Genomic DNA, 72,089 nt, shown 5'->3' with positions numbered 1-72,089 from the left:
GCTTCTGGCATTAGTATACATGCACTTGATGTTACTCTCTGTACCTCTATTCTTTCTTAAATTACTAACTGTTCTAACCCCACCCCCCATGCCACCGCCACCCCCAACTTCCTTATTTGTGCCCAGGTCTCTATCTGCACTATCTTCCCCTCCTATAAAATGAATACCCTCCCCCCCAATCCCTAGTTTAAACACTCCTCCAACCTTCTAACCATTTTCTCCCCCAGCACAGCTGCACCTTCCCCATTGAGGTGCAGCCCGTCCCTAGCGTAGAGCCTATAGCCAACTGAGAAGTCGGCCCAGTTCTGCAGGAACCCAAACCCCTCCTTCCTACACCAATTCTTGAGCCACTTATTAACCTCCCTAATCTCCCGTTGCCTCTCTGGCGTGGCACGTGGTACAGGCAGTATTTCGGAAAATACCACGTTGGAGGTCCTTGCTTTCAGCTTGCAGCCTAATTCCCTGAAATCATCTTTAAGGACCTTCCACCTACCTCTAACTTTGTCATTTGTGCCAATGTGCACCATGACCGCTGGGTCCTCACCAGCCCCTCCCAGTAATCTGTCCACCCGATCAGCGATGTGTCGGACTCGAGCGCCAGGTAGGCAGCACACCGTCCGACGATCCCTGTCTTTGTGACAGATTGCCCTATCTGTTCCCCTAATAATTGAGTCCCCCACTACCAGCACCTGTCTGGCCTGCCCTGCTCTCCTTTTTCCCTCCTTACTGGAGCAGTCACTCCTCCGGCTTTCAGAGGACATGCCTGGCTGCAGCAGTGCTACCCCTGTACTGGCACCCCCCTCATCTGCCAACTTAGCAAACTTATTGGGGTGTGCCAGATCAGGACTAGCCTCCCTGGCACTCTTCCCTCTACCCCGCCTTCTATCTGTCACCCAGCTAACTGCCACACTGTCCTGCAGCTCCATCCTACCATCCCCCCCTCATCTATCCCATTGAGCGTCTGCTCTGTGAGCAGAAGACTCCTCTCCATATTGTCTATGGATCTCAGTGTTGCCAGCTGCACATTTAGATCCAGTATCTGGGTTTCCAAATGCACAACGTGCTCACATCTCGCACAGCAGTATGCACCCTCGACCGGCTGATCAAGGACTGCATACATGTGGCAAGATGTGCACTGGATGGCATTAACAATTGTGGAGCACATTTCCTAATGGGGATTGCACCACACAGAAACGTTAATTAAAAATAAATACAAAGTATTAATTAAACCAAAAAAAAAAAAAAAAAACAGAAGCAATTCCTCCCTTGGAAACTCCCTGATTCCAAAGTCACTGAATCACAAGTCACACACTTACCGCCGTTCACACTTACACTCAGGTCACACTCAGCTCGCTCACACTCGCTGTGCTGAAGATTTATAGATTTTTTTTTTCTCTCTCTATCTCCCCTCAACAGCAATCCACCTTGCTGTTCAGATGCACTTCCAAAAAAAAAGCTGCAAAAGTAGCTGCAGTTGTCTGATTGGCTCTGCTACATACAGGCGATGATCAGATCACCTGTATGTAGCAGAAATGCTCACTTGCTATGAGTGCCGACCACTGGGCGGCATTCACAGCAATCTGGCTATGACAACCATAGAGGTCTGAAGGCCTCTGGTTGTCATGCCAACCCATCGGTGACACACGATCACGTGATGGGGTCGCTGATGGGCGGGATTTCCAGTGTGCTTGCTGGAACAGCGAGTTAAATACCGCTGTCAGAGTGACAGTGGCTTTTAACTAGTTAACAGCCACGGGTGGAAAACAATTCCAGCTACGGTTGTTGCGGACACATGTCAGCTATATATATCAGCTGTCATGTGCCCAGAAATGTGAGGGCTCAGCACCGGAGCCCGCACCAAACAGGGGGAGTCTGACATTGGTGCACTATTATGTGCAATGTCGGAAGGGGGTTAAGACTTGGATGAAAATTTGTTGTAGTTTTAGGTCAAATTTATGTAAATGTTTGAACAATTTTGAAGGGTTCACAAACTTTTCAAGCACAGCTGTATATGTATCCTCATCTGTGCCAGTTTTTGTGGAGAATGAGAGCAATGTACTCAGGTGAGACATTTATGTGTTTCTGACAGTATTTTCCTACAATGAACAATGCCTTCTTGCTGACAGCATACATCTGGTTGCTTTCTGCAGCGTGCTGTTACAGTTCTAGACTGCTGCTCAGTCGGATATGAAATGTGACTTCATTTTCTAGGTAATAATGGGTAAAATGTTTTATACCAGCTGTAATACAATAATACAGTGCACACTGACAAGTCTTGCTAATTACCTATGTCTTTGTGCTAAGTGGCCTTCACTTAACCGGTTATTGCAAAGCTTTTTTCTAGCTTCATTAGTGGGCAGAAGAATCCCTTTGATAATAGAAATAGTAGGTGAGAATATAGAGGGATTAAACTGGTAGAATTCCAGAGCATTTTGTATTCACTGATGGGTCTATAAAGCCTGGATTGTTCACCACTGACCAAAATAAAAATGTATATAAAAGAAAGAAAAAATGACAAAACAATTAGCATAGGTGTCTATATTAAAATCACATTTTGCAGCATTCTTTCTGGTCTTTCATATGTTTCTTCTTTCTATCAAATGCTACCATCAAATGTTACTTAAAGGCAATCTGTCAGCAGGTTTTTGAAATATAATCTGATGACAGCATGAGATTGGGGTTAAAACACTGAATTCAACAATGTGTCACACATATCTGGCTGTGTGCTGTTGTTTATTTATACTGAAGGTTTTACCATCTGGTGATTATCATTGCTGTGACTAGCTGGTGCAGGCTTCCAAGTACAAATCCGCCCCATTCTGTGATAAGTAGCTCACTGTCTATAGACTATGTACATAGTGTGCCTGGTGGGGCAGGGTTAGCTCTCTGCTCCGCTGCATTGCTAAATCTAAAAACTCTGATTGTGTTAAAATGGCTTCCAGTAAACTAAGTAATACATCATTTGATTCTAGGACTCTTTGCCTACATCATGCGGATCCCAGATGAGGTAGCAAAAACCTGCTGACAGATTCCCTTTAAAGTCTAAAAACATATTGTGAAATATTTACATATTCAAATAAAGTTTAGCAACATTGAAGGTCCCCACATGGCATACATTATTTCATGTTAATAATGATAGCATGGGATACAGCTAGGCAATTAGTCTAAAGAATGGGTGGCTAAGTGATAACTAGCAGGTGCCAGTGCAATAGTATTTCAATTACTGCCATCCCAGCATACCTATTAGGTCATATTAGAGACAAGGTTTCTGAAAATGGCGCCAGGGCATGTGGAGATCGAACTTTAAGAAAAATAAATCAGTATAACAGCACCATTCTGCCCATACCTTTAGTTTAACTACTTTTTAACCCCTTTACCCCCAAGGGTTGTTTGCACGTTAATGACCGGGCCAATTTTTACAATTCTGACCACTGTCCATTTATGAGGTTATAACTCTGGAACGCTTCAACGGATCCTGGTGATTCTGACAATGTTTTCTCGTGACATATTGTACTTCATTACAGTTGTAACATTTCTTTGATATTACCTGCGTTTATTTGTGAAAAAAATGGAAATTTGGCGAAAATTTTGAAAATTTTGCAATTTTCCAACTTTGAATTATTATACAATTAAATTACAGAGATATGTCACACAAAAAATTAATAAGTAACATTTTCCACATGTCTACTTTACATCAGCACAATTTTGGAACCAACATTTTTTTTGTTAGGGAGTTATAAGGGTTAAAAGTTGATCAGCAATTTCTTATTTTTACAACACCATTTTTTTTAGGGACCGCATCTCATTTGAAGTCATTTTGAGGGGTCTATATGATGGAAAATACCCAAGTGTGACACCATTCTAAAAACTGCACCCCTCAAGGTGCTCAAAACCACATTCAAGAAGTTTATTAACCCTTCAGGTGTTTGACAGGAAGTTTTGGAATGTTTAAATAAAAATTAACATTTAACTTTTTTACACAAAAAATTTACTTCAGCTCCAATTTGTTCTATTTTACAAAGGGTAACAGGAGAAAATGGACCCCAAAAGTTGTTGTACAATTTGTCCTGAGTACGCCGATACCCCATATGTTGGGGTAAACCACTGTTTGGGCACATGGCAGAGCTCGGAAGCAAAGGAGCGCCGTTTGACTTTTCAATGCAAAATTGACTGGAATTCAGATGGGATGCCATGTTGCGTTTGGAGAGCCCCTGATGTGACTAAACATTGAAACCCCCCACAAGTGACACCATTTTGGAAAGTAGACCCCCCAAGGAACTTATCTAGATGTGTGGTGAGCACTTTGACCCACCAAGTGCTTCACAGAAGTTTATAATGCAGAGCCGTAAAAATAAAAAATCATATTTTTTCACAAAAATGATTTTTTTGCCCCCAATTTTTTATTTTTCCAAGGGTAAGAGAAAAAATTGGACCACAAAAGATGTTGTCCAATTTGTCCTGAGTACGCTGATACCTTATATGTGGGGGTAAACCACTGTTTGGGCGCATGGCAGAGCTCGGAAGGGAAGGAGCGCCATTTGACTTTTCAATGCAAAATTGACTGGAATTGAGATGGGATGCCATGTTGCGTTTGGAGAGCCACTGATGTGCCTAAACATTGAAACCCCCCACAAGTGTCACCATTTTGGAAAGTGGACCCCCTAAGGAACTCATCTAGATGTGTAGTGAGAGCTTTGAACCCCCAAGTGTTTCACTACAGTTTATAATGCAGAGCTGTGAAAATAAAAATTCTTTTTTTCCCCACAAAAATTATTTTTTAGCCCCCAGTTTTGTATTTTCCCAAGAGTCAGGAGAAATTGGACCCCAAAAGTTGTTGTCCAATTTGTCCTGAGTACCCTGATACCCCATATGTGGGGGAAACCACCGTTTGGGCGCATGGGAGAGCTCGGAAGGGAAGGAGCGCCATTTGGAATGCAGACTTAGATGGAATGGTCTGCAGGCGTCACATTTCATTTGCAGAGCCCCTTATGTACCTAAACCGTAGAAACCCCCCACAAGTGACCCCATATTGGAAATTAGACCCCCCCCAAGGAACTTATCTAGATGTGTTGTGAGAACTTTGAACCCCCAAGTGTTTCACTACAGTTTATAACGCAGAGCCGTGAAAATAAAAAATCATTTTTTTTCCACAAAAATTATTTTTTAGCCCTCAGTTTTGTATTTTTCCAAGGGAAACAGTGTAAATTGAGCCCCAAAAGTTGTTGTCTAATTTGTCCTGAGTACGCTTATACCCAATATGTGGGGGAGAACCACCGTTTGGGCGCATGGCAGAGCTCGGAAGGGAAGGAGCGCCATTTGGAATGCAGACTTAGATGGATTGGTCTGCAGGCATCACGTTGCATTTGCAGAGCCCCTGATGTAACTAAACAGTAGAAACCCCACATAAGTGACCCCTTATTCGAAACTAGACCCCCCAAGGAACTTATCTAGATGTGTTGTGAGTAGTGTTGAGCGATACCGTCCGATACTTGAAAGTATCGGTATCGGAAAGTATCGGCCGATACTGGCAAAGTATCGGATCCAATCCGATACCGATACCCGATACCAATACAAGTCAATGGGACTCAAGTATCGGACGGTATTCCTGATGGTTCCCAGGGTCTGAAGGAGAGGAAACTCTCCTTCAGGCCCTGGGATCCATATTAATGTGTAAAAGAAAGAATTAAAATAAAAAATATTGCTATACTCACCTCTCCGACGCAGCCTGGACCTCACCGAGGGAACCGGCAGCGTTGTTTGCTTAAAATTCACGCTTTTCCTTCCTTACGTGAAGTCCCGGCTTGTGATTGGTCGCGTGCCGCCCATGTGGCCGCGACGCGACCAATCACAGCAAGCCGTGACGTAATTTTAGGTCCTTCAGGATTTTAAAATTACGTTCTGGCTTGTGATTGGTCGCGTCGCGGTCACATGGGCGACGCGACCAATCACAAGCCGTGATGTCACGGGAGGCTGGACACGCGCGCATTTTAAAATGCGTGCGTCCAGCCTCTCGTGACGTCACGGCTTGTGATTGGTCGCGTCGCCCATGTGACCGCGACGCGACCAATCACAAGCCAGAACGTAATTTTAAAATCCTGAAGGACCTAAAATTACGTCACGGCTTGCTGTGATTGGTCGCGTCGCGGCCACATGGGCGACGCGACCAATCACAAGCCGGGACTTCACGTAAGGAAGGAAAAGCGCGAATTTTAAGCAAACAACGCTGCCGGTTCCCTCGCTGAGGTCCAGGCTGCGTCGGAGAGGTGAGTATAGCAATATTTTTTTATTTTAATTCTCTCTTTTACACATTTTTACATTAATGTTGTTTCGATACCGATACCCGATACCACAAAAGTATCGGATCTCGGGATTGTAATTCCGATACCCGCAAGTATCGGCCGATACCCGATACTTGCGGTATCGGAATGCTCAACACTAGTTGTGAGAACTTTGATCCCCCAAGTGTTTCACTACAGTTTATAACGCAGAGCCGTGAAAATAAAAAATATTTTTTTTTTACACAAAAATTATTTTTAGCCCCCAGTTTTGTATTTTCCCAAGAGTAACAGAAGAAATTGGACCCCAACAGTTGTTGTCCAATGTGTCCTGAGTATGCTGATACCCCATATTTTGGGGTAAATCCCTGTTTGTGCGCACGGGAGAGCTGGAAGGGAAGGAGCACTGTTTTACTTTTTCAATGCAGAATTGGCTGGAATTGAGATCGAACGCAATGTCGTATTTGGAGAGCCCCTGATGTGCCTAAACAGTGGAAACCCCCCAATTATAACTGAAACCCTAATCCAAACACACCCCTAACTCTAATCTCAACTGTAACCCTAACCACACCCCTAACCCTGACACACCCCTAACCCTAATCCTAACCCTATTCCCAACTGTAAATGTAATCCAAACCCTAACCCTAACTTTAGCCCCAACCCTAACTTTAGCCCCAACCCTAACTTAGCCCAAACCCTAACCCTAACTGTAGCCCTAACCCTAGCCCCAACCCTAACCCTAGCCCTAACCCTAACCCTAGCCCTAACCCTAGCCCTAACCCCAGCCCTAACCCTAGCCCTAACCCTAACCCTAGCCCTAACCCTAGCCCTAACCGGAAAATGGAAATAAATACATTTTTTAAATTTTTTAATTTTTCGTAACTAAGGGAATGATGAAGAGGGGGTTTGATTTACTATTTATAGCGGCTTTTCTAGCGGATTTTTATGATTGGCAGCCGTCACACACTAAAAGACGGTTTTTATTGCAAAAAATGTTTTTTGCGTTACCACATATTGAGTGCTATAATTTTTCCATATTTTGGTCCACAGAGTCATTTGAGGTCTTGTTTTTTGCGGGACGAGTTGACGTTTTTATTGGTAACATTTTCGGGCACATGACATTTTTTGATCGTTTTTTATTCCGATTTTTGTGAGGCAGAATGACCAAAAAACAGCTATTCATGAATTTCTTTTTGGGGCGGTGTTTATACAGTTCTGCGTTTGGTAAAATGGATAAAGCAGTTTTATTCTTCGGGTCAGTACGATTACAGCGATACCTCATTTATATCATTTTTTTATGTTTTGGTGCTTTTATACGATAAAAACTATTTTATAGAAAAAATAATTATTTTTGCATCGCTTTATTCTGAGGTCTATAACTTTTTTATTTTTTTGCTGATGATGCTGTATGGTGGCTCATTTTTTGCGGGACAAGATGACGTTTTCAGCGGTACCATGGTTGTTTATTTTTGTCTTTTTGATCCCATGTTATTCCACTTTTTGTTCGGCGGTAAGATAATAAAGCGTTGTTTTTTGCCTCGTTTTTTTTATTTTATTTTACGGTGTTCACTGAAGGGGTTAACTAGTGGGACAGTTTTATAGGTCGGGTCGTTACGGACGCTGCGATACTAAATATGTGTACTTTTATTGTTTTTTTATTTTTATTTAGCTAAAGGAATGTATTTATTGGAACAATATTTTTTTTTATTATTATTTATTTAGGAATTTTTTTTATTTTTTTTACACATGTAATTTTTTTGTTTTTATATTTTTACTTTGCCCCAGAGGGGGACATCACAGTAAAGTGACAGATCGCCGATCTGACACTTTGCTGTGCACTGTGTCAGATCGGCGATCACACAGCACAGCAGGGAGGCTTCCCGGCACCTGCTCTGAGCAGGCACTTTGAAGCCACCTCCCTGCAGGACCCGGATGCAGCCCTGTGGCCATTTTGGATCTGGGGACTGCAGGGAGGAGACGCTCGGTACAAGGTGAGCACATCGCCTTGTACTGATCGTCTCGGGGAAGCCCGCAGGGAGCCCCCCCTGTGCGATGCTTCCCTATACCGCCAGCACACTGTGATCATGTTTGATCGCAGCATGCCAGAGGTTAATGTGCCGGGGGCAGTCCGTGACCGCTCCTGGCACATAGTGCCGGATGACAGCTGCGATAGTCAGCTGACACCCGGGCCCACCCCACATGGACGGAATAGTACGTCCGATGACAGAAAGGGGTTAACTATTCCATTTGAGAATATCACTAGTGTTTGGTAGTAGTGTAGAGATGATGTCACAGGAAAAGGTGTACAACTGTGTGTAATCTGCATAGAAATGTACTAAAAGCAAAATCTGCTAATAGTTCATCAAACAGAGCAATGTAAAAAATTATGGGACCTAAAACTGATCCCTAATGAACTCCAATAGCAAGGGGAAAATAACTGAGTAGTCAAATGGGCAGAAAGTAGTGATGAGTGAGTATTCTCGTTACTCAGGTTTCTCTGTCCATGCTCAGGTGGTCTCAGCATGCTCGGAAATTTAGTTTATGTCAACACAGCTGCATGATTTGCGGCTGCTAGACAGCTTGAATACATGTGGGGGTTGCCTGTTTGTATTCAAGCAAAAGAATTGTCAACGGATCTACTGGAAAAAGTAGTTGAACTGTATAAAACAGGAAAGGGATACAAAAAGATATCCAAGGAACTGATAATGCCAGTCAGCAGTGTTCAAACTGTGATTAACAAATGGAAAAACAGGGGCTTTGTAAAAACAAAACAGAGGTCAGGTAGACCAATAAAAATGTCGTCCACAACTGCGAGGAAAATTGTTCATGATGCAAAGAAAAACCCACAAATAACATCAGCTAAAATACTGGACTCTCTGAAAATTAGCGGTGTGGCTGTTTCAATAAGGATCCACTTGAAGAAAAATGTGCTGCATGGTCGAGTCGCCAGAAGAAAGCCATTACTGTGCAAATGTCACAAAGTATATTGCCTACAATACGCATAACAGCACAGAGACAAGCCTCAAAATTTCAGGAACAAGGTCATTTGGAGAGATGAGACCAAAATTTAACTTTTTGGCCACAACCATAGACGTTACATTTGAAGAGAGGTCAACAAGGCCTATGATGAAAGGAACACCATTCCTACTGTAAAGCACGGAGGTGGATCAGTGATGTTTTGGGGATGCGTGAGCTACAAAGGCACAGGACACTTAGTTAAAGTTGAAGGAAAGATGAATGCAGCACATTATCAGCAAATACTGGAGGCAAATTTGCACTCATTAGCCCGGTAGCTGAGCATGGGATGTATTTGGACGTTCCAGCATGACAACAATTCAAAACATAAGGCCAAGTTGACCTGTCATTGGATACAGCAGAACAAAGTGATGGCTCTCGAGTGGCCATCTCAGTCTCCTGGCCTCAATATCATTTAGCCACTCCGTGGAGATCTCAGGCGCACAGTTCATGCTAGACAGCCCAGGAATTTACAGGAACTGGAGGCTTTTTGCCAAGAAGAGTGGGCAGCTTTACCATCTGAGAAATTAAAGAACCTCATCCACGACTACCACAAAAGACTACAAGCTGTCATTGATGTTAGAGGGGGCAATACACGGTATTAAGAAATAGGGTATGTGAACTTTGGGTCATTTGGGTGTTTTGGGTTGTCATTATGATTTAAAAAGAGAAAATATAGTAGTTTGACATTAAATGGATTCACCCAACCATTAACCATGAGTGGAGAAAAAGTTTTGGTGTTATCATTCATATTCTCTGAAAAAAGGCCAAGAAAGCAAAAATTCTGCCGGGGATGTAAACTTTTGAGCACAACTGTATTCTACAAAAATGCCAAAACTCAGTACAGTCGCATGTGATTAGCAAGTACTACATCTCTGACTGACACTGATTTCATATTTTTCTGCTCACTAAAGATCTCTCTGATGTACTTTTATGATTTTGTGAGCTTTTTTACTGTAGATTAACACAATGACTATATTGTTGCTGAATATACAGTAATATATGTATAATAATCTTTTTATAGGTAGATGCACTTTGTTTCATGCAGCTATCACTTTACAACAATGTAAAGAGGGGTAAAAAGTATTTAGTCAGCCACCAATTGTGCAAGATCTCCCACTTAAAAAGATGAGAGAGGCCTGTAATTGAAATCTAGTCAGAATGTGGTCAGAAGTATACAAATCACATACTTGTGCTGACATGACCGTCCACTCTTGCCACCGGCAAGTGAGAATCCTAAAAGTGTGCAGTGCATGCGCTGTGAGAATTCAGAAGCCTGAAGTCCACATAGATTGAATGCAGACTGATCTCAATGTCTAATGTCAGAATGAGGTTAAAAGATGGCTCCTAAGTTCCTCCCTTGTAGGTAGAAACTAAAGAAAAAGCAGAACAAACCCATCACAGTTAATGCAGAATAGGAATTCTAGTGGCAGAGTGTGGCTGTTCTTTTTGCATTAGGCCATGTTCACACTTTCAGTATTTGGTGAGTTTTTTACATCAGTATTTGTAAGCCAAAACCAGGAGTGGAACAGTCAGAGGAAAAGTATAATAGAAACACGTCACCACTTCTGCATTTATCACCCACTCCTGGTTTTGGTTTACACATACTGAGGTAAAATACTGAACAAAAACTGAACATGTGAACTCGGCCTTATACTAACACTGCTGGAATAGCTAAAGCTTGGAAGGTGGGTATAAGTGTTTGTATTTTAATGGGGGAAAATATTCAGACTGAGAAGGGGTCGTCATAGTAGTTAAACTATTACATTTCCTTTCATTGGGGTGGATGAACTTTCAGCCTTGAAATACTGTAAGTATTTTTCTTTTTTTTTTGTTTTCCGCCACAATAGATAGAAGTCATGAAAATGGTAAAAGCAACAAATATTAATATACACGGAAAGATTCTACACACTTTACAAAACCAGTCACTAAAGCACCATACAACCAATAGCGGTAAATACATAGCTAAATTCTGCTTTATTTCACTGGACTTCGCTTTATTAAAAATATGTACTTGAAAACTTTTTTAATATTTGTTTTTCAGTATTTTTCTATTTCCATTATAGACATTTCTAACCATGTATGGCATTCATCCGTGTTAAAAATGTATTAAAACAAATCTAATTTCATACTTAATACCATGTTTCCACTACTACTAAACACACAATCAATATAAGATGAGGATAATAATGAAAACAGAGTTAGCAGAATGATTCCCGAGGATCAGGATCAAACAGCCAATTATTCATGGGAAAAAGGGATACAATATGTTCAACATGCATTTTTCATTTGCCAGAGTTCTCAAAGTGCAGTATATGTTACATTTCCTTCATTTGTAATATTACAACCTTCAGCTTTCCACTGGAGTGGAAAAAAGTCAGAAATTATATCTTACTTTCCAAAGGTGGGATGTGATTATGACTAGCAAATGAGTAGTGTAATGCTCTCGTCTACCATGTTATTAATATTAGAAATAAGCAAATGTTTAAAAGAAGAATGTTTGCACTGGTTGGTTGTGAATTATGTGTCTCTAATGAAACCATAAATAGAAACACCATACCTTTAGGCTCACGCACAAAGCCTTATTATGCCTACATTTTGAATGCAGCCATGAAAGGGTTGTTATAGATGTGTATGAAGCCTTGAATAGACTTCCATATGGCTTCGGATTCACACGGAGGCATGCTTGGATGCATGAGTCCTAGAGTGATAGAGGACTTTTTACCTTCCTTTACTTTCTTCTTCTTCTTCCCTCTAATACCTTTCTAAAAGCAAAAGTGCTAGTAAATTTCAGGAGTTATTCCAAATTTTTACTTTAAAAAAGTCAGTAAAGTGCTAGAAGGAAATAAAAAGCACAATAGGGTCTTATCTGGGTATAAGGAGATAAATTCTATTCAAATTTACTCACCAGATTGAGCCCTGACACAGGCTCATAAAGACATAAGCTATTGCCGATCCACCGGTCTCCTCGTGACCAACCAAAGATAAAAAAAAATTGGATATAGAGATAGATTCTTCTCTTTGCCGCTTATAAAATTAGAAGTCCAATAAAGTAATCCAATAAAAAAGGGGCTTTATTGAACGTGTTTCAGATCACAGCTCCTTCATCAGGATTCCACATAGAATGTACTTCTAATTTTATAAGCGGCAAAGAGAAGAATCTATCTCTATATCTAATTTTTTTACTTTAAAAAAGTAACAATCATTTGCAAAAAATATTTTTACATATAAAAACTGCAAAGAGCTGCTGTTCGGTGGGGTTCAGAACCACACCATTAACTCATAACACCTCTCTGAAATGGGAAGCTCCTGCAGGAACATGTGCACAGAACGGTTACTAAGCCTATGGTCCATACACCTCTATCAGCAGCACTTTACCTCCCCTATAATACAGTTGTGGCCAAAAGTATTGACACCCCTGCAATTCTGTCAGATAATACTCAGTTTCTTCCTGAACATGATTGCAATCACAAATTCTTTGGTATTATTATCTTCTTTTAATTTTTCTTAAATGAAAAAACACAAAAGAGAATGAAGCAAAAAGCAAAACGTTAATCATTTCACACAAAACTCCAAAAATGGGCCAGACAAAAGTATTGGCACCCTCAGCCTAATACTTGGTTGCACAACCTTTAGCCAAAATAACTGCGACCAACTGCTTCCGGTAACCATCAATGAGTTTCTTACAATGCTCTGCTGGAATTTTAGACCATTCTTCTTTGGCAAACTGCTCCAGGTCACTGATATTTGAAGGGTGCCTTCTCCAAACTGCCATTTTTAGATCTCTCCACAGGTGTTCTATGGGATTCAGGTCTGGACTCATTGCTGGCCACCTTAGAAGTCTCCAGTGCTTTCTCTCAAACCATTTCCTAGTGCTTTTTGAAGTTTGTTTTGGGTCATTGTCCTGCTGGAAGACCCATGACCTCTGAGGGAGACCCAGCTTTCTCACACTGGGCCCTACATTATGCTGCAAAATTTGTTGGTAGTCTTCAGACTTCATAATGCCATGCACACGGTCAAGCAGTCCAGTGCCAGAGGCAGCAAAGCAACCCCAAAACATCAGGGAACCTACGCCATGTTTGACTGTAGGGACCGTGTTCTTTTCTTTGAATGCCTCTTTTTTTCTCCTGTAAACTCTATGTTGATGCCTTTGCTGTTATGATCCTTAGTGGTTGAGGATCACAAAATACTCCAGCTAAGTAACAAAACATAGGACAAGCTCTAGGGAGGTGGTAAACTGGACTGACCGCAAATCTGAACCTATCCAACACACTAGAGGTAGCCGGTGAACGTGACTAAAATCCTAGACGTCTCGAGCCAGCCTGAGGAACTAACTACCCCTAGAGAGAAAGAAAGACCTCACTTGCCTCCAGAGAAATAATCCCCAAGGATATAGAAGCCCCCAACAAATAATAACGGTGAGGTAAGAGGAAGGCACATACACAGGGGTGAAAGCAGATTCAGCAAATGAGGCCCACTAATACTAGATAGCAGAAAATAGAAAAGGGGTCTGTGCGGTCAGTAAAAAACCCTTACAAAATATCCACACTGAGATTTCAAGAACCCCCGCACCAACTAACGGTGTGGGGGGAGAAACTCAGTCCCCTAGAGCAACCAGCAAGTGAGGAAATCACATTTTAGCAAGCTGGACAAGAAACATGATGAATGCTGATAATCAAAAAATAAACAAACAAAAACTTAGCTTGTCTTGGAGAGACTGGGAGCAAGGTAGTCACAAGGAATCTGAAGAGCACTGAATACATTGAGAGCAGGCAAGGAACTGTGTATCCAGGTGAGCTAAATAGGAAACCAACCAAGGATAACGAACCAGCTGATGCTGCCAACCTGCAGAAAGACAACACTACACAGTACCGCTTGTGACCACTAGAGGGAGCCCAAAAATAGAGTTCACAACAGTACCCCCCCCTTGAGGAGGGGTCACCGAACCCTCATCAAGACCCCCAGGGCGATCAGGATGAGCCACGTGGAAGGCACGAACCAAATCGGCCGCATGAACATCAGAGGCGACAACCCAGGAATTATCCTCCTGACCATAGCCCTTCCACTTAACCAAATACTGAAGCCTCCGTCTAGAGATACGAGAATCCAAAATCTTCTCCACCACGTACTCCAATTCGCCCTCGACCAGCACCGGAGCAGGAGGCTCAACAGAAGGAACCACAGGTATCACATACCTCCCCAACAAAGACCTATGGAACACATTATGAATGGCAAACGATGCTGGGAGATCCAAACGAAAAGACACCGGGTTAAGGATTTCCAAGATCTTATAAGGACCGATGAAGCGAGGCTTGAATTTAGGAGAGGAGACCTTCATAGGAACATACCGAGAAGACAGCCACACCAAATCCCCAACACGAAGTCGGGGACCCACACGGCGGCGTGCTCTGGTATAGACAGATTAAAAAGTCGTCCCTTAGGGAATTTACTACCAGGAATTAAATTTATAGCACAGTCACAATCCCTATGAGGGGGCAGGGCACTGGACCTGGGCTCATCAAATACATCCTGGTAGTCAGACAAAAACTCAGGGACCTCAGAAGGAGTGGAAGAAGCAATAGACACCAACGGAGCATCGCCATGAATTCCCTGACAACCCCAACTTGACACAGACATAGCTTTCCAATCTAAAACTGGATTATGAGCCTGCAGCCATGGCAGACCCAAAACGACAACATCATGCAAATTATGCAGAACAAGAAAGCGAATCACCTCCTGATGTACGGGAGTCATGCACATGGTCATTTGCGTCCAATACTGAGGCATATTCTCAGCCAATGGCGTAGCATCAATTCCCCTCAGAGGAATAGAAAATTCCAAAGGCTCCAGGACAAAACCACAGATTCAGGGCAGCACCCGAATCCACAAAAGCCATAACCGGGTAGGATGACAAAGAACAAATCAAAGTAACAGACAAAATAAATTTAGGCTGCATAGTACCAATGGTGACAGGTTTAGCGATTTTTTTTAAGCGTTTAGAGCATGCTGAGATAACATGAGTAGAATCACCACAGTAAAAGCACAAGCCATTTTGATGTCTATGACTTTGTCGCTCAATTCTGGTCAGAGTTCGGTCACATTGCATAGACTCAGGTCTCTGTTCAGAAAATACCGCCAAAGGATGAGCAGATTTGCGCTCCCGCAAACGCCGATCAACCTGAATGGCTAAAGCCATAGAATCACTCAGACTTGTAGGGGTGGGAAACCCCACCATAACATTCTTAACGGCCTCAGAAAGACCTTCTCTGAAATTTGCAGCCAGGGCACACTCATTCCATTGAGTAAGCACCGACCATTTCCGAAATTTTTGACAATACACCTCTGCTTCATCCTGACCTTGAGAGATAGCTAGCAACGCTTTTTCTGCCTGATTCTCAAGATTAGGCTCCTCATAAAGCAATCCAAGAGCCAGAAAAAATGCATCTACATTAAGCAATGCAGGATCTCCTGGCGCCAGAGAGAAAGCACAATCTTGAGGGTCACCACGCAACAAGGAGATAACAATTTTAACTTGCTGAGCGGAATCACCAGAGGAACGAGGTCTCAGAGATAGAAATAACTTACAATTATTCTTAAAATTTAGAAACCTAGATCTATCTCCAGAAAACAACTCAGGAATGGGTATCTTTGGTTCTGACATAGGGCTATGAATAACAAAATCCTGAATACTTTGCACCCGTGCAGCAAGATGATCCACACTAGAAGCCAGAGTCTGAACATTCATGTCTGCAGCTGAGCTCAAAACCACCCAGAGTTCAAGGGGATGAAAGAAGCTAAACAGACTGCAGCAAAGGAAAAGCGGGAGGACAAAAAAAAATGTACTCAGGTCTTCTTTTTATCCCACTTCTGCGATGCATTAAACACTTTTTGGCCTGCTCTACTGTAATGATCCTTAGTGGTTGAGGATCACAAAATACTCCAGCTAAGTAACAAAACATAGGACAAGCTCTAGGGAGGTGGTAAACTGGACTGACCGCAAATCTGAACCTATCCAACACACTAGAGGTAGCCGGTAAACATGACTAAAATCCTAGACGTCTCGAGCCAGCCTGAGGAACTAACTACCCCTAGAGAGAAAGAAAGACCTCACTTGCCTCCAGAGAAATAATCCCCAAAGATATAGAAGCCCCCAACAAATAATAACGGTGAGGTAAGAGGAAGGCACATACACAGGGGTGAAAGCAGATTCAGCAAATGAGGCCCACTAATACTAGATAGCAGAAAATAGAAAAGGGGTCTGTGCGGTCAGTAAAAAACCCTTACGAAATATCCACACTGAGATTTCAAGAACCCCCGCACCAACTAACGGTGTGGGGGGAGAAACTCAGTCCCCTAGAGCAACCAGCAAGCGAGGAAATCACATTTTAGCAAGCTGGACAAGAAACATGATGAATGCTGATAATCAAAAAATAAACAAACAAAAACTTAGCTTGTCTTGGAGAGACTGGGAGCAAGGTAGTCACAAGGAATCTGAAGAGCACTGAATACATTGAGAGCAGGCAAGGAACTGAGTATCCAGGTGAGCTAAATAGGAAACCAACCAAGGATAACGAACCAGCTGATGCTGCCAACCTGCAGAAAGACAACACTACACAGTACCGCTTGTGACCACTAGAGGGAGCCCAAAAATAGAGTTCACAACACTTTGCCCAAAAAGCTCTACTTTTGTCTCATCTGACCAGAGACCATTCTTCCAAAACGTTTTAGGCTTTTTCAGGTAAGTTTTGGCAAACTCCAGCCTGGCTTTTTTATGTCTCGGGGTAAGAAGTGGGGTCTTCCTGGGTCTCTTACCATACAGTCCCTTTTCAATCAGATGCCGACGGATAGTACGGGTTGACACTGTTGTACCCTCGGACTGCAGGGCAGCTTGAACATGTTTGGATGTTAGTCGAGGTTCTCTATCCAACATCCGCACAATCTTGTGTTGAAATCTCTTGTCAATTTTTATTTTCCGTCCAAATCTAGGGAGGCTAGCCACAGTGCCATGGCCTTTAAACTTCTTGATGACACTGCGAATGGTAGACACAGGAACATTCAGGTCTTTGGAGATGGACTTGTAGCCTTGAGATTGCTCATGCTTCCTCACAATTTGGTTTCTCAATCCTCACACAGTTCTTTGGTTTTCTTTCTTTTCTCCATGCTCAATGTGGTACACAAAATGACACAGGACAGAGGTTGAGTCAGCTTTAATCCATGTCAACTGGCTGCAAGTGTGATTTAGTTATTGCCAATACCTGTTAGGTGCCACAGGTAAGTTACAGGTGCTGTTAATTACACAAATTAGAGAAGCATCACATGATTTTTCAAACAGTGCCAATACTTTTGTCCACCCCCTTTTTATGTTTGGTGTGGAATTTTTGCAAATACTGGTTATCCTTCAATGTTTAAACAAACCCCATTCACCAGAGGAAGGTTAAATGTGTATTACTTTAACCACTGGTGGACACCGACAGAAAAGAGCCCCTGTGAAAGAACTATATATGAGCCCTTCACAGTCTAAAGGCCCCGTCTCACTAAGCGATTTACCAACGATCACGACCAGCGATATGACCTGGCCGTGATCGTTGGTAAGTCGCTGTGTGGTCGCTGGGGAGCTGTCACACAGACCGCTCTCCCCAGCGACCAACGATCAGGGGAACGACTTCGGCATCGTTGAAACTGTCTTCAACGATGCCGAAGTCCCCCTGCAGCACCCGGGTAACCAGGGTAAACATCGGGTTACTAAGCGCAGGGCCGCGCTTAGTAACCCGATGTTTACCCTGGTTACCAAAAAAAACAAACAGTACATACTCGCCTTTCGGTGTCCAGGTCCCTTGCCGTCTGCTTCCTGCTCTGACTGAGATCCGGCCGTACAGCGAGAGCAGAGCGCAGCGGTGACGTCACTGCTGTGCTCTCATTTCTCACTGTACGGCCGGCAGTCAGTGAGAGCAGGAAGCAGACGGCAAGGGACCTGGACACCGAAAGGCGAGTATGTACTGTTTGGTTTTTTTTACATTTACGCTGGTAACCAGGGTAAACATCGGGTTACTAAGCGCGGCCCTGCGCTTAGTAACCCGATGTTTACCCTGGTTACCAGTGAAGACATCGCTGGATCGGTGTCACACACACCGATTCAGCAATGTCAGCGGGGCCTCAACGACCAAAAAAAGGTCCAGGCCATTCCGACACGACCAGCGATCTCGCAGCAGGGGCCTGATCGCTGGTACGTGTCACACATAGCGAGATCGCTATGGAGGTCGCTGTTGCGTCACAAAACTTGTGACTCAGCAGCGATCTCGCTAGCGATCTCGCTATGTGAGACGGGGGCTTAACAAATTTTCAGAATGCACAAATTCACCTGTTTTGGAGGTGGAAATGAGCCCACTTATCTATTAAGCCCCATGTGTGGCTGCAGAGATTGAATCAATGATATGTCCATCCTTGACTTTAGTCTCCGACTGGTCAGTATGTGTCTGCGTCCTATTTGTTTAACTGTATAGAAAAGAACAGCAGTCACAGCATCCATTCAGGCTTTGACCAATGTTGGATGTATCACTGTACAGAGTATGGGCCGACAGTGGCCATAATGGCATTGTGTCCTTTGCCTTAGATTAGTCTCATGTAGCCTTCCATTAGGCAAAATAGATCTGATATATTCTTTGAACAAGAAAAAGGGGATTCCAGCATCCGCTTTATGTTGAGATTAAAACATGATTTTTAATTATAACATTTAAAATTTAAAAATCATAATCATGAAATACAATGTGGGGGAAGAAGCAGGGAAGTGAGGACGGAGAGGGAAGTAGGACATCTGTCTAAGTTTTCGAGCCCTGAGCTCGAAACGTGTAGACAGATGTTCTAACTCACCCCTTTCACTCCTCACTTCCCTCCTTTTCCCCCCACATTTTATTTCATCATTATGATTTTATCATTTTAAATATTATCATTAAAAGTCCTGTTTTAATCTCAACATAAAGCGGATGTTAGAATCCCCTTTCTTTCTTTGACTTTGCTGCGTACCTGACGGACTGTAGTCCGTGCATGGCACCCTACTATGGAGGCTATATTCACACACACGGTGAGCTGAAAATATCTCTTCCCCTTTTCTTATTTCATATTCTTTGAACACCAGGTTTTGACATCAGAAAGTATTGCCATTAAAGCCTTGTCTTGATTTTTCATAAGAAAATATCCTGTACAAATAGCAGTAGGACACCTAAAAGGAAATAAAAAATTGTTACAATAACACTTAGGAGGAATTTATTATCGACTTAATGCCTCAAAAGCAATATAAAATTACGCTTATTATGGCACATTTGATCAATCATTTTTTACTTTGGGGCAATTTCTTTTTCAAAAGTTATGAGAAAAATGTATGCAGTTTTGCAGAGGCATTTAAGGCTAGAATATGAAATGGCAATATTAATAAATTGTCCCTTATGTGTTAAGCAAATTGGAAGAGAAAGCTGAAGAATTGGAAGACGAGTAAACTATGAGGCAAAAGAACATAGCAACAAGAGAAGTTGGGAATACACACAATATTGTGCTGGTTTTGTTATATCATTTTGTCAGGCTATTAATGCCAAATTATCCAAGATTTGGGACTCTCATAGACTAATTAGCATCATCCGGAAGAGCCAGTGTCAGAGATAAAAATCTGGAAAGTTTGATTTCAGATTGCTTTTTTTTTGTGAGATATGAAGCTACAAGAATATTCTGACAAGGGCTGTCTCACAGAGAATACACGTGAGAGCGAGCGCTCCTGCACATGGAGGAGTCGGGAAAGATAGCTGCCAGCCAAACTATCAGGTAGACCATTATTTAGCTATTTATTGTGCTTGGGGCCTCTTAATCACACTTTCAAGATCCTATGATAAGAGCAGATTGACTTAAAGGGGTATTATCATCTCTAAGATCCTATCCCAATATGTAGTAGGCGTAATAATAGTATTAGCAAAAACCTCTAATTAAAAATGTAATATAGCTTTTCTGATTCGCTGTGTCGCTTTCCCCATGTGCAGGCATTGCAGTAGCTTGGGTATCCATCATTACAGCCACTCATATAGAGACAGTTAGTTAGCTGTTAGTGGTCATACCATGAAGACCTAAGATACTGCAATGCCCTACACATGGGATAAGCGACATAGAGAATCAGAAGAACTATACTACATTAAGTGGAGTTGTTTGGAATCACTATTTTTCAGGGATAAGAAACTTTGAAGAACTTGATGAAATGGGAGATTCAGATGGGACTGGAGAGTTACGCACTAAAGACATTCTATGAAATGAAAACCTTTACTTCTTAAACCCTATTTTTCCATCTTACATGGTAAGACTGGCTGGTGCAGTTGTTGGTGCATCTCCTTAGCTACAACAAATAAAGGGTTCTTAGGAGAAGCAAAAATTTACTGTAGACAAGTGAATAAGTGGATTTAGTATCTAACGAAAGTCATCAATCAACTGAGTATTACAATAGTTGGGTTGCTAAAGTCATTCCCTTTAAAGTAATCCACACCCATTATTGTATTAAATCACGGTGTTTTGGCACAGTGCACGGCTCCTAATTTTTAAAGCTAGCAATTACATTTTGGAACATTTTCAGGTCCTCCATGTTCTATGTGAATGGGAACCTGGAAAAATAGATTTCTACTCATCATAAATTAATGTATGTCTATATTTTAGCGAAAGTAATAAATTAATGATTCTTCAGTGAAAGCAATACCGACTGGGACAAAGACTGTGAAAGAGGCTGCAGGGCTAATGCACACATTTGACTTCTATAAAATTAACACTTTTAATTGCAATACTCTTTTAATAAGATATGACTTATTGCCAGGAGAAAGTCCAAATTTAGTTATGACGATGTAGAAAATAGTTGCAATTTATTCTAAAATTAAAGTAAAATATTTAGGGGAAAATATAATAAGATCTGTGTTTTATGCATTAGTCTTAACCCAGCACGTGATGTAAAATGTGCCAAATTTTAAGTGTCACAATGATGCTGGATTAAATAATAGTAAGTCTGTTGAAGCAGTGATATGGCCCTATTGCCTTCGAACAAGCCCAGCTAAATTTTTTTGCCACTTTTAAAGAAAAGACACAAAGGTAAAAGATAACATTTTTGTGCAAAAGTGGCATGTGCCAAAATGCTTTTTTACCCCTGAAAACTGCTGTAATTGGTTAATTTCATTTACATCATTATATGAGATTATATTATATATCACTTTGAAAATTTAAAGGCGTTTCTCAGGTATAAACCAAGTATGTGTAAAGCTGGTGTTGTCTACAAAAAACTATATAAATATATTTCTCAAAATAATATTATGCAGTGTTCAAATGCTACCACCATTAAACACCAAAATATGGCCATTGCAAAACCCAATTAAAAGTACGATGTAACACTTAATTACTAATTTCCTAGTGTCCTATATAGCAGTGCTCTGCAAGCATTCATAAATTTGGTTAGGCATTAAATGGGTTGTCCACTTTATACGTATTACAGTCTCCTCTTTTGTGATGTACTGCTGATGTATGAGCCGATCAATTGGCAGAGGATCGGGTTTGACAAAAATTTCCTAAAATACACAGTTTCTTGCGAATTCTAACATTTTGAGATTTGATTTGCAGTTCAAAAAAAAAAAAAACTTGCCTGGCAGCATGTCTCACACTGCTGAAACAGAGAGTGGGCTAATGTCATTTTGAATTGCAGCGTGGACTTCCCCGGAATGCCCTGCAGCTATGAAATCCAGCAGATTAACTTACTTTTCACACTGGTGGTCAGGACCTGGGCCATCACAGGTACATCCAGTGGAGCACAGTTTGTACCGCAACTTTTTCCATCTGCAAAGTTACTGGGTGAGTCCCTGTAGAGTGTAATATTTTCTAGTCAGTGGTGTCCACGCTCTCTTGCAGAGTGTAAGCTTATGGTCAATGGGATCCTTTATCTCATGCAGAGTGTAAGCTCTTATGGTCAGTGGGATCCTCTGTCTCCTGTAGAGTGTAAGAGCAGCGCCCCAGAGTCCTGGTCGTTGCAGTACTGTGGCTCCGCCACTAAGGGGAACTATGGTACGTCTGATGGCACTGAAGGAGTTCATCTGATCAGGTATCACAGACACCAATACATTTCACAGTCGGGCCTCCAGGGGGAGCTAAGGGTTCTATTCACTAGGCCACTCCCCACCATTGTGGGTAAACTGGGGGTCAGGCAGGAAGTTAGATCAGAAAGCTGACTGGGTTGGAACCAGGCAACACCTTGTGGCAGAGGGTGTTGTGGGGGAAGATTCGGTAGGGTCTCTGTCAGGGGTGGGATCCTGACAGAGGCTTGGCAACTTGAGCGAACGTAATGGGACCGTGCCTGCTCAGCATAGCGGCGGTGCCCAAGGAAGGATTAGAAGCGAGATAGATTGTGCTGAGTGAGAAACGAGATCAAAGCAACAAGGAGAATTCCAGTAGGAGTCGTGCTGAAAGACCGAGGCAACATCCTACTGAGGCGCACAACCGGCGGCCGGAACGCCGAGGGAGTATTACAATATTCAGCTTCAAGCAATACTCTAAACAGCAGCAGGACAGTCAGTCTAAGGCGGGCTGTCTCACTTAAATCACCTATGCAGTCTTGGGGGGCAACTGGTGGAGAGGGGCGACTCTAGGGTCCCGGAAGAGCTCCGAGCCTACCCGTCAAACGGGTGCCGTCCCAACCATAACATCAGGGAGGGACGGAGGATTAGCAGAACATCATCTAATCGAGTTGTGAGGGAACTTAAGAAACGGACACAACAGTTGTGGGGACTTTCCGTAAGCACAGCAGGGAAGGACCACAACACAAAGCGCTAGAAGGAAGGCACAGATTTCCACCTGCTAAGAGAACTCTGGAGGTGCCATTGGACCGGCCGGACTTGCGCAGCCTGGTTATCCGGATTCCGGACTGAGGACCCAGAGATCTTCAGTAAAGAGGTAAAGAGACTGCAACCTGGTGTCCTCGTTATTTACTGCACTGCATCACTACAGCATCACTACCCGCACCACCACCACCATCCACATCTATTATTTGCTGTACGCCCCTCAGCAGGGTCACGGACTGGGCCTAGCCACCGTGACAACCCCAGAGCAGAGACTAAGAGGCCCGGTACCGGGTACCCCTCGGCCCTGCGGCAGTGGGGGCGCTACAATTTTGGCGTCACGAACAGGATCTACTTAAGCCTGAAGAATCAGGTCATGTGTGCCTTGGAACTGTGATTTACTGTACTTGGACTGTATTTTATTGCAAAGACTGTGCCATGCTGTTTGCCGCTAAAAGTTACCGCCAAAATCCGCCGCCATTGCAGCGCTGAGGAGAGCGCAGGAGAAGAAGAAGGGTGTGGAGTAGGCGTGGATAAGCTGCAGAGCGCGAACGACAATGGCCGCCCAGTCTAAATATTTCTGTGTTCTGAGGACGTGTCCGTCAACAGCCGAGGTCCGCCTCCTGATCCTGTTTGGAGGGTGGAGACCATGGAGACGGGGCCGCCCACGAAAGAGACCGCGGGAAGAGGACACTGGAGGAAAAACGAAAATGGCGACGCCGGAAACACCGCATGGGAATGATCGGACTCGGAGAGAGGCTGAACAGCCCGATGCAGCCCAGGATACGCCGTCACTGCGGGAGCTAACCCTTGCAGAGCCAACGATGGGCCAACCTCCCCGGCCGCCGTCAGAGGAGTGTATGGCCGCAGCCGAGGCCCGGCAGATAGCTTCCCGCTTAGAAGCCGATGCCCGCGTGATCGCTCGGCTGGGCCAGCCTATGGAGGTCCGCCTGTCCCCAGTGTCCCCTGCCTCCTCCATCCAGGCCGCGGCAGAGTGTGAGCTGCGTGCATCGGGCATGAGGCTCCTGCCAGAGGCTGAACATCTGCGGCGCCTCATGGCAGCTTGGCGGGACAGACCTCAGCCTGCCGCCCAGGTGGATCTAACGAGTGTGGAAGACACCCCGCTATCCCACTGGGGTGTGGTGGTCTCCTTTAACTCCCGACATGGGAAGGGAGTTATACAAGAGATCGGGGAGCCACTGCAGGTCCGCGTTGACCGTGAGGAAGTCGAGCCCTGTGGAAGAAAGTATGACGCCGACCTGGAGCCTGGAGATGCCGTGACCTACACCCGGTGGAGGAGAGAAGCGGGTGGAACCGGCTGGATAGCTCGGGGTGTCCAGCGGTGCGTCGCTCTCCAGGCTGCTGCCGGAACGCCAGAGGACGAGCCTTCTGCAGGGAAGGTGCCGGAGCCCGTCCCCGCGGAACCCCAGGAGGTCCAGGTTCACCACGTGCCTCTGGGTCGCGCTCGCCCACAAGCAAGGAGGGCATCCCGGCGAGGGATCCTGTCGCTGCTGGAGACAGGACCAGCTCTTGCTACACCAAGGCGACCCGTTGGCCGGGTGAGGCCTTTAAGAAGACCACCCCCTACACTACAAGATGAGTAAGCAGGAATGCTTTAAAATATGTATATAGTTTCTTAACTGTTTGTTCGTTTCCTGTTTTGCTGCTAAACCGTTCAGGGTTAACTTTTAAAGGGATCCCTTTGTTGACCCGGGATCCCTATTGTTTTGTTTGTTTTTCTAAGTTTTGCACAAGTTTCCAGAACTGCCGCAATCATGAACAGTGCATGATACAAACTTTTTGTAAATAGTTTGCACCTTCTTAAAGGTGCTCCCTACTGGTTTTACTTCAAAAAGGACTCTTTGTGAAGATACCACACTGGAACCTTTGCTGAGTATGGACTGGTAGCTTGGGAAGACATGCTACCTCATAGAGACTTGGTCCCCTCTTAAAGGGGATGTTCATGTGTTGCACTTAGAGAATAGTATTGCTTTAAGACTGAGAGATAGCAATAATGTTTTGATAAAGAGAAAGTGATGATAATGTTTGTGTGAGAAAGTTATATGTATCCAACTAGTTAATTGTAAAGAAATGCTGATGATGTTCCCTGAAAGAAAGTGAAAGCTAGAAGAAGGATGCAGTGGGCCCGTAGGGGTAGACGTAGTGCCCAGCATACATGTCAGTAAGAAAAATAATGAGAAGGTTTAATGTTCTATAGAAAATGTTTGATAATGCTGATAGACAACGAGGACAGAAGGTGAACCCTGAGTCCTCCTAGGAGTCATGTAGAGATGGCTCGGTGCTCTTAAACTGAAAGTAATGTTATGTTCTATACTGTGTATAGTAGTTGAAAAGACAGAAGGCTCGGGCTGAAAGGAGCGGCCCTGTAAGAAAGGAGAGGCAGTAGGTCTGGTGCCGTTAGGACAGGTGGTCCTGCAGATTTAAAGAAGGAGAATGTAAAAGTTAAATTGCCTTATAATGTGATTATAAGAAGGTCTTTAGTGGATTCAGAGTGTACATCCTTAAAGGCAATGTTAAGTTATTGTTCAAAAGTTTGTACTAGTAGAATACCCGGTTGGGTAAGAAAAGTTATTTATAGCATGTTGCTATGGTATTTAACCATGTTTGTAACGTTCAAGTGTCCTCACCTCCCATAAAGGGAAGCTCTGTTTAAATATACTTATTGTTATTGCACTCAACAAAACTGTATGTCTTTTTGCTAACTTGTATTGTTGTTTTCTTCTCAGTCCCGGAGTACTGTGTTTAACCAGGGGGGAGTGCAGCGCCCCAGAGTCCTGGTCGTTGCAGTACTGTGGCTCCGCCACTAAGGGGAGCTATGGTACGTCTGATGGCACTGAAGGAGTTCATCTGATCAGGTATCACAGACACCAATACATTTCACAGTCGGGCCTCCAGGGGGAGCTAAGGGTTCTATTCACTAGGCCACTCCCCACCATTGTGGGTAAACTGGGGGTCAGGCAGGAAGTTAGATCAGAAAGCTGACTGGGTTGGAACCAGGCAACACTGTCATGGTTCCCAATGGCAAGGGAACGTAAAAAACACATAAGTAACGAACGAGCTCTCGGGTGATGGAAACTCGAGTTGACCGTGAGCTAAATCTACCACACAACTAACAGTAGCCAGGGAGCATACCTACGGCTTCCTATATGCCACGCGCCAGCCGGAGGACTAACTACGCCTGGTAGAGGAAGAAACAGACCTGGCTTACCTCTAGGGAAATACCCCAAAAGATGATAGCAGCCCCCCACATGTAATAACGGTGAATTAAGAGGAAAAGACACACACAGTATGAAAGTAGATTTAGCAAAGAGAGGTCCACTTACTAGATAGCAGAAGGATACAAAAGAGGACTTCACGGTCAACTGAAAACCCTTTCAAAAACCATCCTGAAATTACTTTAAGACTCCTGTGTCAACTCATGACACAGGAGTGGCAATTTCAGCCCGCAAGAGCTTCCAGCTACAGAGAATTTCAAAAACTGCAAACTGGACAAAAGGTACAAAACAAAAGGACAAAGTCCACTTAGCTGATCAGCAGACTAGTAGCAGGAACATGCAACCGAAGGCTCTGGTTACAATGATGACCGGCAAGGAAATGACTGGAGAGCAAGGCTAAATAGGAAACTCCCAAACACTGATGGAAGCAGGTGAACAGAAGAAGCAAAGTGCAAACAAGTCACCAGTACCACCAGCAACCACCAGGGGAGCCCAAAAAGCGGATACACAACAGTACCCTCCCCTTAAGGAGGGGGCACCGAACCCTCACAAGAACCGCCAGGGCGATCTGGATGAGCCCTATGAAAGGCACGAACCAAATCCGAGGCATGAACATCAGAGGCAGTTACCCAAGAATTATCTTCCTGACCATAGCCTTTCCATTTAACCAGATATTGAAGTCTCCGTCTGGAAATACGGGAGTCCAAGATCTTCTCCACGACGTACTCCAATTCACCCTCCACCAGCACAGGAGCAGGAGGTTCAGTAGAAGGAACCACCGGTACCTCATATCTCCGCAACAACGACCGATGGAACACATTATGGATAGCGAAAGATGCCGGGAGGTCCAAACGAAAGGAAACAGGGTTAAGAATCTCCAAAATCCTATAAGGACCGATGAACCGAGGCTTAAATTTGGGAGAAGAAACCCTCATAGGGACAAAACGGGAAGACAACCACACCAAGTCCCCAACGCGAAGGTGGGGACCAACACGACGACGACGGTTAGCAAACTGCTGAGTCCTCTCCTGGGACAATTCCAAATTATCCACCACTTGTCCCCAAATCCGATGCAACCGATCCACCACCGCATCCACTCCAGGACAATCCGAAGATTCAACCTGACCAGATGAAAAACGCGGATGAAACCCTGAATTGCAAAAGAAAGGAGAAACCAAAGTGGCAGAACTAGCCCGATTATTAAGAGCAAACTCTGCCAACGGCAGAAAGGCAACCCAATCATCCTGATCCGCAGACACAAAACACCTCAAATAAGTCTCCAAAGTTTGATTAGTTCGCTCCGTCTGGCCATTGGTCTGAGGATGGAATGCAGACGAAAAGGACAAATCAATGCCCAACCTGGCACAGACTGCCCGCCAAAATCTAGACACGAACTGGGTACCCCTGTCAGAAACGATGTTTTCCGGAATACCATGCAAGCGAACCACATTTTGAAAAAACAGAGGGACCAACTCAGATGAGGAAGGCAACTTAGGCAATGGCACCAAATGAACCATTTTAGAAAAACGGTCACACACCACCCAGATGACAGACATCTTCTGAGAAACAGGGAGATCCGAGATAAAGTCCATAGAGATGTGCGTCCAAGGCCTCTTCGGAATAGGCAAGGGCAACAACAACCCACTAGCCCTAGAACAACAAGGCTTGGCCCGATCACACACATCGCAAGACTGCACAAAAACACGCACATCTCGAGACAGGGAAGGCCACCAGAAGGATCTAGCCACCAAATCTCTGGTGCCAAAAATTCCCGGATGACCTGCCAGAGTAGAAGAATGAACTTCCAAGATGACTCTAGTGGTCCACTCGTCAGGAACAAACAGTCTACCAGACGGACAACGATCAGGTCTATCCGCCTGAAATTCTTGCAAAGCACGTCGCAAATCTGGAGAGACAGCAGACAAAACCACTCCATCCTTAAGGACACCAGCAGGTTCAGAATTCCCAGGAGAGTCAGGCTCAAAACTCCTAGAAAGAGCATCTGCTTTCACATTCCTAGAACCCGGTAAGTATGAGACCACAAAATTAAACCGGGAAAAGAACAACGACCAACGTGCCTGTCTAGGATTCAGGCGCCTGGCAGACTCCAAATAAATTAAATTCTTGTGATCAGTCAAAACTACCACCTGATATCTGGCACCCTCAAGCCAATGACGCCACTCCTCAAATGCCCACTTCATGGCCAAAAGCTCCCGATTACCAACATCATAGTTTCGCTCGGCGGCCGAAAATTTTCGCGAAAAGAACGCACAAGGTCTCATCACTGAGCAGTCGGAACTTTTCTGCGACAAAACCGCCCCCGCTCCGATCTCGGAAGCATCGACCTCAACCTGAAAGGGAAGAGAAACATCAGGCTGGCGCAACACAGGGGCAGACAAAAAGCGGCGCTTAAGCTCCCGAAAGGCCTCCACGGCAGCAGGGGACCAATTGGCAACATCAGCACCCTTTTTAGTCAAATCCGTCAGAGGTTTAGCAACGCCAGAAAAACCAGCTATAAATCGACAATAAAAATTAGCAAAGCCCAAGAATTTCTGGAGACTCTTCAGAGAAGTAGGCTGCGTCCAGTCGTAAATAGCCCGAACCTTGACAGGGTCCATCTCAATAGAAGAAGGGGAAAAAATATACCCCAAAAATGAAATTTTTTGAACCCCAAAAACACACTTTGAACCCTTTACACACAAAGAATTCTCCCGCAAAACCTGAAAAACCCTCCTGACCTGCTGAACATGAGACTCCCAGTCATCAGAAAAAATCAAAATATCATCCAAGTACACAATCATAAATTTATCCAAATATTCCCGGAAAATATCATGCATTAAGGACTGAAAGACAGAAGGTGCATTAGAAAGGCCGAAAGGCATTACCAAATACTCAAAATGGCCCTCAGGCGTATTAAATGCGGTCTTCCACTCATCCCCCTGCTTAATTCGCACCAAATTATACGCCCCCCGAAGATCAATCTTAGAGAACCACTTAGCCCCCCTTATGCGAGCAAACAAATCAGTCAGCAAAGGCAACGGATACTGATATTTGACTGTAATTTTATTCAGGAGACGATAATCAATACAAGGCCTCAGAGAGCCATCATTTTTAGAGACAAAGAAAAAACCGGCTCCTAAAGGTGATGAAGAAGGACGAATATGTCCCTTTTCCAGGGACTCCTTAATATACTCGCGCATAGCAGCATGTTCAGGTACAGATAGGTTAAACAAACCTTTGGAAATTTACTGCCAGGAATCAGATCTATGGCGCAATCACAATCCCTGTGAGGAGGGAGTGAACCAATCTTAGGCTCTTCAAAAATATCACGATAATCAGACAAAAATGCCGGAATCTCAGATGGAATAGATGACGAAATGGACACCATAGGAGTGTCCCCATGAGCCCCCCGACATCCCCAGCTTAACACAGACATAGCCTTCCAGTCAAGGACTGGGTTATGAGACTGTAACCATGGTAATCCAAGCACCAAAACATCATGTAAATTGTACAACACAAGGAAGCGAATCACCTCCTGATGGTCTGGAGTCATACGCATAGTCACTTGCGTCCAGAACTGTGGTTTATTACAAGCCAAAGGTGTAGAATCAATACCCTTCAGAGGTATAGGGACTTCCAGAGGCTCTAAATCAAACCCACAGCGCCTGGCAAAGGACCAGTCCATAAGACTCCGAGCGGCGCCCGAGTCCACATAGGCATCCACGGTAATAACTGATAATGAACAAATCAAGGTTACAGACAAAATAAATTTGGACTGTAAAGTGCCAATTGAAATGGACTTGTCAACCTTCCTAGTACGCTTAGAGCATGCCGATATAACATGAGCAGAATCACCACAATAGAAGCATAACCCATTTTTACGCCTATAATTCTGCCGCTCGCTTCTGGACATAACTCTGTCACATTGCATTTTCTCTGGCGTCTCTTCAGAAGATACCGCCAAATGGTGCACGGGTTTGCGCTCCCGCAAACGCCGATCAATCTGAATTGCCATTGTCATGGACTCATTCAGACCTGTAGGCGCAGGGAACCCGACCATAACATCTTTAACGGCATCAGAAAGGCCCTCTCTGAAATCTGCCGCTAAGGCGCACTCATTCCACTGAGTAAGCACAGACCACCTACGAAATTTTTGGCAGTATATCTCCGCTTCATCTTGCCCTTGAGATAGGGCTATCAAAGCTTTTTCAGCTTGAATCTCCAAATTAGGTTCCTCATAAAGCAACCCTAAAGCCAGGAAAAACGCATCCACATTGAGCAACGCAGGATCCCCTGGTGCCAATGAAAATGCCCAATTTTGAGGGTCACCTCGCAGCAAAGAGATTACAATCTTAACCTGCTGGACAGGATCTCCTGAGGAGTGAGGTCTGAGAGAAAGGAATAATTTACAATTATATTTGAAATTCAAAAACCGAGATCTATCTCCGGAAAACACCTCTGGTGTAGGGATTTTAGGTTCAGAAATAGGAGCATGTATAACAAAATCTTGTAAATTTTGAACCTTCGTAGCAAGATTATTTAAACCTGCAGCCAAACTCTGGACATCCATGTTAAACAGCTAAGGTCAGAGCCATTCAAGGGTTAAGAGGAGGTAAGAAGCAGCTAGACAGCAATTAAGGGCTAGGCAGCAAAACTCTGAGGGAAAGAAAAAAAAAAAATTTCCTTTCAACACTTCTTTTTCTCCTGCTTCAGCCCAAACAATTAACACTTTGTAGGCCGGTCATACTGTCATGGTTCCCAATGGCAAGGGAACGTAAAAAACACATAAGTAACGAACGAGCTCTCGGGTGATGGAAACTCGAGTTGACCGTGAGCTAAATCTACCACACAACTAACAGTAGCCAGGGAGCATACCTACGGCTTCCTATATGCCACGCGCCAGCCGGAGGACTAACTACGCCTGGTAGAGGAAGAAACAGACCTGGCTTACCTCTAGGGAAATACCCCAAAAGATGATAGCAGCCCCCCACATGTAATAACGGTGAATTAAGAGGAAAAGACACACACAGTATGAAAGTAGATTTAGCAAAGAGAGGTCCACTTACTAGATAGCAGAAGGATACAAAAGAGGACTTCACGGTCAACTGAAAACCCTTTCAAAAACCATCCTGAAATTACTTTAAGACTCCTGTGTCAACTCATGACACAGGAGTGGCAATTTCAGCCCGCAAGAGCTTCCAGCTACAGAGAATTTCAAAAACTGCAAACTGGACAAAAGGTACAAAACAAAAGGACAAAGTCCACTTAGCTGATCAGCAGACTAGTAGCAGGAACATGCAACCGAAGGCTCTGGTTACAATGATGACCGGCAAGGAAATGACTGGAGAGCAAGGCTAAATAGGAAACTCCCAAACACTGATGGAAGCAGGTGAACAGAAGAAGCAAAGTGCAAACAAGTCACCAGTACCACCAGCAACCACCAGGGGAGCCCAAAAAGCGGATACACAACACAACACCTTGTGGCAGAGGGTGTTGTGGGGGAAGATTCGGTAGGGTCTCTGTCAGGGGTGGGATCCTGACAGAGGCTTGGCAACTTGAGCGAACGTAACGGGACCGTGCCTGCTCAGCATAGCGGCGGTGCCCAAGGAAGGATTAGAAGCGAGATAGATTGTGCTGAGTGAGAAACGAGATCAAAGCAACAAGGAGAATTCCAGTAGGAGTCGTGCTGAAAGACCGAGGCAACATCCTACTGAGGCGCACAACCGGCGGCCGGAACGCCGAGGGAGTATTACAATATTCAGCTTCAAGCAATACTCTAAACAGCAGCAGGACAGTCAGTCTAAGGCGGGCTGTCTCACTTAAATCACCTATGCAGTCTTGGGGGGCAACTGGTGGAGAGGGGCGACTCTAGGGTCCCGGAAGAGCTCCGAGCCTACCCGTCAAACGGGTGCCGTCCCAACCATAACATCAGGGAGGGACGGAGGATTAGCAGAACATCATCTAATCGAGTTGTGAGGGAACTTAAGAAACGGACACAACAGTTGTGGGGACTTTCCGTAAGCACAGCAGGGAAGGACCACAACACATAGCGCTAGAAGGAAGGCACAGATTTCCACCTGCTAAGAGAACTCTGGAGGTGCCATTGGACCGGCCGGACTTGCGCAGCCTGGTTATCCGGATTCCGGACTGAGGACCCAGAGATCTTCAGTAAAGAGGTAAAGAGACTGCAACCTGGTGTCCTCGTTATTTACTGCACTGCATCACTACAGCATCACTACCCGCACCACCATCCACATCTATTATTTGCTGTACGCCCCTCAGCAGGGTCACAGACCGGGCCTAGCCACCGTGACAACCCCAGAGCAGAGACTCAGAGGCCCGGTACTGGGTACCCCTCGGCCCTGTGGCAGTGGGGGCGCTACATAAGCTCTTGTGGTCAGTGGGATCCTCTCTCTCTTCTCCTGTAGAGTATAAGCTCTTATGGTCAGTGGGATCCTTTCTCTCTCTCCTCTACTGTAGAGTGTAAGCTTGTATGGCCAGCGGGATGCTCTCTCTACTGTAGAGTGTACGCTCTTATGGTCAGTAGGATCCTCTCTCTCCTGTAGTGTGCAAGCTCTTATGGTCAGTGGTGTCTGGTCTGGAGGAGGAGTTAGACAGTTGGTCCAGAGAGACCAAGGAGGACAGTTGTGGAGAGACACTGAAGAGTGAGGACGTAGAGCAGAGTGGAGTCTTGCAGCCAGGACTAAGCATCAGCTCCAGGGAAGGAAGAAAACCTGAAGGGTTGGATGTCATGATTCCCAATGGCAGGGAATTTGTAAACATAACACGGGCAAAAACAGGACGAGCTCTAGGGTGATGGAACCTGAGCTGACCGCGATCCTGAACCTCAACACTCAACTAACAGTAGCCGGGGGACGTTCCTGGGGGGCCCCTAGACGTCTCGCGCCAGCCGGAGATCTAGCTTCCCCTATCAGAAGAATAACAGACCTCACTTGCCTCCAGAGAAATATTCCCACAGAGATAGCAGCCTCCCACATATAATGACGGTGAAATGAGAGGAAGGCACAAACGTAGTTATGAAAACAGATTCAGCAAAATGAGGCCCGCTTAAGCTAGAAAGCAGAGGATACAAAAGGTGAACTGCGCGGTCAGCTGAAAAACCCTTCAAAATACCATCCTGAAATTACTTGAACTCATGTGCCAACTCATGGTACATGAGTGGTAATTTCAGCCCACTAGAGCAACCAGCAGCAGAGAATTACATATCTGCAAGCTGGACTAAAAAACATGAAAGCAATCATGAAACAGGGAAATACAGACTTAGCTTGTCTTGAAGGCCTAGGAGCAGGTAACAGAGACACACACTGATACATTGATAGCCGGCAAGGGAATGACAGGAAAGCCAGGTTAAATAGGAAACACCCAGCCACTGATGGACAGGTGGAAACCAGAGACCGCAACCCACCAAAGTCACCCAGTACCAGTTGTAACCACCAGAGGGAGCCCAAAAACAGAATCCACAACAGTTGGATAGCAGTAAATCATCAGAGGAAAGAAGCACAGGAGAAGGAAAGGGGCTCAGAGGGGAACTGTGACAGGGCACCCTCAGAGCCAAAGCACAGGAACCAGGCACCGGGAGCCCGAGCCTGTGTTGTACTCCAGGTCACACGGCAGACCTGGAAGGTAAAGGACTTTATGCAATTTGCCCGCATCCACACCTGAAGGTGCAGCAGTACACGAAGAGCCTGGGTTATGATAGAGACCCTATAAAAAGGCTCAAACTGCCCACCATACAGGTAACTGTCCCAGGACAGGAGACAGAGGACTTTGTACGGAAGCCACAGGCAGCAAGGGCCTCGCATACAAGCGTGAGTAGGAGGGCTTATGGACCTCACCTGGGAGAGGGATCTACCTTTGCCTCTAGGCCTGCTGGACTACATCACCACCTGTCCCTGGCACCCTGGACTGTGGATTGCTACCATCAGTAAACCAGGTAAAGATGTTGCAACTCTGTGTACTCCATTTATTTGCCGGCATACACCATCTCTGCCCAGCACACCAGGAGCCCTGGGGACCCCGCTTCACCTGTGGGAAGCATCATCATCTATACTGCAGTAACATCACCCCAGAGGACCCCTTTAAGCAGCGTTGGTCCCCTCTGACTGAGAACCACAGGTGGCTTCACGAATACAAACTTTATTACAAAGCCCCCTTAAAAGACCTTTCCCTTTTAATTGAGCGCACAGGGCCACAGACCAGGATGCAGCCACCGTGACATCCCCTTTAAGTGCGACCGGACCCGGTGCCGAGTACCCCACTGCCCTGGTGGGTGACTCACTTATGGTTAGTGGGATCCTCTTTCTCTCTTCTACAGTAGAGTGAAAGCTATTATGGTCAGCGGGATCCTCTCTCTCCTGTAGAGTGTAAGCTTTTATGGACAGTGATGTCCACAATTCTCTGTAATGCAACTGCAAGGCAGTTGCACGCAACCTCCACCAGAGGGTGCAGGTAAGGGGAAAAAAAGGTAGCCCTCACTGTGTAGCACCACAGAGCAAAGGGAGGAGCACCACCAGGAGGCGGCAGAATAGTCAGACAGGCCGATCAGCAACACACAGGAACACGCAGTACCAGAGGTCACAGCAATGCACGAGGTCAGAGACAGGTGAGAAATCGGAACCAGATGGGAGCGTGGGATCCAAAACGTGAGACAAAAAGACGTAGTCAGGGTACGAGTAGTGTTGAGCGATACCGTCCGATACTTGAAAGTATCGGTATCGGATAGTATCGGCCGATACCCGAAAAGTATCGGATATCGCCGATACCGATACCCGATACCAATACAAGTCAATGGGACACCAAGTATCGGAAGGTATCCTGTATGGTTCCCAGGGTCTGAAGGAGAGGAAACTCTCCTTCAGGCCCTGGGATCCATATTAATGTGTAAAATAAAGAATAAAAATAAAAAATATTGATATACTCACCTCTCCGACGCAGCCTGGACCTTACCGATGTAACCGGCAGCTTCCGTTCCTAAGAATGAGCGCTTGAAAGACCTTAGATGATGTCACGGCCTGTGATTGGTCGCGTGAGCGGTCACGTGACCGCCACGCGACCAATCACAAGCCGCAACGTCATCTAAGGACTTTCAAGCGCTTGAAAGACCTTAGATGACGTCGCGGCTTGTGATTGGTCGCGTGGCGGTCACGTGACCGCTCACGCGACCAATCACAGGCCGTGATGTCATCTAAGGTCTTTCAAACGCTCATTCTTAGGAACGGAAGCTGCCGGTTACATCGGTAAGGTCCAGGATGCGTCGGAGAGGTGAGTATATCAATATTTTTTATTTTTATTCTTTATTTTGCACATTAATATCGATCCCGATACCGATTCCCGATATCACAAAAGTATCGGATCTCGGTATCGGAATTCCGATATAGCAAATATCGGCCGATACCCGATACTTGCGGTATCGGAATGCTCAACACTAGGTACGAGCCAGAGAGGAAATGACGTAGACGGGAAATGTAGTAACAGAGACGGAAAGCAGGAGGCAGGGTTCAAAATACAAGCCAAGTCATACGCTGTAGGAAACTACCAGACACACACTAAGTCAGGGATAGTAAACGGGTCAGGCACAAATATAGGTAATCAGAGGCAGAAGGATCACTAGGGTATACGGGTCAGCTGCTCAAGCCAGGGACTGGAACTATCACTGACAAATGCTACCAGGAGTGGCACCAATAAGTAGCCACCCACAAACCAAGGAGAGGCAGGAAAGGTTAACCCCACCATAACCAGGCCAGGGAAGGAAAAGCAAGAAGCAAACCCCAATCTGGATCATGATACTCTCCTGCACAGTGTAAGCTTTTATGGTTAGTGGGATTCTCTTTCTCTCTTCTCCTGTAGAGTGTAAGCTCTTATGGTCAGTGGTGTCCACTCTCTCCTGCAGAATGTAAGCTCTTATGGTCAGTAGTGTCCACTCTCCCCTGTAGAGTGTAAGCTCTTACAGTCGGCGGAATCCTCTCTCTCCTGTAGAGTGTAAGATCTTATGGTGAGTGGGGTCCTGTCCTCTCTCTCTTGCCGGTAAAGTGTAAACTCTTATGGTCAACGATGTTCTCTCTCTGTTGCTCTTCTCCCCATGTGTATTTCCTGAGTAATCAAAAGCTTTACACTAATTAAATTTGCACAAATTTATTTGCCGCAAATCAAATATTTTGAGAAAAATCAGCATTGTCAATTAATTCAAATTTCAAAAGATCTGCTCGTCTCTAGCGGCTGGCTTGTTGGCATAATCCTGCACAGATTTCCAGTTCTCAAATTGCAGTTGATAGAAGGGGAAGTGACCAGACCAGGGAAAGCTGATTTGAAATTGGACAAGGATGCTGGGCTTGTCTGTTTACTTGCCCCCTTATTAACTGCTACTTTGAGAAGGGGGCACTGCACAGTATCTAAGGTAGACTACACTAACAAGGACAGCAGGAGGACCCTCTTATATTGATATATTTTCTAAGCGTTTGAAAATTATGTATACAACACATCTACAGTATTAGGCCTCATTCAGAAGTCCATATGGCGTGTATGTGTTGGATCTCTTTTTTCAAGGATAGAACATGTATCCATTTTAATCAATGATGCGATGTCTTTTTCACAGGCCATGTGTCAGCGCAAAACTCAGAGACATGTCCTTTTTTTTCCAGTATGATGGACGAAAAGTCCATGAAAAACATGTACAGCATACGGATGACATCTGTGCGTCATTTGTGTGCTGCACGTTTTTAACATTGAAAAGCTATGAGAAGCTTTGTAAATTTATTTATTTATTCATCCATGAAAAACACTTATAACATACTGATGGTAACAACAGACACATGAACCATACACTGATAACACAGTGATGGAAAACACTGATGACACACTGCTGGTAAAAATGGACACACGTATGACACATTGAAGGTAAAAACAGACACATGGACCGTACACTGATAACACTCTGATACAAAACATTTAGGACACCAGTACCATTTTTTCAAGTACATGTTTAAACATGGACGGGTGAATGAGGCCTTAAAGTAAGGCTAAAGTGGCCAGGCCCTTAAAAATAGATACAAAGTTGTATAATTTCATCATTCAAATCCATTGGCCACATTTTTTTCCTTAAATTCATGCAGCAAATTCAATTAGTAGTATCTACTATATAACTGTCTAAGGGTCACTTCCGTCTTTCTGTCTGTCCTTCTGTCTGTCACGGATATTCATTGGTCGTGGCCTCTGTCTGTCATGGAATCCAAGTCGCTGATTGGTTGTGGCAAAACGCCCACGACCATTGCCACGACCAATCAGCGACGCGCACAGTCCGGAAGAAAATGGCCGCTCCTTACTCCCCGCACTCAGTGCCTGGCGCCTGCATACACCCCTCTGGTCACCGCTCACACATGGTTAATGCCGGCGGTAACGGACCGCGTTATGCCGGGGGTAACGCACTCCATTACCACTGCTATTAACCCTGTGTGACCAAGTTTTTACTATTGACGCAGCCTATGCAGCGTCAATAGTAAAAACATCTAATGTTAAAAATAATAATTAAAAAAAATCATTATATACTCACAGTCCGTCGGCCCCTCTGATCCACAACAGGCCTTTCCCGCTCGCGACGCTCCGGTAACCGCTCCATGCTGCGATCTCGCGAGATGATGACGTAGCGGTCTCGCGAGACCGCAGCGTCATCATCTCGTGAGACCGCAGCATGGAGCTGTTACCGGAGCGTCGCGAGCGGGAAAGGCCTGTTGTGGATCAGAGGGGCCGACGGAGGGTGAGTATATAACGATTTTTTATTTTAATTCTTTTTTTAACAGGGATATGATGCCCACATTGCTATATACTACGTGGGCTGGGCAATGTACTACATGGGCTGGGCAATATACTACATGGGCAATATACTACATGGCTAGGCAATATACTACATGGGCTGTGCTATATACTACGTGACTGGGCAATATACTACATGGGCTGTGTTATATACTACGTGACTGGGCAATATACTACATGGGCTGTGCTATATACTACATGACTGGGTAATATACTTCATGGGCTGTGCTATATACTACTTGACTGGGCAATATACTACGTGGCTGGGCAATATACTACGTAGCTGGGCAATATACTACGTGGCTGAGCAATATACTACGTGGCTGGGCAATATACTATGTGGCTGGGCAATATACTACGTGGCTGGGCAATATACTACGTGGCTGGGCAATATACTACATGGCTGGGCAATATACTACGTGGCTGTGCAATATACTACGTGGACATGCATATTCTAGAATACCCGATGCGTTAGAATCGGGCCACCATCTAGTACTGTATAACGTGTGTGTTCACACAGGACAGTTGCAAAAATTTCAAATGGAAAATTAGTTTCATTTATTTGAATAGGACAAATGGATTAAAGGGGTTGTCCACTATTAGCCTCCATTTGGACTGAACATGAAGAGGAAGTCAGAGATCAGATGCAACCCGGACTTCCTCTTCATATTCAATCCGTGCAAATATGGAGACAATGACCCCAGCTCTGAATGGGCGCCGGGCACCACATGTCACAACACCACACGAGAGCCCCCAGAACACGATTGCTGACACCACCGGAACAGCACAGCATAGAAGGTGGGTATAGTTTTTTGTTTTATTTTATCGGAGACAAAAATTTAGTTCAAGAAGGGTATGTCCTAGTAGTGGACAACTCCTTTAATAGGACAATCCCCTAAATTTCTGCAACAATTCTTCCTAAAGTATTCCTATGAGTGAAGCATTTTAATTCAGCAGATTAATTTTATAACTTCTTCAACTTCTGCTTTATATTCTATATACACCCCCATATCTATTATGTAACATTTTCTTTCCCTAATGCTCAATTTCTCCACTTCAGAGATTCAAAAACACATTACTATGTGGTTTTATGGAGTCAGAATACACTATTACGGGTGCTGTAATACTTATTTAACATCAAGACTCCAGAGGCCGGTCATATAAATAGCACACAAGCTGATTTCACATACGGCGAGTATCAGATGCTTCTATCCTAGATTACCTTTATGAGCGGCCTGTATCCAACACTTATCTTTGTAATGCTGTTCCACCAGGAGGATTCTCAAATGATAACAATCAGCATTTAATGTCTTCATTTAGGCATGAAGCATCAGTACAGACACTAACGAGGAAAACAGATCGTTAATTAGCGGCGGCTTCATTTTCACCAGGTTATTTACATTGAGAATATTGTTAAGTTATGCAGGATTATGTCAGAAAAAAACTAATGTTTCTGCAGTGTTCCATCCTCAAGGGATGCAATTCACATATGACAAGACATGTAATTTCTGCTGTTATGCCAGGTCCTCAAGCAAAATTGTGTGGTTCCAAGAAATGTCATGCTAAGAAACAAAACTGGATGTGTCATATTCAGAGTTATTGAAGTGACTCCACTAAGAATTGAATTAAAAATGAAGTTACATTGCGGCTGACCTGTTGCTTCAATATAAAACTAATTTGCTTTGACATAAGAAGCTTTTTGCTGTTGATTGAAAATCAAAAGAGGAGAATTTTTTTAAATACCCACTTATTCCACTCTCCAAACCACAATAAATGTTATAATGATATCCATTATGTTCATACTAAAACTCAGGAGATCTATTCTTCCATCGTCAATGTTTCGCTGAATATTGTAGCAGAGCACAAAGCACGAGGGAGAAAATATTCACCTAGGAAATGTTTGCATCTTACCATATTTCAGTTTGGTTATTGTTTGCCCATGTCATTCACTTTTTTACTATACATATACAGTATATTTCCATGTATTGAAGTTAAAGCAGATCTATCGCAAACTAAATATATTGTTCAATAGATCTCTTAACCGCTTAACGACCAGAGGTATTTTTGCATTTTCATTTTTTTGCTCACCTCCTTCCCAGAGCCATAACTTTTTTATTTTGTGGTCAAAATGGCCATGTGGGGGCTTGTTTTTTTTGTGGGATGAGTTGTACTTTTGAAAGAAACCATAGGTGTTAACATGTCGTGTACTCGAAAATGGGAAAAATTCTAAGTGCGGTGAAATTGCAAAAAAAGTGCAATCCCATACTTGTTTTTTGTTTGGCTTTTTTGCTAGGTTCACTAAATGCTAAAATTGACCTGCCATTATGATTCTCCAGGTCATTGCAAGTTCATAGACAACAAACATGTCTAGATTCTTTTTTATCTAAGTGGTGAAAAAAATTCCAAAGTATGTTAAAAAAAAATTGTGCCATTTTCCGATACCCATAGCGTCTCCATTTTTCGTGATCTCAGGTTAGGTGAGGGTTTATTTTTTGTGCACCGAGCTGACATTTTTAATTATACCATTTTGGTGCAGGTATGATCTTATGATCTTCCGTTATTGCATTTTAATTCTGGCATTTTGACTTTTCTCGCTATGCCGTTTAGAGATCAGGTTAATCCTGATCCACTTAATCCACTGGGTGACGCTCATAGCAATCCGAGAGTGACAACCATAGAGGCCTACTGGAGACCTCTAGTTGTTATGCCAACACATTGGCGACCCACGGTCATGTGACACGGGCGCCGATGGGCAGAATTTCCGGCGCCAATGGGTGGAATTTCCGGCGTGATTGCTGGAAGCGTCTGTTAAATGCCACTGTCAGAATTTGACATCGGCATTTAACTGGTTAACAGCCGCGGGTGGATCGTGATTCTACCCGTGGCTGTTCCGGGCATATGTCAGCTGTTTAAAACAGCTGACATGCCGGGAAAGATGTGGGCTCAGTGCTGAAGTCGACATCAAAGGGAGAGTGTCCGACATCGGGGTACTATTACGCCCAATGTTGGAAAGGGGTTAAACTTTATGAGGCTGGTGTACTTACCACCTAGTCAATGAATTTTAAAAGTTAGTATGCCTTTCTCATCAAGTCTTAAAGAGATTATGTCATCAGGTTTTTGCTATCCCATCAAAGAGCAAAATGATGTAGGAGAAGAGACTCTGAGTCCCAGTGATGTATCTGTAACAACCCAAGTTCCTGGTTGTTACATTGGCATTGCTTTCCACACGGGGAGAGTGATGTCACACTTGGAAGCAAGGAAGGATCCCTTTGACAGGTATTCAGCACATACAACACTGTTCTGACTTCAGACCAGAAGGGGGAGCTCTACACCCAACTTCAGGGGAGCTGCTCTTTCTGATTGGGAGGAGGAGTCAGTTGCTAGGCAGTTGCTAGGCAGTTGGAGTTAGACAGTTGGTGAGAGGAGAGCGAGGAGAGAGGAAGGAAAGCTAGGGTCATTCAGACGAGTGAGTTCCTGAGAAGGAAAGAGAAAGCAGAGCGGTCTTCAAAGCGACTGATTGGGGAAGTGGAGCGCAGGAGAGTGAAGAGCTGGAGAGAGAAGCTGCGATTGAGCTTCCTCCACGCTGGGCGCAGATACCAGTAGCCGGAAGACCGGGGTTGTGGGGGTAACTTCATGCTCCACGGCAGAAGGTGGCGGACAGCAGATTTCAAGTTACCTGTCCACCATTAATGCCCAAGGACACAGTAGCAAATAGAGCCCGGGTCGTGATAGAGATCCTGTAAAAAGGCTCGAGTTACCTGTCGTACCGGTAGTGTCCTACTTAAAGGAGGACAGAGAGGAAATGTGAGGACCTTGTGTGAGGCCTAAGGCAGCAAGGGACTACAACACCACAGCGCTAGTAGGAAGGCTTCCAACCCCACCTGGTTAGAGGGATTTCAAATTCGCTTCCAAGCCGGCCGGACAACATCAGCACCTGTGATCCGGTACCCTGGGCTGTGGCTGCCTTAAACCAAGTAAAGGGGTAAAGAGACTGCAACCCTGTATCCTCTGTTTTCTCACTACACCACTGACCGCCCTGGGGACCTTGCTTCACCTGTGGGAAGCCATACCATCTCAGCTGCCATAACAACACCCCAGAGGACCCCTTTAAGCAGTGTCAGTCATCCCTGACCCAATACCACAGGTGGCGTCAAACTTTTATTATTTCAGAAACCCCCTTTTTAGACATTCCCTTTAACATGGGCGCCCAGGGTCACAGACCGGGTCACCGCTGCCGTGACAAATCCCTTTAAGTACCGACCCAGTCCGAGTACCCCACAGCCCTGGCAGGTGTTTCATTACACTTACTGGCTGCTTGCTGAAGATTTGAGAAAATAACTATTTTATTTGCTGCAGATTTGCCAGTTCTCTGTATAACTCCACTCATACTGCTGATTGGTAGTGATACTGTGCATGCTGTGCATAGGCAGAAAGCTAACAATCAGTGGTAAAGGGTTATAGAGAGCTAAAGAAAATAGAGGACTATGTGACAGCAGCTTTACTAGTCCTCTAGTGATAATCTCAAGCTATCGCTGGAATCAAGGTCTCCGTCTCTATATTATGTTGCTCTCAGGTAAGGTGGCAAAGTCCCTTTGAGGGTATGTGCACACGTTGCTGATTTTGCGGATTGGCTGCTGCGGATTCGCAGCAGTTTTCCATGAGTTTACAGTACCATGTAAACCTATGGAAAACAAAATCTGCAGTGCACATGCTGCGGAAAAAAATGTGCGGAAAAGCTGCAATGTTTATTCCGCAGCATGTCAATTCTTTGTGCGGATTCCGCTGCGGTTTACACCTGCTCCATAATAGGAATCTGCAGGTGTAAAACCACAGGTGGAATCCGCACAAAATCCACAAAAAAATCGCGGTAAATCTGCAGATTTCCTGCAGGTTTACCAAAATCAGTGCAGAAAAATCAGCACACCTTTCCACAACGTGTACACATACCCTCAGATATCTATTCAATAATTTCTGCTGTTTATAATGTAGAATTTAATATCTGATCCATTTTCATAGGAAGATTGTATAGACTGAATATAATTGTAAAATTTGGTTCTATAAAGAAGATTGAAGTTCATCAACTCCAAGCTCCAGCTGATCTAAGGGAAGACAAAAACAACTGTTATTGACTAGTCTTGAGCATTCCGATACTGCAAATATCGGGTATTGGCTCTGGGACAGATTCAAACAACGCTCAGGAGGCGTCGCACGGAGCCAGGGGGGTGTGAATGACATCTGTGCCAAATCTGATTAGGAAGGAAAGTCCCGCCTCCGGGACGGTTTCACGGTATGAGGGGGCACATTTTATAATTGTTAACTTCAGCGTGTGAAAGGAGTATAAGTAAAAGAGCCACCTTTTCCTTGTGCAGCATTAGTGCTGCACAAGGTGGCTCTTTTACTTACAAACGCCTGGGGGGGTTAAAGGTTCCCTTTCAACTTGCTCCAATTAGGCCTCAGCCTACACTCTGTTTCTCCTGTAATCCCTGGGCTCCAACACCGCCAGTTGCTGCTCAGAAGTGTCTTTGGCACGGGTACTCCCTCCTACCCAGCCTGGTTCCAGCACGCCAGCTGTTTCCGGGAAGTGTCAAGGTCACTTTGCCTCCAATACGTTGTCCTGTCGGGTTGCGGTAGGGTTAGCCAACTCTATGGTGCCTTCAATTTAGGTGTTTCCTATGTGGGCTGTGGGAACTGGCAATCAAGGCTTGTTCCGTAGTGCAAATAGGACAAACTCCCCCTGTAGGACTGTGGGTTTTCGGTAACTCCGGCCGGCTCGCAGCCTAGCAATTTTTTCTTTCATGTGGACCTTCTGCTGCCTATCTGAGTTCCAGCACCATTAGCTGGTTCTTTGGAAGACAATCTTAAAAACTGTAGGTCCCCCTGGTTCCAGTACCGTCAGCTGGTTCCAGGCAGAGCCTTTGGCTTGGGTACCTCCTTCTGGGTATCCGAATTCCACCAACGTCTGGTGGTCCCTGGTAGTGCTTTCTGGCACGGGTACCTCCTGCTTAGTAACCGAGTTCCAGTACCGTCAGCCAGTCCTCGGTAGTTCCATTGGCTCTTGTACCTTCTGCTACCCATCCGGGTTCCAGTACCATCAGCTGCTTCTCGGCAGTGTCTTTGGCACGGATACTCCCTCCTGCCCAGCCTGGTTCCAGCATGCCAGCTGTTTCCGGGTAGTGTCAAGGTCACTTTGCTTCCAATACGATGTCCTGTTGGGTTGCGCTCGGGTTAGCCAACTCTATGGTGCCTGCAGTTTAGGTGCTTCCTATGTGGGCTGCGGGAACTGGCAATCAAGGCTGGTTCCATAGTGCCAATAGGACAAGCTCCCCCTGTAGGACTGTGGGTTTTTGGTAACTCCGGCCGGCTCACAGCCTAGCAATTTTTTTTTTCATGTGGACCTTCTGCTGCCTATCTGAGTTCCAGCACCATTAGCTGGTTCTTTGGAAGACAATCTTGAATAGGTCCCCCTGGTTCCAGTACCGTCAGCTGGTTCCAGGCAGAGCCTTAGGCTTAGGTACCTCCTTCTGGGTATCCAAGTTCTGCCAACGTCTGGTGGTCTTTGGTAGTGCTTTCTGGCATGGGTACCTCCTGCTTAGTAACTGGGTTCCAGTACCATCAGCTGGTCTTCGGTAGTTCCATTGGCTCTTGTACCTTCGGCTACCCATCTGGGTTCCAGTACCATCAGCTGGTTCTCGGCAGTGTCTTTGGAATGGGTACTCCCTCCTGCCCAGCCTGGTTCCAGCACGCCAGCTGTTTCTGGGTAGTGTCAAGGTCACTTTGCCTCCAATTCGTTGTCCTGTCGGGTTGCGTTCGGGTTAGTCAACTCTATGGTGCCTGCAGTTTAGGTGCTTCCTTTGTGGGCTGCGGGAACTGGCAATCAAGGCTGGTTCCATAGTGCCAATAGGACAAGCTACCCCTGTAGAACTGTGGGTTTTCGGTAACTCCGTCCGGCTCGCGGCCTAGCAATTTTTTTTTAATGTGGACCTTCTGCTGCCTATCTGAGTTCCAGCACCATTAGCTGGTTCTTTGGAAGACAATCTTGAATAGGTCCCCCTGGTTACAGTACTGTCAGCTGATTCTCGGCAGTGTCTTTTGCTCTTGTACCTTCTGCTCCCCATCCTAGTTCCAGTACCATCAGCTGGTTCCAGGCAGAGCCTTTGGCTTAGGTACCTCCTTCTGGGTATCCGAGTTCCACCAATGTCTGGTGGTCCTTAGTAGTGCTTTCTGGCACGGGTACCTCCTGCTTAGTAACCGGGTTCCAGTACCATCAGCTGGTCCTCGGTTGTTCCATTGGCTCTTGTACCTACGGTTACCCATCCAGGTTCCAGTACCATCAGCTGGATCTCAGCAGTGTCTTTGGCTCTTGTACCTTCTGCTCTCCATCCTGGTTCCAGTACCAACAGCTATTTCCGGGCAGAGCCATTGGCTTAGGTGCCTCCTTCTGGGTATCCGAGTTCCACCAATGTCTGGTGGTCCTTGGTAGTGCTTTCTGGCATGGGTACCTCCTGCTTAGTATCCGGGTTCCAGTACCGTCAGCTGGTCCTCGGTAGTTGCATTGGCTCTTGTACCTTCAGCTACCCATCTGGGTTCCAGTACCGTCAGCTGGTTCTCAGCAATGTCTTTGGCTCTTGTACCTTTTCTCCATCCTGGTTCCAGTACTGTCAGCTGGTTCCGGGCAGAGACTTTGGCTTAGGTGCCTCCTTCTGGGTATCCGAGTTCCACCAACATCTGGTGGTCCTTGGTAGTGCTTTCTGTCACGGGTACCTCCTGCATAGTAGCCAGGTTCCAGTACCATCAGCTGGTCCTCGGTAGTTCCATTGGCTCGTGTACCTTCTCCTACCCATCCAGGTTCCAGTACCGTCAGTTGCTTCTCGGCAGTGTCTTTGGCAAGGGTACTCCCTCCTGCCCAGCCGGGTTCCAGCACGTCAGCTGTTTCCGGGTAGTGTCAAGGTCACTTTGCCTCCAATATGTTGTCCTGTCGGGTTGCGTTCGGGTTAGCCAACTTTATGGTGCCTGCAGTTTAGGTGCTTCCTATGTGGGCTGCGGGAACAGGCAATCAAGGCTGGTTCCGTAGTGCCAATAGGACAAGCTCCCCCTGTAGGACTGTGGGTTTTCGGTAACTCCGTCCAGCTCGTGGCCTAGCAATTTTTTTTATGTGAAACTTCTGCTGCCTATCTGAGTTCCAGCACCATTAGCTGCTTCTTTGGAGGACAATCTTGAATAGGTCCCCCTGGTTCCAGTACCGTCAGCTGGTTCGAGGCAGAGCCTTTGGCTCTGGTGCCTCCTTCTGGGTATCCGAGTTCCACCAACGTCTGGTGGTCCTTGGAAGTGCTTTCTGGCACGGGTACCTCCTGCTTAGTAACCGGGTTCCAGTACCGTCAGCTGGCCCTCGGTTGTTCCATTGACTCTTGTACCTTCGGCTACCCATTTGGGTTCCAGTACCATCAGCTGGTTCTCGGCAGTGTCTTTTGCTCTTGTACCTTCTACTCCCCATCCTGGTTCCAGTACCGTCAGCTGGTTCTAGGCAGAGCCTTTGGCTTAGGTACCTCCTTCTGGGTATCCGAGTTCCACCAACGTCTGGTGGTCCTTGGTAGTGCTTTCTGGCACGGGTACCTCCTGCTTAGTCTCCAGGTTCCAGTACCATCAGCTGGTCCTCGGTACTTCCATTGGCTCTTGTACCTTCGGGTAGCCATCCGGGTTCCAGTACCGTCAGCTGGTTCTCGGCAGTTCCTCAGCCTTCTTGTACCTTCTGCTACATTTCCAAGTTCAAGCTTTTGGAAATGGTTTTTGCTAATCACTCTGGATCTCCCTGATGACGACCCTAAAGACGATGACCCTGAAGACCACCCCGAAGTAGACGATGACCCCGGAGACAACGACCCTGGAGACGACGACCCTGGAGACGACGACCTGAAGACCAACCAGAAGAAGATGACGACCCCGGAGACGGCGACCCTGGAGACGACAACCCTGGAGACGATGACCCTGAAGACCAAGAAGCAGAAGAACAAGAAGCTGCAGAACAAAAAGCAGAAGAACATTAAGCATAAGACTAAAAATCAGAGCAAAAGATATTATCTAAATTATAAGCAGAAGAAGACTAAGCAGTGTATGGGGATGAGTCCGTTCCTCCTCATGGTGCCCCTGGAAAAAAACCTGCTTTTGCAGGCCAAACTGAACGCGGACAAATCCTGTTGTAAGTCTTTTGTGACAGGCAGAACGGTAGGTGTAATCTTCAAACTTTTATAGATTACAACTACAGGAATGCCTGTCACAAATAAGAATATGATGAAGAAGAAGAATATGAAGAAGATGAAGAAGTAGAATATGAAGAAGAATAATAGTTGAATAAAAAGAATATGAAAAATGTTAAAAAAAAGAATAATAGGAAGAAGGTGAAGAAGAAGATGAATAAGGTGAAGGAGAAGTTGATGGAAAAGATGCTGCTGCTGAGGATGATGAAGAAGAAAGTGTGGGTGAAGTAAAAAAGAAGGTGAAGAGCATGGAAGTAGTGAAACATAAATATCTGACAAAATATAAAAAAATCTTAACATAGTCAATATCTTTGTAACTCCGAACGTCTTAAAAAAAAAATTAATTCCTGCTATTCCATTTGATTGGGCTAAACCTCTATGCCTTTAATGTCTCCTCCACCTCCCCCAATACATCCTACATTATTCTTAGTTGTTTTCCTTCATGTAGAATGAACCTACAAGGAAAGAAAGGGTTTATTTTTTTAATTTCGATATTTTTGTCCCATTGACTTGCATTGGTATCGGGTACCGGTATTGGCGATATCCGATATTTTTTGGATATCAGCCGATCCAATCCGATATCGATATTTCCGAATATCGGAAGGTATCACTCAACACTATTATTGACAATCTTTCATGAAGATGAAAAATTCCTACCTTGCCTACTGGTAACCAGATTCTGGATTCCATAGAAATTCTGATAACTTTTGTTCATATATTCTGTCTTTCGAGAAAGGTGCCTAATCCATTTCATAAATCGATAAACACCTTCAGCCTTGAACAAATCTTAGGCAAAAAATGTTTCCTTAGTTTACAGTATAAACACTAAAGTAATTCTTTTATTTTTAAAATACATTTATTTTTCTGAAGATGATAGCAACGGCTACATGTGGGATCCCACAAGAATTAGTTATGTTATTGGTTTTCATAGGGAACATTTTTTTTTTTAATTGAAAAATATCACATAAATTTATTATTGAGAATTGATATTTCCTATACACTTTATGAATGGGGTAATGCATCTCTGCACTCTCCAGTTCTCTGATACTTTTAGGAACTGATTTTTTTTTAATTATTATTAAAGCTTGATTAAAATATTGTATTAACTAAAAACAAGATTACCATTTTACAACTCATTCACATATCCAGGACTCATGTACAGTGATTTGCAAAAGAATTCACCCTTTTGGGTTTTTACTTATTTCTTTACCTTACAACCTGTGTTTAAACATTTTTGTAATCCGATTTGTGTGTGATGCATCAGCACTAAATAATCTTAGTTAGTAAAGTGAAGTTTGAAAAATATAGGTATAAATTAAATTTATTGGATTAAATAGCTAGAAATCGGCAAGTGCATATATATTCACTCCTTTTGCGATGAAACCCCTAAAACTTTCTGGTGCATGCAATCACTTTCATATGTCACATGCTTCATGAAAGGAAGACCACCAGTGTGCAATCTAAGTGTCACAAGTCTCTAAGTATATACACACTAGGGTGCCAAGGAAATGCATGGTAAAAAATTAAGCAGCAAGTTTTTAAAGGTCTTACCTCCTAATTTTGTTTCCCTTTTGTCATAGATATTTTATAATTTTCTTTTTTTAAGATTAGTTATCATTTACTGGTTGCTCAATGGCACATCATACTGCAGTTTTAAATGTTTGTTTAGTATTTATCGTCATGCATATCCCGCGTTATGTATGGTATGTTATGCCATTTACCGATCAGATTAATTGATTTTATATTTTGATAGATCGGGCGTTTCTGAACGTGGCAAATGTGTGTTTTTTGTTTTTTTTTAACCCTTTAATTTTTAATGGGGCAAAAGGGGGGTGATTTGAACTTTTTATATTTTTTTTATATCCAGTTAAAGATATGATGAATGACAAACTGAGTGGTTATTCTGTGTACATGAGAAACATGGAATAATTCACATGCCTTGAGCAAGTGGTAAATCTATTTTATGTCAATATATTTTACATGGTGAATCCTTATGCCAAAAGGAACAAATTTGAGGGTTAAGACTTACCAATAGTGTTGAGCATTCCGATGCTGCAAGTATCGGGTATCGGCCGATACTTGCTGTATCGGAATTCCGATACCGGGATTCCGATACTCTTGTGGTATCGGGTATCGGGTATCGCAACAACATTAATGTTAAAATGTGTAAAAGAGAGAATTAAAATAAAAAATATCGCTATACTCACCTCTCCGACGCAGCCGGGACTTCAGCGAGGGAACCGGCAGCGTTGTTTGTTTAAAATTCGCGCTATTACTTGGTTACGTGAATTCCCGGCTTGTGATTGGTCAGGTCGGCCACGTTGCCGGGACGCGGACCAATCACAGCAAGCCGTGACAAAATTACGTCACGGCTTGCTGTGATTGGTCCGCGTCCCGGCAATATGGCCGCCCTGACCAATCACAAGCCGTGACGTCACGGGAGGCTGGACACGCGCCCATTTTAAAATGAGCGCGTCCAGCCTCCCGGCTTGTGATTGGTTGACCGCGGCGCAACCAATCACAAGCCGTGACGTCACGGGAGGCTGGACACGCGCCCATTTTAAAATGAGCGCGTCCAGCCTCCCGGCTTGTGATTGGTTGACCGCGGCGCAACCAATCACAAGCCGTGACGTCACGGGAGGCTGGACACGCGCCCATTTTAAAATGAGCGCGTGTCCAGCCTCCCGTGACGTCACGGCTTGTGATTGGTCAGGGCGGCCATATTGCCGGGACGCGGACCAATCACAGCAAGCCGTGACGTAATTTCGTCACGGCTTGCTGTGATTGGTCCGCGTCCCGGCAACATGGCCGACCTGACCAATCACAAGCCGGGAATTCACGTAACCAAGTAATAGCGCAAATTTTAAACAAACAACGCTGCCGGTTCCCTCGCTGAAGTCCCGGCTGCGTCGGAGAGGTGAGTATAGCGATATTTTTTATTTTAATTCTTTCTTTTACACATTTATATGGTTCCCAGGGCCTGAAGGAGAGTTTCCTCTCCTTCAGACCCTGGGAACCATCAGGAATACCGTCCGATACATGAGTCCCATTGACTTGTATTGGTATCGGGTATCGGTATCGGATTGGATCCGATATTTTGCCGGTATCGGCCGATACTTTCCGATACCGATACTTTCAAGTATCGGACGGTATCGCTCAACACTACTTACCAATTTACAAAATTCATTTTTCCTTGGCACCCTAATACACACCTTTTCTGAAAGGCCTCAGAGGCTGCAACACCATTAAGCAAGAGGCACCACTAACCAAACAACATTATAAAGACCAAGGAGATCTCCAAACAAGTCAGGGACAAAGTTGTTGACAAGTACAAGTCAGGGTTGGGTTATAAACAAAATATCCCAATCTCTGATGATCCCTCAAAGCACAGTTGAATCCATTATTATCAAATGGAAAGAACATGGTACCCACAACAAACCTGCCAAGAGAGGGCCGCCCACCAAAACCCTCAGTCTAGGCAAGGACAGTGAGGCAGCACAGGGACCAAAGGTAACCCTGAAGAAGCTTCAGAGTTCACAAGCAGAGACTGGAGTATCTGTGCATAGGACAACAATGAGCCATACACTCCATAGAGGTGGCCTTTATGGAAGAGTGGGCCGAAAAAAGCCTTTACTTACACAGAAAAATAGTAAGGCTCGTGTTGAGTTTGCCAAAAGACATGTGGGAGACTCCTCAAATGTATGGAGGAAGGTGCTGTACTCAGTCGAGACCAAAATGTAACTTTTTGGCCATCAAGGTAAACACTATTGGAGAGCCCCCACGTAAGGGCAATGGGGTACTCGGTACTGGGTCCCTCGGTTCGGGGAATGTCACGGTGGCCCGACCCGGTCCATGGCCCTTTGAGGGGCGTCCAATAAAGGAAAGAGTTTTTATGGTTTTGGGAAAGGTCTTTAAAGGGGTATTTCGTGACGCCACCTGTGGTATTCGGTCAGGGTGACCGACGCTGCTTAGGGGTCCGCTGGGGAGATGTGATGGCAGCTAGATGGTATACCTTCCCACAGGTGAAGTGTATCCCCAGGGCTTCCCAGAGTGTAGATAGTAGATGGTGAGAGGCGCAGTGAATAACGAGGACACAAGGGTGCAGTCTCTTTACCTTTACTAAAGACTTCAGCATCCACAGTCGAGGGTACAGACCACAGGGTAGGCAGAGTCCGGCCAGTCTGAAGGCAAATCCAGAGTCCCCTTATCCAGGTGGAAATCAGTAGCCTTCCTCTAGCGCCTGTGTGTTGTAGTACCTCCCTGCTGAGCTTCTCGGTAAGGTCCTAACAACTGTTATAGATGTTCTAGATGTTATGTCTTCCTCTCTGTCCCCCAGATGGTATGGATAGGACAAACCCGTATGACTCATGGCCTGAGGCTTATTACAGGGACCCTAGAGATGCCCCGGCCCCCACAATTTGCCACCGTGTCTCCTAGGTATTAAGGTCGGGCAGCCAACTTGGAATTGACTGTCCTGCCGGTCTCTGGAGCAAGGCTTGCAGACGGTTGCTGTTGTGATTTTGCTTTTTGCTCCCTCTAGTGGTCATTAGTGATTTGACTCTGGAGCTTCTGTCTTTTCCTATATCCTCACCTGGGCCGTTAGTTCAGGGGCGTTGCTATATAAGCTCCCTGGACCTTCAGTTCAATGCCTGGCATCGTTGAAATCAGAGCTAATCTGTTGTGCTCTTGTCCTATGATCCTGGTTCCTGTATTTCAAGCTAAGTCTGCTTCCTTGCTTTTTGCTTTTGTTTTGTTTGGTATTTTTGTCCAGCTTGTTCCAATCTGTATCCTGACCTTTGCTGGAAGCTCTAGGGGGCTGGTGTTCTCCCCCCGGACCGTTAGACGGTTCGGGGGTTCTTGAATCTCCAGCGTGGATTTTTATAGGGTTTTTGTTGACCAGATAAGTTATCTTGCTATATTCTGCTATTAGTAAGCTGGCCTCTCTTTGCTGAACCTGGTTCATTTCTGTGTTTGTCATTTCTTCTTACCTCACCGTTATTATTTGTGGGGGGCTTGTATCTTGCTTTGGGGTCCCTTTCTCTGGAGGCAAGAGAGGTCTTTGTTTTCTTCTCCTAGGGGTAGTTAGATTCTCCGGCTGGCGCGAGTCATCTAGCGATCACCGTAGGCATGATCCCCGGCTACTTCTAGTGTTGGCGTTAGGAGTAGCTATTTGGTCAACCCAGTTACCACAGCCCTATGAGCTGGATTTTTGAATCTCGCAGACTTACACGTTCCTCTGAGACCCTGTCCACTGGGGTCATAACAGTATGCCAGGCCAGTATTAAATGTTTAATGCATTGCAGAAGTGGGATTATAAGAAAGAAAATTTTGAGGGTTTTTTTTCCCTCTCTCATTTTTTTTTTTTTTTTTTTCTTTTCCCCTTTACCTCAGAGTGGCTTAAGCTTGCTGCAGACATGAATGTCCAGACCTTGATTACAAGTGTGGACCAGCTTGCCGCTCGTGTGCAGGGTATACAAGATTATGTTACCAGAAATCCTAGGTCTGAACCCAAGATTCCGATTCCTGAACTGTTTTCAGGAGACCGATTTAAGTTTAGGAATTTCAGGAATAATTGTAAATTGTTTTTGTCCCTGAAACCTTGTTCGTCTGGAGACTCTGCTCAACAAGTAAAAATTGTTATTTCATTCTTACGGGGTGACCCTCAAGATTGGGCTTTTTCGTTGGCGCCAGGAGATCCGGCATTGGCTGATATTGATGCGTTTTTTCTGGCGCTCGGTTTACTTTATGAGGAACCCAATCTTGAGATTCAGGCAGAGAAAGCCTTACTGGCTATGTCTCAGGGCCAGGACGAGGCTGAGGTGTATTGCCAAAAATTTCGGAAATGGTCCGTGCTGACACATTGGAACGAGTGTGCACTGGCCGCTAATTTTAGAAATGGCCTTTCTGAGGCCATTAAGAATGTTATGGTGGGTTTTCCCATTCCCACAGGTCTGAATGATACCATGTCCCTGGCTATTCAAATTGACCGGCGGTTGCGGGAGCGCAAAACCGCAAATTCCCTCATGTTGTTGTCTGAACAGACACCTGATGTGATGCAATGTGATAGAAAAACCGCAAATTCCCTCATGGTGTTGTCTGAACGGACACCTGATTTGATGCAATGTGATAGAATCCTGACTAGAAATGAGAGGAAAATTCATAGACGCCGGAATGCTTTGTGCTACTACTGTGGTGATTCTACACATGTTATCTCAGCATGCTCTAAACGTATATCTAAGGTTGTTAGTCCTGTCACCGTTGGTAATTTGCATCCTAAGTTTATTCTGTCTGTAACTTTGATTTGCTCACTGTCATCTTATCCTGTCATGGCGTTTGTAGATTCAGGTGCTGCCCTGAGTCTTATGGATCTCTCATTTGCTAAGCGCTGTGGTTTTATTCTTGAACCATTAGAAAATCCTATCCCTCTTAGGGGTATTGATGCTACGCCATTAGCAGAAAATAAACCGCAGTATTGGACACAGGTTACCATGTGCATGACTCCTGAACACCGCGAGGTGATACGTTTTCTCGTTCTACATAAAATGCATGATTTGGTTGTTTTGGGGCTGCCATGGTTACAGACCCATAATCCAGTCCTTGACTGGAAGGCTATGTCAGTGTCTATTTGGGGCTGTCGTGGTATTCATGAGGATTCCCTGCCTGTGTCTATTGCTTCTTCTACGCCTTCGGAAGTTCCGGAGTATTTGTCTGATTATCAGGATGTCTTTAGCGAGTCCAGGTCCAGTGCATTGCCTCCTCATAGGGAATGTGACTGTGCAATAGATTTGATTCCAGGCAGTAAATTTCCTAAGGGAAGACTGTTTAATCTGTCGATACCTGAACATACCGCTATGCGTTCATATATCAAGGAGTCTCTGGAGAAAGGACACATCCGTCCGTCTTCTTCCCCTCTTGGTGCGGGATTCTTTTTTGTGGCTAAAAAGGACGGATCTTTGAGGCCTTGTATTGACTATCGGCTTTTAAATAAGATCACTGTCAAATTTCAGTATCCTTTGCCGCTGTTGTCTGACTTGTTTGCCCGGATTAAAGGTGCCAAGTGGTTTACCAAGATAGACCTTCGTGGTGCGTACAACCTTGTGCGCATTAAGCAAGGGGATGAATGGAAAACCGCATTCAATACGCCCGAAAGTCATTTTGAGTACTTGGTGATGCCTTTTGGGCTCTCTAATGCCCCTTCAGTTTTTCAGTCCTTTATGCATGACATTTTCCGGAACTATCTGGATAAATTTTTGATCGTTTATCTGGATGATATTCTGTTTTTTTCTGATAATTGGGACTCGCATGTGGAGCAGGTCAGGATGGTCTTTAAAATTTTGCGTGAAAATTCTTTGTTTGTCAAGGGCTCAAAGTGTCTTTTTGGTGTACAGAAGGTTCCCTTTTTGGGGTTCATTTTTTCCCCTTCTGCTGTGGAGATGGACCCAGTCAAGGTCCGAGCTATTCTTGATTGGACTCAGCCCTCGTCAGTTAAGAGTCTTCAGAAGTTCTTGGGTTTCGCTAACTTCTACCGTCGTTTTATCGTTAACTTTTCTAGCATTGTGAAACCTTTGACGGATATGACCAAGAAGGGCTCCGATGTGGTTAATTGGGCTCCTGCTGCCGTGGAGGCTTTCCAGGAGTTGAAACGTCGGTTTACTTCGGCGCCTGTTTTGTGCCAGCCTGATGTCTCGCTTCCCTTTCAGGTTGAGGTGGATGCTTCAGAGATTGGAGCAGGGGCCGTTTTGTCGCAGAGAGGCCCTGGTTGCTCTGTTATGAGACCTTGCGCCTTTTTCTCTAGGAAGTTTTCGCCTGCGGAGCGAAATTATGATGTGGGCAATCGGGAGTTGTTGACCATGAAATGGGCATTTGAGGAGTGGCGTCATTGGCTCGAGGGTGCTATGCATCGTGTGGTGGTCTTGACTGATCACAAAAATCTGATGTATCTCGAGTCTGCTAAACGCCTGAATCCTAGACAGGCCCGCTGGTCATTGTTTTTCTCCCGTTTTGACTTTGTTGTCTCGTATTTACCAGGTTCAAAAAATGTGAAGGCCGATGCTCTTTCCAGGAGCTTTGTGCCTGATGCTCCTGGAGTCGCTGAACCTGTTGGTATTCTTAAGGATGGTATTATCTTGTCAGCTATTTCTCCAGATCTGCGACGTGTGTTGCAGAGATTTCAGGCTGATAGGCCTGATTCTTGTCCACCTGACAGACTGTTTGTGCCTGATAAGTGGACCAGCAGAGTCATTTCCGAGGTTCATTCCTCGGTGTTGGCAGGTCACCCAGGAATTTTTGGCACCAGAGATCTGGTGGCCAGATCCTTTTGGTGGCCTTCCTTGTCTAGGGATGTGCGGTCATTTGTACAGTCCTGTGGGACTTGTGCTCGAGCTAAGCCTTGCTGTTCTCGTGCCAGCGGGTTGCTCTTGCCCTTGCCTGTCCCTAAGAGACCTTGGACACATATCTCCATGGATTTCATTTCTGATCTTCCGGTGTCTCAAGGCATGTCTGTTATCTGGGTGATATGTGATCGCTTCTCCAAGATGGTCCATTTGGTTCCTTTGCCTAAGCTGCCTTCCTCTTCCGATCTGGTTCCTGTGTTTTTCCAGAACGTGGTTCATTTGCACGGCATCCCTGAGAATATTGTGTCAGACAGAGGATCCCAGTTCGTTTCCAGATTCTGGCGATCCTTTTGTAGTAGGATGGGCATTGACTTGTCGTTTTCGTCTGCTTTCCATCCTCAGACTAATGGACAGACGGAGCGAACTAATCAGACTTTGGAGGCTTATTTGAGGTGTTTTGTCTCTGCTGATCAGGACGATTGGGTGACCTTTTTGCCGTTGGCTGAGTTTGCCCTTAATAATCGGGCTAGTTCCGCCACCTTGGTTTCGCCGTTTTTCTGCAACTCTGGTTTCCACCCTCGTTTTTCTTCGGGTCATGTGGAACCTTCTGACTGCCCTGGGGTGGATTCTGTGGTGGATAGGTTGCAGCGGATCTGGAATCTTGTGGTGGACAACTTGAAGTTGTCACAGGAGAGGGCTCAGCGCTTTGCCAACCGCCGCCGCGGTGTGGGTCCCCGACTACGTGTTGGGGATTTGGTGTGGCTTTCTTCCCGCTTTGTTCCTATGAAGGTTTCCTCTCCCAAATTTAAACCTCGTTTTATTGGTCCTTACAAGATATTGGAAATCCTTAATCCTGTATCCTTTCGCCTGGATCTTCCTGTGTCGTTTGCTATCCACAACGTGTTTCATAGGTCCTTGTTGCGGCGGTACGTTGTGCCTGTGGTTCCTTCTGCTGAGCCTCCTGCTCCGGTGTTGGTTGAGGGCGAGTTGGAGTACGTGGTGGAGAAGATCTTGGATTCTCGTCTCTCCAGGCGGAGGCTTCAGTACCTGGTCAAGTGGAAGGGCTATGGTCAGGAAGATAATTCCTGGGTGGTCGCCTCTGATGTTCATGCGGCCGATTTAGTTCGTGCCTTTCACGCCGCTCGTCCTGATCGCCCTGGTGGTCGTGGTGAGGGTTCGGTGACCCCTCACTAAGGGGGGGGTACTGTTGTGATTTTGCTTTTTGCTCCCTCTAGTGGTCATTAGTGATTTGACTCTGGAGCTTCTGTCTTTTCCTATATCCTCACCTGGGCCGTTAGTTCAGGGGCGTTGCTATATAAGCTCCCTGGACCTTCAGTTCAATGCCTGGCATCGTTGAAATCAGAGCTAATCTGTTGTGCTCTTGTCCTATGATCCTGGTTCCTGTATTTCAAGCTAAGTCTTCTTCCTTGCTTTTTGCTTTTGTTTTGTTTGGTATTTTTGTCCAGCTTGTTCCAATCTGTATCCTGACCTTTGCTGGAAGCTCTAGGGGGCTGGTGTTCTCTCCCCGGACCGTTAGACGGTTCAGGGGTTCTTGAATCTCCAGCGTGGATTTTTATAGGGTTTTTGTTGACCAGATAAGTTATCTTGCTATATTCTGCTATTAGTAAGCTGGCCTCTCTTTGCTGAACCTGGTTCATTTCTGTGTTTGTCATTTCCTCTTACCTCACCATTATTATTTGTGGGGGGCTTGTATCTTGCTTTGGGGTCCCTTTCTCTGGAGGCAAGAGAGGTCTTTGTTTTCTTCTCCTAGGGGTAGTTAGATTCTCCGGCTGGCGCGAGTCATCTAGCGATCACCGTAGGCATGATCCCCGGCTACTTCTAGTGTTGGCGTTAGGAGTAGCTATTTGGTCAACCCAGTTACCACAGCCCTATGAGCTGGATTTTTGAATCTCGCAGACTTACACGTTCCTCTGAGACCCTGTCCACTGGGGTCATAACAGGTTGCTCCCTTGGTGTTCCGGCCACCGGCTATGTGCCTCAGAAGGAGGCAGCCTATTTCAGGGCAGAACTCCTTCTGGTGTTATCTCCTTGTGCTATGACTTCGTTTCTCACCCTATACAACACAATTCTCTTCGTGTCCTTTCTTAGAATGCTGCCGCACGTGGGGCAGGCGCAGCTCCGTAGCCTTCTAGCTATTTAGGCCTCTGACAGGATCCAACCCCTGTCAGGGACCCTCTGTCTGCAGCTCCGATGTTCCTCCTTTTCCCCCTGTCTGCCTGACAGGTGTTGCCTTGGCAAAGCCCAGTCAGCTTCTGACTAACTTTCTATCCAGCCCACCAGTTTTACCCTTCTGTGAGGAGTGCCGTAGTAGATAGGAGCAAGGCTCCCCATGGTGGACTGGAGTGTGAAGTGTGGTGTATGGTTTGTGATACCTGGTAGGAAGATCTCTTATATTGCCATCAGACGTAATATCACTCCCCCTGGTGGAAGAACGACATTACTGCAACGACCAAGACTCTGGGGCGCTGTACTATGTCTGGCGACAAACTAACACAGCTCATTACCACAAGAACACCATCCCTACAGTAAAACATGTTAATGGCAGCATCATGCTGTGGGGGTGTTTTTGGCAGCAGGAACAGGGAAAATGGGTCGAGTTGAGAGGAAGTTAGATGGTGCAAAATACAGGGATATTCTTGAGCAAAACCTGTTTCAGTCTCTCAGTGGCACCCGCCATGATAAACCAGCCGGCAGCTAGAGGAGTTGGGGCTAAAATTAAGGTTAGGGTTAGGGTTGGAGCTAAATTTAGGGTTAGGGTTAGGGCTAAATTTAGGGTTAGGGTTAGGGCTAAATTTAGGGTTAGGGTTAGGGTTGGGGCTAAATTTAGGGTTAGGGTAGGGGTTAAATCTAGGGTTAGGGTTAGTGTTGGGGCTAAATTTAGGGTTAGGGTTAGGGTTGGGGCTAAATTTAGGGTTAGGGTTGGGGCTAAATTTAGGGTTAGGGTTGGGGCTAAAGTTAGGGCTATGGTTAGGGTTAGGGTTGGGGCTAAATTTAGGGTTAGGATTGGGGCTAAAGTTAGGGTTAGGGTTGAGGCTAAAGTTAGGGCTAGGGTTGGGGCTAAAGTTAGGGCTAGGGTTGCAGCTAAAGTTAGGGTTAGAGTTGGGATTAGGGTTAGGATTTGGTTTAGGGTTGGCATTAGGGTTATGTTTGGGATTAGGGTTAGGTTTGGGATTAGGGTTAAGGTTAGGGTTGGGATTAGGGTTAGGGGTGTATTGGGATTAGGGTTAGGTTTGAGGTTAGGGTTGAGATTAGGATTAGGGGTGTGTTGGATTTAGGGTTCTGATTAGGGTTATGGTTAGTGTTGAGATTAGGGTTGTTTTGGGGTTAGGGTTGTGATTATCGTTAGGGTTGTGATTAGGATTATGGATCGGGTTGGGATTAGGGTTAGGGGTGTGTTGGGATTAGGGTTGGAGTTAGAATTGGGGGGTTTCCACTGTTTAGGTACATCAGGGGGTCTCCAAATGCGACATGGCTTCTGATCTCAATTTCAGCCAATTCTACATTGAAAAAGTAAAACGGCACTCCTTCTCTTCCAAGCTCTGCGGTGCGCCCAAATAGTGGTTTACCCCCACATATGGGGTATCGACGTACTCAGGAGAAATTGCTCAACAACTTTTGTGGTGTAATTTCTCCTGTTACCCTTGTCAAAATAAAAATTTTGGGGCAAAAAGATCATTTTTGTAGAAAAAATGCGATTTTTTATTTTCACGGCTCTACGTTATAAACTTCCGTGAAGCACCTGGGAGTTTAAAGTGCTCACCACACATCTAGATACGTTCTTTAAGGGGTCTAGTTTCCAAAATGGTGTCACTTGTGGGGGGTTTCCACTGTTTAGGCACATCAGGGGTTCTCCAAACGCGACATGGTGTCCGATCTCAATTCCAGCCAATTCTACATTGAAAAAGTAAAACGGCACTCTTTCTCTTCCAAGCTCTGCAGTGCGCCCAAATAGTGGTTTACCCCCACATATGGGGTATCGATGTACTCAGGAGAAATTGTAAAACAACTTTTGTGTTCTAATTTCTCCTGTTACCCTTGTGAAAATAAAAATGTGGGGGCAAAAACATCATTTTTGTAGAAAAATGTGATTTTTTATTTTCACGGCGCTACGTTATAAACTTCTGTGAAGCACCTTGGGGTTTAAAGTGCTCACCACACATATAGTTAAGTTCCTTAAGGGGTCTAGTTTCCAAAATGGTGTCACTTGTGGGGGGTTTCCACTGTTTAGGCACATCAGGGGCTCTCCAAACGCGACATGGTGTCCGATCTCAATTCCAGCCAATTCTACATTGAAAAAGTAAAACGGCACTCTTTCTCTTCCAAGCTCTGCAGTGCGCCCAAATGGTAGTTTACCCCCACATATGGGGTATCAACGTACTTAGGAGAAATTGCACAACAACTTTTGTGGTCTAATTTCTCCTGTTACCCTTGTGAAAATAAGAATTTGTGGGCGAAAAGATCGTTTTTGTGTAAACAAATGGGATTTTTTATTTTCACAGCTCTACTTTATAAACTTCTGTGAAGCACTTGGGGGCTCAAAGTACTCACCACACATCTAGATAAGTTCCTTAAGGGGTCTAGTTTCCAAAATGGTGTCACTTGTGGAGCGTTTCCACTGTTTAGGCACATCAGGGGCCCTCCAAACGCGACATGGCGTCTGATCTCAATTCCAGCCAATTCTACATTGAAAAAGTAAAACGTCACTCCTTATAACTCCCTAACAAAAAAAAATGTTGTTTCCAAAATTGTGCTGATGTAAAGTAGACATGTGGAAAATGTTATTTATTAACTATTTTGTGTGACGTATCTCTCTGATTTAAGGGCATAAAAGTACAAGGTTTGAAAATTGCTAAATTTTAAACATTTTCGCCATATTTCCATTTTTTCATAAATAATCGCAAGTAATATCGAAGAAATGTTACCACTAACATGAAGTACAATATGTCATGAAAAAACAGTCTCAGAATCAGCAGGATCTGTTAAAGCGTTCCAGAGTTATAACCTCATAAAGTGACAGTGGTCAGAATTGTAAAAATTGGCTCAGTCATTAAGTACCAAATTGGCTCTGTCACTAAGGGGTTAAAGGGAAACACGTAAATGTTTTTGCAGTGGCCTAATCAAAGCCCAGACCTTAATCCAATTGAGAATCAGTGGTTAATCTTGAAAATACCTGTTCACCAGAGGAAACCATCTAACTTGAAGTAGCTGGAGCAGTGTTGCCTTGAGGAATGGGCAAAAATCTCAGTGGCAAGACATGGAAAGCTCAAAGAGATTTATTCAAAGTGACTTGCAGCTGTAATTGCTGCAAAAGGAGGCTCTACAAAGTACTGACTTTATGGAGGTGAATAGTTATTCACACTGAAGTTTTCAGTTATTTTGTCCTATTTGTTGTTTGCTTCACAATAAAAAGAAAACCAAATGTTCACAGTTGTAGGCATGTTCTTTACATGAACTGATGCAAACCCTCAAAAAAAGTGAAATTCTAGGTTGTGGGGTAGCAAAACACAAAAATGCCAAGGCGGGTGGGTGGGCTGAATACTTTCACAAACCACTGTATGTTGGTACCATGTTTTCACAGATAGAAAAGGTACACATCATGTGGTCATGTTTCTGATAAATCTGCTAAACCAGTCCCATTCATACACATCCACGCAGCATGCAAAGAGAACACAACATGGGGCACATGTCTACTCCTTGGAAACTCAGCATATATTAAATCACTTATTCTAAATAGTATTTAATATTATGTATGTTCTGAAGAAGAAATCTTGTAGATTCCATTTATATAAGTCAAGAAAACCATAGTTCTTAAAATGTATGTGTGTACTCTCTTAACATTGAAAGGATTTATAAAATGGTGCAAGTTTTTGCAAACAGTATAATTGTGGTACAAAATAGAATCAACTTAAAAAAGAAACCAGGAAGCATGATTAACCTTTTCCTGATATCCGTCAGGTACTAGTCTATGGTGGGTGATCAGCTATCTCCCTTATCTCCTGTTCATGCCGGTATTGACAAGGGGGCATACTGAAGACAGAAATGCCTGATACATTAAGAGTCACATGAATGTTAATGAATCAGGCTTGTCCTGAAAGTAGCATGCACTTCTGTGAACCTCATCACAAATCTTACTCTTGTCAAAATGTGAAGTAAACTTTCTAGCAAAAGGTGCACTACAGCATGTCATGAATTCGTTGAGCTATAACATTATGCCCCTGATCCAACTATGATCCCTTCATTTTGGTGCAAAAGGGCAAAACTAGAGTTAAAACACCAATAGTCACACACTTTTTGCCAAAATCTGTTATACAAAAATGTTGAAACTTTTCAAAGTGATTTACCTGAAAAGTCTGTCATAATCGAATTGATGAATTGGGGCATAAGTTGTACTAGGGTGTCTCTAAAGCTCACTATGTTGATTAGGAAAGAATCTAAATCTTCCTTGTAGTAATCATTCCACAGCTCAAACCATTCCTCTTTCTACCTATCTAGGAATGTTGCACAAATTATTTATATAGCTGTTCCTTTCTAATTTTAAACATTTGTTGATCTGTGTATAGTAAATTAGTTCTTGTGAAGACTTCTCTTTGAAGAGTAAAATAGGATGTTTAACCAAATTTTTCATGTTGAACTGGACATAGGATATAATAGTGGCAGAGTGGAGTATTTAAAACCTAATGAGATAACTTTTGTTAAGTCTAAGTGAGTGTTTTCACATAGTTTTCACTGGGGGCGTGTCCTTCTTCCTCCTATATGTTGCCGGCCAATCATAAGCAGGCAGCAACACACAAATTCAGAGTATAAGGAACTGTTATTGAATATTATTAAATGGCATCCTGCTGAGCCGGTAGGGTGAAATGCGTTGAGGCAATGGAAGGCGGGTGGCATGTATGTCAGGATGAGTACTCTAACATTTAATAATATTCAAAAACAGTTCCTTATGCTCTGAATAAGGGTGATAGTCTCAAATAATCCGCTTTCACTTGGCCAGTGTTGTGTATATGTGGCAAAAATATTGTATATCTTTGATTGTATTTATATCTACTGTTTAAGGGACATTGAATCATGTGCCCTGATTTATGGTATAAAATTACTTGGTCAGTGTTATATATATATATATAGTAAATATTGCATCTCTGATTATCTCTGATTATATATATATCTACTGTGGACAGGACATTGTATTGTGTGACCTGACTCGTAAAATCCATCATCTTTGATCAAAAAGGATTCATGGATTAATTCAGGAGAACTATCATACATCTCATATCATATATCTGCATTTCAAATAAGCCATCAAGCCATGTGTACTTGAATGTTTTTAAACTCTAGCTTGGGTTACAGGGTCCCTTTATCTCTAGGTGTGACCTATGTCAAGAAATAGTGGTTCTCTATTGAGGGTGTAGGGGCAATATCAGTTATAGGGTGCATCTAGGGAATAATAGGGGCAGTCATCGCTGAGCGGGGGTGTCACAACGCTACTCCCCCCTAGGGCGCAAACCTCCGCCGCTAGGCAGGAAAAAGCATAGGTAATTACACCAGGGATCTGCAGTTAATATGTCCAAGGTTTTTGTTTCTGTTTGTTTTATGCACATTGTGTTTTTTTCTTTGTGGTGTTCACGTACCACCTTTTGGTGGGCTTTCGATAATAAATAAAGATTGATATTTTTAAATTAGGGTTTGCATATATTCCTCCTCCATATTTGTTACCCTAGGGTTAACCCCTTTCTGACCTCGGATGGGATAGTACGTCCGAGGTCAGATCCCCTGCTTTGATGTGGGCTCCGGCGGTGAGCCCACATCAAAGCCGCGACCTGTCAGCTGTTTTGAACAGCTGACATGTGCGCGCAATAGCGGCGAGTGGAATCGCAATTCACCCGCCGCTATTAACTAGTTAAATGCCGTTGTCAAACGCTGACAGCGGCGTTTAACTACCGCTTCCGGCCGCGCGGACGGAAATGAGGGCATCGCCGACCCCCATCACATGATCGGGGGTCAGCGATGCATCAGGATAGTAACCATAAAGGTCCTTGAGATCTCTATGGTTACTGATCCCGGCTTGCTGTGAACGCCACCCTGTGGTGGGCGCTCATAGCAAGCCAGTAATTAAGCTACATAGGAGCGATCTGATGATCGCTGCTTTGTAGCAGTGCCGATCAGGCTATGCCAACTTCTAGCCTCACATGGAGGCTATTGAAGCATGGCAAAAGTTAAAAAAAGTTTAAAAAATATGAAATAAAAAAAATAAAAAAGTTTAAATCACCCCCCTTTCGCCCCATTCAAAATAAAACAATAAAAATAAAATAAAATATATACATATTTGGTATTGCCGCGGTCAGAATCGCCCGATCTATCATTAAAAAAATGGATTAACCTGATCGCTACAGGGCGTAGAGAGAAAAAAATTTGAAACGCTAAAATTACGGTTTTTTTATCGCTGCGACATTGCATTGACATGCAATAGCGGGCAATCAAAAGAACATGTGTGCACCAAAATGGTATCACTAAAAACGTCAGCTCGGCGTGCAAAAAAATAAGCCCTCACCTGACCCCAGATCACGAAAAATGGAGACGCTACGGGTATCGGAATATGGCGCAATTTATTTATTTTTTTAATCAAAATTTGGAATTTTTTTTCACCACTTAGATAAAAAATAACCTAGACATGTTTGGTGTCTATGAACTCATAATGACTTGGAGAATCATAATGGCAGGTCAGTTTTAGCATTTAGTGAACGTAGAAAAAAAGCCAAACAAAAAACACGCATGGAATTGCACTTTTTTTGCAATTTCACCGCACTTGGAATTTTTTTCCCATTTTCTAGTACACGACATGGTAAAACCAATGATGTAGTTCAAAAGTACAACTTGTCCTGCAAAAAATAAGCCCTCATATGGCCATATTGACGGAAAAATAAAAAAGGTATGGCTCTGTGAAGGAGAGGAGAGAAAAATGAACAAGGAAAAACGGAAAATCCCAAGGTCATGAAGGGGTTAATATTCAAACATAGTTCTTTAATTGGTAGCCTAAGCAAATTGAACAAATTATTACAAATAATTCAGTGTGCATCGTTTTGTTCAATTCGTTAACAATGGTATGACTGTGTAAACAAGCTAGTGGTTGTTCAGTGGTCACTCCACATAAAAAGATTATTAGACAATTTATACACTGCAATGCACCTGAATCTTTCATACACCTGTTGCCATTTTAGAAATGATACAATAAAATGATAATTCGGAAACAACATTAAAAGAAATGGAAGATTTCCATCTAGTTTCCAGCTTGCTCTATTTCTACATAGATCAGTCTCATGCAACAAGCAAATGTCCTCCATTGCCTTATTAAAGTGAACTTGCCAATAAATATTGAAAGGATATAACTGGTTCAAAGAGAGGAGCTGCAGGAGAACTTACAGATTATGTAAAGGTAACTGCTTTCCACTTAGAAACACTGATTTATCCTTAACAATCACGGTTCCTGGAGGTTTCACAAGAGCATTATAATGATACCAAGGATAGTTTTATAATATGGCTAATTGTATAGTTTCTTATTGTACATGAGCAGTTGGCACCCTGTTGTTTTATGATAGTGATTAATTGCAATATTGTCTTTAGGTAACACAGATAGGCAGATTGCTGCTCTTCTTTGCATTGCATTCTGATCCAAATACAAAAAAACAGGAAAGGAATTATGTACCAAAATGTTGTATAACCGAGAAAGAAACAATTAACTTTGTCCTGGGAGTTGCACTGAACACACCAGTAATTAATCTAGACACCATTAAAATTTACGGTAATTTTTATAAAGCTGCTCAACAGCTTTAATCTCAGCACTTGCCTAAAGATAAAAGAAGCTTTGCCAGGTAATCTCTTTATCAAGTGAATGGTTGACATAGTTACCGATGTTTAATTTTAGGAAATATCTAGAATTTTCTAGCGTCTAATATGTAAATTATTTTCAGTTTCAAGTGTGAAAATCAACACTGTTTTGTAAATGCTAAGCATTTTTAACAATAAGCCAGAATTAGAAATAAGTTACACATATTAATTTTAGGTCAAGTAAGAAATAAGATCAATGTATTTGCTTAATGGGTCATATAGGTTTGAATGAGTTGATCCAGTTCCTGGATAACTTTGCCACCTGGCTTCCACATTTCCTATCCTGTGATATTCCCACTCTCATTATGATAGACTTTAACATCCCCATTGATACTACATTCTCTGCATCTGCAACTCAACTTCTTTCACTAACTTCCTCTTTAGGCCTTTCACTTCTTACTAACTCTCCTACGCATGAACATGAGAATACATTGGACCTGGTCTTCTCTCAGCTCTGCTCAGTGAGTGACTTTGCTAATTTCCCACTCACGCTCTTTGATCATAACCTTTTTTTCTCAGTCAAGAACTGTCGCCCCTCTCAGGACACCCCCACTTTCCACAAATACAGAAATGTACTTGCATTCCTTAGCTCCGATCTCATCCCTCTCTTGTCCAAACTTAGCATTGTCTCATTAAAATAAGACAGATGAAAATTCCCTGGATGAAGCAACATCCCCTACAAACAGAAAGGCCAAACACAGATGACAGCAGCCCTGGCACACGCTGCAAATACGTTTTTTTCCGACTGTTCTCTAGGCATGCAAAGGAGCAGTGAAGAAAATCAATATCAACAGCAGGCTTCGTCCACGGTAAGTGCTCAAAACTTATAACTCTTCTCTCCATCTGGCCAAACATGCCTACTTCACGGTCCTCATCTCTTCACTATCTAACAACCCAAAACGACTCTCTGAAACTTTCCACCCTCTTCTGTGCTCTAAAGTACAGGCCCCAATCTCAGCGCTTATAATCTGACCACTTACTTTTTTCACCCAATCACCTCAAAGCTTGGCTTTCCTTCTCTAGCACACTTCAAGTTGACTTTTCACCTTTGAACCTGTCATAGAAGAGGATCTTACCAGGCTCCTCCATTTTTCTTGCTCTACAGCCTTACAACATTCACCAATAACTACATTTCCTCATCTTCCTTTCCTCTTCCCCTTACTGTCAGGGATCCTCAAGGCCTAGTGCTAGGTCTCTTCCTCTTCTCCTTATATACTTCCCCTATTGGACAAGCCATCAGAAGATTTATTTTCCAGTACCATCTCTATGCTGATATCATCACATTATGCACATCTTATCCTGACAGCTGTAGGCTGTGTAGTATATAAATGCAAAAAAAATAGCGAAAAAAAATAACAGTAGGTAAGTAACCATACTATAGAGAATATAGAGAAAATATGAAGAAATGGAGCAGTCTCACCCATTAGTAGTCAGCAGTCAAGTCTAGAAAGTACATCAGGATCCTTTAAATACCTCCAGGGAAGTAGGGACAGCAGTCTAGCTGTATAGCTCCCTTTTTGGGCTAACAAATCCTCAATCCCCAAATTCCCGTCCTGACAAGGGCAGTTCACACCTGGCCCTATTGCGGAGGCCCTGCACTCTCCCTGTGCATCTCCACATGTTTCATATATAGTGGACACTTTAAAAAAAGATCGGACTTAAATAGCCAGTCAAATCAGTACAAGCCACATTTTAACTTACTTTTACTCTTTACTTCTATTGAAACACATACCAGTGGCTCCATAAGTATGTGAAATGCACCACACTTCATCTAGAGCCTACATCCGGTCTTTTCTTACTCACCTTCTATGTTGGTGCGCGAGCCAGCTCACATGTGTGAAACGCAATGTGTTCCACCAGACACTCGTATCTGGTGTCTTTGTGGCCTCAAAATGACATCACATCTGATCCCAAGTGTTTGGGAATGGCATGGAGGAGACTGAATGGATTGATGATGGACCCGTTATATAGATGACATCTTTGTGGATTGAGGGTACTCACTTGAGCATTTTCAGGAATTTGTGAAGACCATGAACTTCAATGATGGTGGTCTCTCTTTTACCTCCCTCACTGACTTCTCCTTGCCATTCCTGGAGATTGTGGTCCAGAAGGGTCCCAATGAGGAACTGACTATCTGTAGAAAACCCACCTCAACTAATTCATTACACAAAGGGGATAGTGGTCACTTGATACATCTTAAGAGAGGCATCCCTAAGGGACAATATCTCAGGATCCATATGAAGTGCACCATGAAGGAATCCTTTTGAGAAGCAGGCAAGGGAATTGAGGGTAAAATTATTGAAAGGAGATATCCCCTCAGTATCCTTAAAAAGGCCTATAGGGAGGCAAAAATCAAGAGTTGAACTGATCTCCTTAACCCTACACCCAAGACTCCAACAACTACAAGAAACAGATTTATAGCAACTTTTGAAAATGGAGCACAGGAGGTACGAGCTATCCTGAAGAAACATTGGTCCATTCTACTTATGGATTCTGAGTTGGGGACCAAACTGAATAGCCAACCGCAAATCATGTATAGAAAAGGATGATTGTTGAGTGACAGATTAGCACATAGTCACTTTAAGAAATCTGTTTTAAATACATGGCTATCCAGTGTTGTTAAAGCCTGTTTCAAATGTAGTCACTGTGTCACTTGCTCCCATATTACGCCTGGCATCGTCTTTAACAGCAATGTCACAGGTAAACAATATAAGATCAGAGGATTTATCAATTTCAGCAGCAGAGGGGTGGTCTACAAGGCCACGTATGACTGTGGCATCAAGTATGTGGGTAAGACCATCAGGGAGTTCAAGTGCAAGATTGGTGACCACATGGGAGGCATCCAGCACAAGAGAGACACTCCAATATCACGACACAAATAACTGGTATGATGGTGATGTTCGACACATTAAATATATGAGGATTGAAAAGATTACTAAATCATATACAGTAGAGGCGATAACTGGGACAGACTTATATTGCAAAAAGAAACAAGGTGGATTTTCTACCTAAAAACAGTAGCCCAAGGGGGCCTAAGTGAACAACTTAATTATAATTGCAATGTCTAGAACCATACCCGTCCTATAGATTATTTCCATAACATTATCTTGGTCACTATAGATTTGATTAATACTTCTGAAACTGCCAATTTATCCCATCTTTCTCTTTTGATTGTGGATACCTTACATTTTGGTAACATTTCTAATGACCATGTCTAAATGCTTATATATAATGATTTATGATATATGATACTGTTGGAGTCTATTGGTTCCACTGCACCTTTAATTAAGGATTTCTGTTGACCACCACAGTGATCATTTACCTAGAGGTGATTGTGCCTCAAAGATGAATTTGTTATGTGTGGATCTATTTGTTGTATACTTTCATGTAGAACTGTGGGTTTTTGTGTCCTGGGTGCCAACTCTCTGCTTTGGGTCTCCAGTGTGGGGGGATTTCGCAGGCAGCACCAATGTGTGGTTCATATTCCAGACATGACGTTCCTCGCATCTCAAAGACCGTATGTGAAGTCATTTTGCAGGCAAGATGAGTGTCTGGTGGAACGAATTGCATTCCACACACGTGGACTGGCTCGCACACTAACATGATGCCACTGGCGGGGAAGAAAAGACAGGAAATAGGTTCTAGATGGAGTGCGGTATGTTTCACATACTTATGGCACCACTGTCATGCGCTCCAATAGAAGTAAAAATAAGTTAACATGTGGCTTGTACTGATTTGACTGGCTAATTACGTCTGATCTTTTTTAAAGTGTCCACTATATAAGACCTTAGCTCATAGTGTTATGGAAATTTGGTTTGGATAAATTTATCCCTGTGTGTACTGCGGCCGTTCCCAATAAGACTGAGTATTTTGAGCGTTCATTAAGAATGGACTGTACACCATTGTGACAGAAAAGCATTCCATCAATACTGATACTTTATTGTACATACATAGTTTTATAATTGCATATAGAAAGGAGTGGTTAGGGGTTGTTAGGGGTGGTTAGTTAATTACCATATTGTCTAGCTATTATTTCATTTGGCTGACTGAGTACTGTTGTGAATTCTGTTTTTGGGCTCCCTCTGGTGGTTACTGGTGGTACTGGCTGACTTTTGTCTTGCACCTGTTCCCATCAGGAAACTCAAAATTTTGATACAAAAGGAAAAAAACTTTTTTTTTAAAAAAAAAGTAAAAAGTAAAGAGATTGAAGAAAAACTTTGGAAAACTTAATAAAAAAAAAATTAAAAAACTTTAAAAATATAAAAAACCAGAATAAAGACCTTCAAAAGAGTAAAGAGTAAAAAAAAGCTATTTTTTTTCCTTCTCTCTGCGCTCAACGCAGTCAGAGACACACTTCCCCTTTTCTTATGCCACTGTATCCAATGTCTAAAATCACATATCTGAGAACAAGTATGTCACAGCAAAAATGATAGATAGCACTTAGTTCCATTTCTTCACAAATAGCTACACCATAGCCTGCATTGCAGAAACAGCCAGAAAAAAACAGATGTGACAGTGTGATTTACAATGGATATATCTTTGCCAGCGGCAGGAAGGGAAGTTCAGAAAAAGAGAGAAAAAAAAAACCTTTCTATTACAATTGAATGCACTTAAAGCAGCAATACGTGACACAAAGAGAAACAGATAGACGTCCGGGAGATGCCCCTTTTATTATTCTGTGACACATGCAGGCCGTTCTGGGAACAGACAACTATCAATCGCACTGGGCACGCATATGCCCGGGAAATCTACCACCCTCCGCTCCGGTCGTCCTGACTGGCCGCCGGCTACGGGAATCTGTGGCAGCCCTCTAAGCTATCACCATCCGAGCCTGGAACATGGGACTGCCTGTCCCGGGACCACCTGTCCCTCCTGTTGCATGGGAATCTGTGATAGCTTATTCAGCTATTTGACCTCCTGCCGTCTGTTACCCAGCAACCACAAACAAAACAGTTACTGTTCCTTCCTTCTCCCGGATCTTACACAAACATGGAACACATACACGGCACACAGCAGACACCTTGACTTATATCCCAGGGTTTGTATATGGGCTTGGACTTTTTACACTACCTGGGAATGTGGTGGTGACCACACCTGACCGGCAAGAGGTATAGACCCGGACTGGGCACAGGGGACTTTCAGGTAAGATGATAACATTTTCTTACCTTACTTATGGAGCTGCGCAGTCTCCGTCCCGTGAACCAAGGCCGTGGCCAACACCTCCGTCTCTCTGGTCAGCAGGGTCACCTGTGTGTTTCGTCCACGCCCCGCATTGAGCGCCATTTGTTATGGAAATTTGGTTTGGATACATTTATCCCTGTGTGTGCTGCGGCCGTTCCCAATAAGACTGAGTATTTTGAGTGCTCATCAAGAATGGACTGCACACCATTGTGACAGATAAGCATTCCATCAATACTGATACTTTATTGTACATACATAGTTTTATAATTGCATATAGAAAGGAGTGGTTAGGGGTTGTTAGGGGTGGTTAGTTAATTACCATATTGTCTAGCTATTATTTCATTGGCTGACTGAGTACATAATGTATTTAACTGAGTACATGGCATATTGTGCCAGGTCTACCTGGCAACAAGCTGATTTAGCACTCTTGGACGTAGCTGTCACCCTTATCCTGCTATTTCAGCAAGACTTAGCGATATTCTAGACATTACTTCAGGACATCTGGCCTAAGTTCCTGTTTTTAGGTGTCTGAAACATACTGGAAAGTACCAAGAACCATCTGGCCTAGCTCATGTGGTTAAGTTGAGCAATTGAATATAAACTAGCTGGGTATATAGATATATATATTTGTCTTTATGTAAGTATATATGATTTAAAGGAGTATACCTGCAAGTGAGATCTATATGATATATATATTTCTATCACAATAGCTGCTTCCTGCCTCTGCTAAACAAGAAAAGCTTAGGCGTTGTCCTACTCTATTCTGCACTATTATGAAATATCCCATGTGTGCCATACGTTCCCCGAGGATTAAGTTGTGATTATTATTATTATAGCGCCATTTATTCCATTGCGATTTACATGTGAGGAGGGGTATACATAATAAAAACAAGTTCAATAATCTTGAACAATACAAGTCACAACTGGTACAGGAGGAGAGAGGACCCTGCCCGCGAGGGCTCACAATCTACAAGGGATGGTTGAGGATAGAGTAGGTGAGGATAGAGCTGGTCATACAGCGGTTTGGCCGATCGGTGGTTACTGCAGGTTGTAGGCTTGCCGGAAGAGGTAGGTCTTCAGGTTCTTTTTGAAGGTTTCGATGGTAGGTGACTGTCTGATATGTTGCGGTAGAGAGTTCCAGAGTAGGGGTGATGCGCGAGAGAAATCTTGTATGCGATTGTGGGAAGAGGAGATAAGAGGGGAGTAGAGAAGGAGATCTTGTGAGGATCGGAGGTTG

This window comes from Ranitomeya variabilis, chromosome 3 (genome assembly GCF_051348905.1).
Source record: "Ranitomeya variabilis isolate aRanVar5 chromosome 3, aRanVar5.hap1, whole genome shotgun sequence".
In the NCBI taxonomy this organism is placed as follows: domain Eukaryota; kingdom Metazoa; phylum Chordata; class Amphibia; order Anura; family Dendrobatidae; genus Ranitomeya; species Ranitomeya variabilis.
The sequence above is the reverse complement of the archived record's forward strand: the minus strand, read 5'-3'. Positions refer to the sequence as shown.